This window comes from Rhinichthys klamathensis, unplaced genomic scaffold, assembly GCF_029890125.1.
Source record: "Rhinichthys klamathensis goyatoka isolate OS25496 unplaced genomic scaffold, OSU_Roscu_1.1 h1tg000247l_1, whole genome shotgun sequence".
In the NCBI taxonomy this organism is placed as follows: Eukaryota; Metazoa; Chordata; class Actinopteri; order Cypriniformes; family Leuciscidae; genus Rhinichthys; species Rhinichthys klamathensis.
Window position 1 is genome coordinate 77334 of NW_026606769.1, and position 56690 is coordinate 134023.

General features: G+C 38.6%; 1 protein-coding gene across 4 annotated transcripts; it reads left to right on the forward strand.

Moving 5' to 3' along the window:
- Positions 1 to 17197: 17197 nt before the first annotated feature.
- prox1a (prospero homeobox 1a) lies at positions 17198 to 50963 on the forward strand. Of its 4 annotated transcripts, none has more exons than XM_056266412.1 (5): positions 17198 to 17216; positions 21886 to 23680; positions 27355 to 27463; positions 33282 to 33476; positions 48866 to 50963. In XM_056266412.1, the coding sequence occupies exons 2-5, from the start codon at positions 21954 to 21956 to the stop codon at positions 49049 to 49051; spliced, it is 2217 nt and encodes a 738-aa protein (XP_056122387.1). In that variant the 5' UTR covers positions 17198 to 17216; positions 21886 to 21953; the 3' UTR covers positions 49052 to 50963. The 4 variants fall into 4 exon arrangements, with proteins under 4 accessions (XP_056122387.1, XP_056122385.1, XP_056122384.1 ...); XM_056266410.1 differs by lacking the exon at positions 17198 to 17216 and adding an exon at positions 18256 to 18585; XM_056266409.1 differs by lacking the exon at positions 17198 to 17216 and adding an exon at positions 19226 to 19315.
- The last annotated feature ends 5727 nt before the right edge of the window (positions 50964 to 56690 follow it).

Genomic DNA, 56690 nt, shown 5'->3' on the forward strand with positions numbered 1-56690 from the left:
TTATAGATGCCGCTTTCTTTCATGTGATTTTTCTATCTGAGCTCAAAGCCTGTCCATAACAGCAATGCTTTGTGTCAATGACATGCAAGGTTTTCCTGTTATTTGCACAAAGCTGCTTTGCCTGAGTCTTCCAAAAGCTTTGCTTAAAGTATGGTTTCTGATAAAGTTGGGGTATAAAGCCTGGGGTCAGCCAGCAATTAACATCATTGTTTCTATATATTTTGGTCCATTTTGCTGGTCTCTTTCAGAAAAGGCATTATTGAAGACGAACTTCCCAGAAACATTAAATGCGGGTTTTTTTTTTTTTTTTTTTTTTTTTTTTTTGCCAGTGACTCACATACACTGCAGAGCATTTCCTCAGGTCTGGGTTCATCTGTAGACCATTGCTAATGGCTGCTGACAGGTCAAGGTTGGGTCAGAGGGCAATGTTTGTTGGATTTACTTTTCGCCGCACACTCTTTATGCTTTGCTTTAAGTGTTAAAAGGTGAACTAAATAACAGGTGGAAACTGCAAGCATGTTATTCTATATACAGCATAAGTATTACATTACATTACATTTTAAAATAATCATCATCAGACTACAGTTACCTTTTTATTGATTTCATGATTACATATTGATGCAGTGTGATCCAGGCAGACAAAAAAATAAAATAAAGATAATGACATGTGACTAGCGACTAAGTATTTCTTTCTCATATAGATGAAGTTCAAAGAAGAAAAGAAGATGTGCCTTAGGAAGTGAATGCAGAATGCAAGAAGTCTCATTTGCAATACGTTACTTTATAGGCTAGATTGCATGACGGGGAATTACCTGCCGAAAAGCATCATTTATTTGAACTAATTGGGACTTTTTAAAGGTCATGTGAATGTCTAAGGTCACCTCTTAACAAGTTATCACTCATAACAACTGCAGAAATGCATGGTAAAACATAGAAAGAGGGAACCTGGTGTTAGACGCAGGCTTAAGGTTAAATGTGGAATATATGGAGCATAAGCATTCAAACTCAAGAATGCATACTGCATGTTGAATAAAACACAATATAGTCATATGTGAGCTAAATGATTACAAGGTTAACGATTAACTGATATTTTATAGTTAAAAAGATGGAATAAAAAAAATGTGTTTTCTGATACACCACTTATTATTGACAAAATGCAATTATTGATTCAAAATCCACTGCCTAATTTAACCATTACTGTCTTTTCAGAGGCTTTTGTCTTTCAAACATATTAAAATGCACAAATTAATTCCTTTTTGTATGCATGTTAATTCAGAAATTCCTTTTTTTTTGTCAGCCTAACCTCTTCGACATGTACTCTGCACACTTGTATTTTTATACCAATATGGTACAAGACTATCCTATTCAAATCAATATGATTATATTACCTGAAATTTGTAATGTAATAGATTGTTACACATGTCTAGTTAGATTATGTTTGATAAACAAATAAACGCTGTGGTTAAACATGTTTCTTCCTCTCCCTGAGGAACTTTGAAACAATAACTCATCCCTTCATTTCATCTTGCTACTGTAATTCAATGTACTGTGGAATTAACCACTCATCTATAGAGCGTTAACAAATGCTTCAGAATGATGCAGCCAGGCTGTTGATAGACAGACGTAAATTTGAACATAACATCCTTGCACTAGCTGTCGATTAAATTGAGAATAAATTTTAAAATTAAATTTTTTGTTTTTAAATCACTAAATGGCCTATAGCTCCATGATACCTTTCTGATACTGTGTCTTCACAATCCATCGAGATCTGTCAGAAAGGTGTCATCTCTTTCCGTTTTCAAATCAAAGCGCGTGTGTATATGTATGTATGTATGTATGTATGTATAAGTACATTGAAATAATAATACACATAACCTGTTGTCAAATCAGGAAAAAACTAAATGTTGACCAGCGTCTCTATCTGCTGCCGTACAGACTTTAGCCTTCACTGGCAGTCCTGTATGTGAGAATCCTTGGCACAGAAGGCCATCCCAGATCCTTACTCAAGAAGCAGATGCTAACTTACTCCTAACATATGCCCAGGAGTAAGAGGAGCCACTGCGGAGGATATTAAAGCCATGACCCTCGTACCCAGCCACGGCGGAAGATTTAGAGTAGAAAAAACCTTTTACTTTCTAATGAACGCCAAGCTCCTTCTCAGAGAAACGAGAACAGATGGCCATGAGACAGATTCCGAGAGAGACGGAGATAAGGATTTCAGCAATGTTTGTATCTAAGCAGGCTTAAGGTCTGACGATAGTGTTTACCGTATTCACAGTATAATCACGCATGCAATCTCAAATCTTTTCAATACACATGCATTTATACTCTGCTCTTGGGTCATTCTGTTGTTTTTCTATAACTTGCGACTAAATTTGGGGAGTAGCATGACAGTATAGCGACAGTAGCATGACAGTATGATTGTGAACGGAGGTCACAAACCACAATCATTTGGAATCCAATTCAATTTAGAGAATCATTTAAATGTAAATTTTATATTTATTTCAAAAATGTTACAGAACAATAGGATTTCTAGTCAAGTCCTGCTGTTCATCATAAAGATTTTGGCTATATTATGGTGTTTTTTTAATTGAAAAAAGGGCCGTCACCTTAATTGAATCCCTCAAATTATATATATATATATATATATATATATATATATATATATATATATAATAATGTATAATGTGTGTGTATATATATATATATATATATATATACACACACACACATTTTTGAGAGATACTATATACATATATATATATATATAATATTAATATATATAGGCTATATATGTGTCTATGCAGAGATGGGCAGTATTTTAATTATAATTAAACATGTATTTGAAATGCGTATTTAATTACTTTGGGTATTTTATAATTTGTATTTTCCTTAACAAAAATAAATGAAATGTAATTTGTAATTAAATGCTTTGAGATACTGTAATTTAAATACTTAAAATACTTAGGATAAGTATATCATTTTATTTATCATATATTAACTTTCATCATCAGGCTTAATAGGACCATAGACATATAAAATACGACTACCAAATTGCCTATCAACGTTTAAGAAAATCACGTGGCGTGACACATCCTATTGACCCTGTTCACATTTCCGGGTTTCTCAGAAGTGGAAGGCGTCATAGTTGGGTAAACTTCTATAGCAGTGAATGAGAGACTACATTAAATATATTTTTTTGTGTTCCCATTTGCTCAAATAGCAAAAGAAAAACGCCACAACAGCGTTTTCACAACTTTCAAAAAGAGTAAAAAAAATAGAGAGAGATTGATAATGGCAGTCGGAAGAGAGAAATATGTCAACTTTGTCACAGCCACTGTATTAGAAACAACCTCACAGCAGCGTTAACTAGTTTTTTTGTAATATAATACAAATATAGTATTATAGGCACGTAATGGTCTTTTATTATGACAGTGTGGGGCAACATGTACGTTAAAAGCGCATCTTCTGCACTAAACGGCTGACATTCTATTCTCTTATGTGTATCTAACTCCACAGTTACTCTCGCACTTCAAAAGAAAATTACTTTGTATTTTTGTTTTTTTAAATTACAAATTACTTTTAATACTTTATTTAAATACATTTGATGAGTATTTGTAATTTGTAATTAAATACTTTTTGATGTATTCGTGCCCATCTCTGTGTACTGTATATGTATATATCTCTCAAAAATGTGTGTGTATGTATAAATATATATAAAAAAGGCAGAAATTTTCCATAAAATTAGTGAAAGTAACTGCAACACCAGTGAGAAGGCCTACATAAGGTTGTCCTGGGAGACTGTCCTGGGAAAGTTTCACAAGCGACAGGCCTAGATCCTGAAGCACCCACTGTGTTGAAGGGGCTTTTTCATTGTTTTACTGTATTATCTATAAATTGAATAATGCTTTAATCTGGGGATGCGATGAAAGGGATTTTGCCACAACATACAGCCATGATAAAGTTCACATTAAGAGGAGAGGGAGGGGGAAGATTACTTGTCTCATAAGGGGTGGCCCTGTGCAATGTAGGCTACATTTTAACATCATAGTTCTTGGGCAGTCATGCAAGAAATCAACAGCTTATGAAAAAAAAAAGCATACAAGTTGCAAATTGTGACAGATGTCTCTAAGATTGGGACCCCCCACACACGGGACCCTAACCCTAATCCTTGACCTTTTTAGCGCAAATCATGCTACGATGAAGGACATCTATAAAGTGCACGTTTATTTCTACTTCCCTGGATTATCCGCTCATAGCCTCAAACTTCTTGATATAGATTTTGCACATTGGTTTACAAAATACATATTGTTCGTCGGTGACTTGAAATCAGGCAGTTTACTTAAGTGTTAATTCAGCTCTCACACAGTCTATTATTAAAGTATGCAAAGCATTTAATTAACCTTTACTGTAATTATACTGTGTCTTAAGGACTTAGCTGTTTTGAATTGTATCTTGATGAGGACAGTGCTTTAAGACAATGCTCTATTTATATAATATGTAAATAAGGCTTGGAGATTATGGATAAAGTTTTTAATTAGACTGATCTGCAATAACACAATAAATAAACAAATACTGTTTTCTGAAGATGAGCTTGGAATAAGTGAACCGCTTTACTTGTGCTTATGTCGAGTAACCCTACAAAGCACCCTACATTTTTAGAAAAACGTGCTTACGGATATAGTTCCAGCTCTAAATTCTGATTTAGTGAGCAGTGCTGTAAAAATGATCATAAATACACACCTGTTACCCATAATATATTAATGCATTGAGTTTATAGGCAACTGCACACAGCCAACCATTACAATAATACTAATATTATTAATAATTATAATTTTTACTATATTAGTCATTAATTGCATATATTAATAGTATTTATTATAATTAGTCTAGATCGATAGTCATTAATAATATTTTTTTCATATTTAATACTATTTTGTAATTAAAATAATTTGTTTATTTAAAAAAATATTTTTCACCATTACCCATTTTAAAATCACTGTAATGCAAGACCTTTTATTTCTTTATAGATATTAAAGTATGTTTTAAAAAAAAATCATGTTCTGTGTTTTTGCACCTCACTGTTTCGTTGCCCTCAGCGTTCCACTATATTAATTTCCCTTCATGTATATTAGGATATTAAATCAACTGCCATACCACATTTCCAACGCGTCTGAAAATATTTCCGTGCTCTTGCTTCCTGTAGGCCCGTCTCCTATTAACCCTAATGATGTGGGATTATGGAATTAAGGCTCCATGTTGCACACACTCCCCCCAGTCCTTCAGTAAATACTGTAAGCCCATTCCTGCTCCAAAAAAAAAAAAAAAAAAAGTGAAAGCTCACCGTCTGCTCTTAAGCTGCACACACAGAAGGGTCGTGATCCAATCCAGAGCCAGGGAGAGTAGGAGAGAAGAAAGAGGTCTGACCATTTTTAATCCTTGTCCTTTTCATTTCTCCTACCCGTGGGATTGGAGTGATTTTATTTAAACTGTCAGCTTGAGCCAAGGGATTGAAAATCAGGATTTGAGTGATTATCGTTTTATGAAAAAAAAAGAGAAAAAAAAATTATGCATGTATATTGTGAGGCACTGGTGTGTACAGACATCCTGGTATAAATGGGATGGGTATGGGAAATTGGAAATCTCTATTGTCCAGGAGAAAGTGCATTCCAGTCTAATATGTATAAGGGTCTATGACCATATATTACCCACTTGACCCTTAAACTGTATTTATAATGTACTTTCAGAAAGCAGAACGAGGAATGAGGATAACATAGCACTTTCAGTTCAGTCTGCTGTGAGAGATTAGTCTGATGGAAGTGTTCACTGCCTTCGAAACACAACACTCCATTGCAGTGTCTACAACTACGACTTTCATTGTTCTGACAAATCTTTTCAATACGTTTGTGTGTTGCTTTTACAAACCATATTTCTCCTTTAGACAATAGATACGATGCAAAAGAGGAAGCAATCCAGCTAATTCTCAGAAATGGCCACTGGTCTCTTCCTCCCACTGCGGACTCTTGCTGGATGACTGAATCTCCTCAGTTATTCCATCTATTTTAACAAGAATGGGTTTAAAGGTGAAGAATCAAGTATTTGTTTTAATGAGTTAGCCATGACTAATGGTTGGGAAAGATACTCTAAACCACTCCAACCGTTCAATCTCCCATGAAACAAGGCAACTGTTTGAAACAAAAAGGACACCTGCTAAGTGTAGTTCACATACATTAAGAGGACCATTGTGGAGGCTTTTTGGGGCCTTTTAAAAATAATTGACACTTTTTGGCACAATCCATTTACTTTGCTGAGAAGCAACATTTTGGCTCTGCTCAAGAGATCCTTTAGATTTAGATTTAGATTTTAGAGAAAAATATTATCACGTTAAACAATATTTGGAGATATCTTACATATCTCGTCTTTACGTTAGGTTGAAAAATATATGCTGCGTGAATGCAAATAATGGCAAAAAAAACATGCTTTGGATTATGCACTATGAATGCATCTGAAGATTTTTGACAAAAACAAGCATCACACTTTAAAATGTTTGACATACATTTAATTTATTGTTTCAAATAATATTCTTAATACTAATTACACTATAACAATTCTTAAATTCATCTTGTCATGCACATTTAATCAGAACAGAACAGAAAGATTTTTTTTTTTTTTTCTGAAAGAAGCAACAAATTGCATGCAATATGAGACTTGAAAATACATTATGTAAGGCATGTTTGTTGTTTCATTTAAATGCATTATGTGAGGCATATGCACTGAGCCTCCCTGGTGTCATTTAATGATTCTGATGTGACAGATGTTTACTTATTATATCAAAACATGACTATTAAAACGAGCTTGTGCTTAACCACACAAATATGTATGGTGAAATTGTGTTGTCAGGCTCGGGAGGTCATCCAAATATTGCAAAATATAATGAAATGTTTTGTGTGTTCCAAAAGGTTCAAATGAACTGGGTATAATACGAGACGAAGGCCTAGAAGCAAAGGAAAAAGAAAGATTACCATGTTCTTTAGTTCTTTCTTCATTCTTTTATTTTCTCATGACATAACTTTTTATGGCCTGTTGACGATAATAGGAAGACACACGGTTCTTCCTCTGTTTACACACCAACACTTCCCCATAATAGGATGAACAAAAAGGTTATCGCTACACAATCTATCAGTTCTTTTCTTAAGCCACCACTCGAAATTACCTCATCATCCAAAATAAACTGCGTGTCATCCCCATTATACATGACTGACTGAATCCAAAGAAGCTAGTGTCTGTTTGAGTAAGCCAGCCCATTATGCCACACATACATAATCCCCTTTAACATCCTTCCTGTCCTCTGTTCGTTCTACTTGCATCCTCTCCACAGAATCTTAAAACAAAGTATATGCAACAAAAACGGGCTCTCCTTAATCAAACAGCGATCGATTCTTTGGTGCATTTCAGCTGACATCCTCATAGAGGCCAAACCAATGAAGTGGGTCAAGATATCGGGCACGTCTGTGTCTTTGTGAGCTGAAAGGGAACGCTGATGCCAAGTCATTTGGAGTGGGGTGATTGTGGCAGATGGGCCAATGCTCCAAACTGATTCCTCTTCTCTCTGTTCTATTTTATGAGATATGATCACCAGGGATTATGGCTTGTCACAACTTCATACATAAGTGACTGTCCTCAACCCATAGTTAAGGATCAAGGGAAAATCTCCTCTTTGGGGACAATGTGAAATCATTCTCACTCTCTGGAAAGTTTGATCTACTCAGAACTAAAGAATGCTTTCTTTTTTGTTTTTTAGTTGTTGTTAGTTGTGTCCTACAGCTGGGAACAGGTTTCCTCTTGCATTTTTTTTTTTTTTTACCAATTAGCTGCTGTGAAAGTATGCTGTGAGCTTTGTTTTAAAAAAGACTGGATGCTTCCATTAATTATTCTGTTAGTACTTTTAACAAAGACATTAAAAAAAAAACAAGATCATAAATCATTTTGAAAATAAATGACATAAATAGCCTACAATCTTAATAGCCTTAATAGGTCTATTAAATCACAATTCGGTAACACTTTAGAACACTGCTCCATCATTAATAAATAACTGAACAAATGAGTAACACAATATTAACATTATAGCAGCTACTATTAACTAACAGGAAACTCTGATTAACAAATTAGTAAGTAACTAGAATGCAGTAGTTCACAATTAGCTAATCAATAACTAATGATCTAATAATCTCCTAATTACTGCTTATTAATAGGTAGTTAGGTAGTTGTTAAATTAGGATTAAGGGATGTAGAATATGGTCATGCAGAATAAGGCATTAATACGAGCTTTCTAATAAGCAGCCAATATCTTAGTAATATGCATGCTAATGAGCAACTAGTTTATAGTGAGAATTGGACCCTATAAAGTGTGACCGTAATTTCTCTTGATGGATTTGGTAACACTTGGGTCATTACCAAGATCTTCACTTTAGAATACTGATACAAATAAATAGTAATTCCTTTAGAAGGATGTTGTAACACTTGAGTCATCCAAAACCTTACAAAAACCTTAAAAAGCTTACAATGACTTTAGTTTTCTCATTAGTTATCATGCTAAAGGATTTGGTAATACTTGAGTCATTACTAGTGGGTTACCATGATCTTTCCACAGTAAAAGATGATATGTTCAATAAGTTTTACATTGCATTATTTCCAACTTTTTTTTATGAGTTATACAAGATTCAACAAATTTTCAATTAAAAGTTAATTAAATGTAATTTAAGTTGAAATTACTTAAATATTGTACTTAAAAAATGAAGACAGCAACATTTTTACAGCGTACTTTAGAATTAATTATATATTTATTATACACGCTGACGTGTTTACTGGGGGGAGGGCGGCATCAACCTGTCAATCATGAGATCACAGCAATAGCAAACCACAATGATCCAACGAACGACAAATGAATTCCTGATGGACAAAATTGCCCTGCATTTTTTTCTTGTTTAAGACATTTATAAATCATAAAAGGGAAGAAAATACTATCGCACCTTTCATTTTTATGCCAACTTTGACAAACACGAACCTCATTTGGTTGCACTATTTTTTAAACAAATATATTTTTAAAAACCTTAGCCTTGATACTTTATAATAAAAGATATCATGTGAAGTTGACACTTTTTTTGTGTTTGATTAAAGTGTTCCGGTTCATGAAACTTTATAAAGTTAAAAACCGCTCGCAGTGACTTTTGACTTTCAACCATCAAAAAACTTGAGTTGATGATTTGCAATGCCTCTTTACGCACAGAATAAGGCATCAGAGCATACTGTAGTAATTAGGGAGTCTTCACACATTTTCTGTTCCAAAAACACAAGACTTGCCTGCAGGGACTATTTTTCAAGCCAAAATTGGTCCCCAGGTACCAATGCTGCACCAGACAAAGCACTGCAAAATTAGACATTGAGAGGCCCATCTATCTGTTAAATGACCACTTCCCCTATTTAGCTCTTCAGACAGGAAGTAGTCACTAAGAGAGAGAAAAAAGCTCTTCCTCAAAATGGCTTAAGTGGACAGACCCGTTTGAAGACTTAGACACGTGCTCACGCGCTCAGACGAAACGGAAGTGACCTCTACTGGCTCTGACACACAATATGCAGGATGTTATGATTTACTTAACGCTTCACGGTGGTGTACGGACAAGGTGCGCACTGCCCTCCACTCATGTGCTGCGATGATTTATAACAGAAATGACCACTCTTTCCCTTTAGGAAGTCTTTGAGAGCTTTAACGAAGGATGCAGCTTTATGGCTTGGGGGTCTCCTTTTATACCTGAGCAAAATTCGTGTCTGCAAGTCCATAAATCAGGTGTACGGATATGGAAGGGGAAGGAAATGTATTAAGATCAAGTGGTTACGCTTCAGATAAAAGGATTAAAGGCTAATAGTGAAACGATAAGTAATGAGCAATTGAAAACGTGTCAAAATACATATAGATATTCTGAAAAATTAGCTCACGTTGCTGCAACAATGCGGCCCCTCGCACAGAATAAGACATGAAAGAGAGGAGGACGCGGGTACATGCACCTGTTGTTTGTTTTTCTCCAGAAGGAGCAGGTTGAGAAAGTCGTTTGGCTCCTTGGAGAGGCTGAGCTCATGGATAATGCATTACTCTCAGATGATGCGTGTCATACGGTCAAACATTGGTAATGAGCAGAACAACACATCACCTTAACATAAGGAACAACACATGCTTAATTTCTCCTCCTCTCGCTCTCCATCATCCATTATCACCTCTCACTGGAAGACTCAGATTTACCAACTGTGCCTGTCTTAATAATATGATACTGTTATTATAGAATATTGTCACTGTACAAAAATCCAAGCAAATAAAAGAAGCAAAGCTTTGGTTGGACCAAACACTAACTGTCAGTAATTCAAACTGTTGGGGTTATTAATCAATTAATAAACAATAAATTAAACAATTAATGAAACCATTAATCAGTTCAATAATTAATATATATATATATATATATATATATATATATATATATATATATATATATATATATATATATATATATATATATATATATAATTTAATTGTATTCAACTCCTGGACCAGTTTTGAGAACCACTGCTTTACAGAAATAATAAGAAATGCGAATATTTGACCATCTTTTATAAACTGATTCATCATTTGGCTTTCTATGTGCCTGTATTATTGTGGTGGTTATTGGTACTTTTTGACATAGTTAAAGTCTATATCAATGTAAAAATATACATTGTAAAATATACAGGCATCCTGTAAAACTGGAAACATTCACGGTATTTTTTCCCCCAGTGCTTTTCTGGCAACCAAAGCTGCCAGGTTTTTCTTGTATCGTAAATTTAACGTTATTTATTTTACAGTGTAACTCTGTTTTTTTTTTTCTTCGCATGAAACTTTCTTTAAATTCTATTTAGCAGCAGAGGCGAAAGTGCAATCAGTCAGTCAGGCCTACTAACACAGATTCCATTCAGAAACAACAATACCTGTTGCCACTGTACACCAGCCACATGCCCTGCTTTCTGTGCATGTCCACACCAGTGTTCTGCAAAAGACCACATGGTTTTATCCTGTTTCACTGATGTTTTGGAACTAACGCTGCTTTGAAGATCTGCACTGTCATTTTTTTCTTATACATCTATGACGCAGGCCATATTACAAACTATAATAACACGTATTTATTTTGCGTGGCAGCTCTGAGCAGACAATTGTCAGTATCCAAATGTCAGTATCGCATTGTAATTATGAAAGCAAATCTTCTGGGGGAATAATTATAAGCATTTTTTTTTTTTCATTTCAGCGCCAAAAAAAGCTTGTAAACAAACCGCAAAGCACCACGAGAGGTCGAGCAGTTTGAGTGCATCGCCATTCACCTGTACTGCTGAGGTAAATCAAGCATGGGGCATTTCAAAGACTAATTGCCAGGTACATCTCAGCAGAAAGAAGTGTTTATGGGTAATCATCAGCAGGTGGGGTGCTTAATATGGTGGATGGGTGGCCAAAAAAAAAACCCACTCCGTTTTACCAAGCCATGGAAAATGACCCAAATAAATGCAGTACGCTCTGAGCAAAACCTGGAAACCTTGCAGCTAAATGATTCCCTTGTTTTCCCTTTGACTATTGGACATTTTGAAGGCATGTGAAACTGATCTATCATTTCAATCATAAAATTATTGTGTGATCTAACTTTTGATTTGTCCAAATTTCCGTATGACACCATTTAATACACTATGAATACAATAAGGTGTGTTTTTTTGTGATGAATGTCTACGCCTAGCATATTCTTGTTCGTTTAACATTGTTGAACTCCAACAAGAATGATCGCATACCTTTTTCAACCTTTATCAAATGGGCACAAATCTCCTTTTCTGCAAATAAATGCAGATAGTGTTGCTTACAGGCGTGACCTGATGTAGCTCCACCCCTAATCAACGAGATTACTGCTTGAGTCAATTTAAACAGTGCATTATTTGACCCAGGGTCAGTCTATGACATTAGTAAGTGCAATAACATGATCAGACATTAATCGTACAGTAAAGTAAGGTATCATGTCCTCCTTCAAGACGAATTTCATTCAGCTAGAGTGAGCAGAACCCTAATTAGTAATTATATACTTATTTTCACTATATTATGTCAGCGTAATATCCTTGTTACCCTCCAAACAGCCTAAGGCTTTTCCTTACATGCTTATCGGAAGAAAGAGGAAAAGTGTATTGTGATGCCAGTGAGGGAATCCTATATTAGGATAATCCTAATTGATTTTCATTAAGTGCACTGCTGTAGAGCCCATGACTGGCCTACTTTCTCGACATTCGAATTAATCCCTTATCCCCGTTTTTATAGGAAAAAAAAAATCCTAAGGACTGTCTCAGTAGCGATTAATGTGTTCAGCAATTTGATCAAAAGAAAGAGGATGAACACTAATTGTCTATTGTTTTTATGATTATGACTGTATCTCTCTCGTCCATTTTTGCTTTTGAAGTGTTCACAACACACAGAATAATATGTCGTGGCATAATTTGAACGGCCTCTTGGTGCTTGATGATGCTCATGTGAACAGTACTTCTTTAGCAGACTCTCAAATACAGTTACAAAAATGTGGCCACAAATAAGGCCAGTGTTGTTTAACCTGCAAATATTTCCTTTTCTTTCTTAACGTGCACAATACAGACGTTTTTGAATAGAATCAAGTGAGCAACTGAACCTGTGACCCTAGACATAAATGAAATGCAAAAAAAATCAAAAATCATATCGTGTAGGCTATATCAACAGATCAGACTTTAAAAATATATATATATTTTCTTTTATGTTTTAAGCAAATTTGCTCATTAAATAGCAAGAACGTGTATTTAGATGCATGAACTGACAATTTCATCAAGGCTAACACCATGATGCAACAACCCTTTCAATAGCTCCTTTTTTTTTCGGGGCCATTTCCAGCATTCTGGGTTTTCTTTTTTTTTCTTTTTTTTCACAAAGTGGAAACATGGAAATAAAACAACAAAAACAAGCCCCCCCTGACAAACTGGACGAGTTCAGTGAAGTTGCAGGAGGACTGGAGTGGAGAGGAAGCAGATAGGATTGTTTGCTGAAAAGGCTGCCTCAGTTCAGTGCACTGGTGTCTGAAGACCTCTATTCATTCTGAAGGCCAGAGGGGCCGTGGCAGTCTGGGTAGGGTCCCGCAGGCACTGAGGCACGGGGCCAGGCCTGGTCCTCTCCGCACTGCCAACTCGCCTCAAACCCTGACCTAACGGCCAGACGCGACAGGAGGGAGCAGGAGAGCGAGAGCAATTTAGTCTCAGTGGCTACTCATTCATTCAAAAGCTTATCACAGGCAGGGCTCGCGATTGTGTAATTACGTGTTAAGTTTAAGACCTCGGCAGTGAATTTAAGGGAAAAAACACAGCAGAGAAATGAATAAACACATATGGTCACTATGGAATAAGCGACTGGTTAAAAGATTGGATTGTTTTTGAAGGTTGCACAAATTAATCGTCAAGTCTTCCTAAATTGTTTCGTGTGCCATGAGACAAGCAGAAAAAGAGAATTCGTTTTTTGCGGTGGATATGGGGAGGGGAACGGATGGAGTATATAATAATATTATAAAAGTAATGTCATTTGAAAATGACTTTTAAGAGTTTAGCTGCTGTTTCTTAAGCTATGTATTTGCGGACACAAACTGAGATTTATGATCTATAAATTTGTTTAATACCCATGCAGAAAGTGCAGAGGGACGGAGCATATGGTTTACTTTGCCTTCTCATTTATTCTATCCACATCTACCAAAATAGTATCCGATTTTTAATATACAAATGGCCAATTTAATAAAGATCTCTTTCTTTCTTTCGATCCTACCGTCACTTTTTGCTGTAGAAAGTGACCTTTCAACCTAGAACGTGTTTGCTTTAAGGCTTCACTCTGTCCATGGCACCAAACAGCATTGATTGTTAGTGTTTACCAGGGACAGTTTTGGTAAACAGTAGGTATAATCGTGTGGAATTAAGCCGGTATATCTGATAGCACAGACTGGGCTTCATCAGTCCCATAAGAGTCCTAAACTTACTTCTATCTCATGGTATATTGCGCACCAGGCAGACTTAAAACACCTTAAATGTTCTACAGCCATTATATTCCGTTACCTCACATCTTCTCATTAGCCTGTTCTTTTGTTTTCCCTCCTTATTTTTCAGCGTGACGGTAATGGTTACATGACGTAACATAATTTCCATGTCCTAATACCACATTCGATTCCCTGCTCCTACAGTCTTACAAATGAATCCAGCATGTCACATTGTCACATCGAGAGCCTCCCATTTTCGCAGAGTACCAGGGGTCTCTTAAACACTGCCCACTCTTAGTGCCACATCCTTTTTCCTGAAGACCTCCAAGACCCCTTCAAGCATAAGAGCTTTTAGCTAGCCCGCGCTAATGTGTAGAATAATAGCTACTCCCTGAATCTTGATGGCCCCTGGAAGCTGACTGAATTTGTGCACAACAGCATCTACAGTGCAGTAATATTCCCCTTTTTATATCTATTCTTGTGTGCTGCCACCCCTAATCTAGTCTTATTACATCTCTCTCCTTCTATTCTCTTTACCTCATATGGCCTTTCAATTTTAGCGTGATTAGTAAGGTGGAGGATATTATCTGTTCTGCTCAGAGACGTGACAGAATATTATGGAACAAGACTAATACTACAATTATGCTTTACAACTAGAGACAAAGAAACTAATATTTCTGTCATATCAGCACATATGCAATAGTTGTTAACTACTGTAATACAAAATGTGCTGCAGATACACTTTACTCATGGACTTTTGTTTGTACGTTAACATTCATTTGAGAGGAGTTTATCCTGTGGGGTCTCACATTAGGGTTCAGGTAGCGGGTCATAGATCAGCATGAAAGGGCAACGTCAGTGTCCACACAGCATTAGATCCTGTTTATCTGTTGGCAGTCTATCCCACTGATCCTCTTTTTACCACTAGCCCCCAGGACATCTGTAATCCACAGAAGTGACATATGAAGCCGAGTTGATTTCTTTTTTTCTTTTTCTTTTTTTGCCTTGTTTGTTGATATTGCATCTGAATTGCTAATTTATTTGGGCCATCAACTTTGGTCCTTTGAATAAATGTATGTTCTAACTGCGGGATGGATTAAAGTTATACAAACCCTCTCTCAGTCAGTTATGCAAACCGCAGCAGCTTACTATGAATAACTGATACATCTTGGAAACAACAGCTAAAATTTATCCTGGGCAAAACACATTAAATAAAATAGAAATCCACCTCTGTGTCAGCTGTGTTTCCGGATGGCCTTTAGACAAAACTACCCACAGAAGTGCCATGTTGCCATTGCCACACAAAAAAAAGTTAGTTTGAGCTTCTCATAAAAAAAGTGTTTCCACTGCAATTAGGTGTATAATACAATTGAAATACACCTCCTTAAAAAAAAAAATAATAATATGGAAATTCATGTGGAGCTAGACTCATTTCTGAATTTTCAAAAAAGCAGTGACCTATACTTGGTGGCCTACTGTTTATAATTAGCCCACATTCATAATAATAGCCCTATGTAATAATAATTACATAAACAAATAGAGTCTCAAATCTCACTCGGTTTTACATTACTGAGATAATTCGAACTCTATTAGCCCTACTAGACAGACGCAGGGGGCGAATGGGGGGGGGGGGGGGGGGGGCGTATTCAGGAAGTGAAAACAAAGGGTATTGTTTTTACATATATCAGTGTTTTTATGAGTTTCATCAGAGTTTTTAAACAACGTATCATAAGACTGCGCTAAATGTAAACGCTCGGAAAAAACAGAAATCGCCATTAGGTGAGGTTGTCACCATAGCAACAGATGTTCGATCGGTGTCAGTATCGGACTCGGAGTGTAGGCTACATCAACAAACACACGTATTGTTACCGTTCATCGTGTTATTTATTTATTTAGGCTATTTATTTATTACATAGCCAATATATTACAATAATCGTTATAGTAGTTCGATCTTTAAGATGGTTATCTGCGCTAGGGGCGCCAAAAGACAATTCGGAATGTGCCATACGAACTTCAACCGACTGAGATGACTGAAATGGCTTTTAAGATGTCACTCTCCTGAAAGTCGTTAAATAATTCGCACAGTGGACAGATGTAGGCTAGTCTGTACATAGGCTACAGTGAAGTATAACTAGCTATAGCTGCCTAACTGCAGCTGTTTTGGAGAATGAATACTGAAACTCTCAGACGCAGAAAGCAAATAAAGTTGCAGTAGGCTACTATCGGAATTCAACTCGTGTTCCCTCACAAATACATAATAACATGCGCTAATAATCTAAATTAAAATGAATGATATATGTCGAATATCTTTAAATCCTTCTTTTCTCGTCATCTGTATGCTGAGTGGAAAAAGGGACTGTGGGAGAGCAGGTGAGCACTTGTCTTTTCAAATAGACGGCGTCGAGAAACTGGTGTAGCCTAATCATTTTGTTGAGATAAAGTTTCGTTTATTTTTTGTAGTCTATTTGTTAAAGTATTCTAACAGTTAAAAGCAACAATTGTCCGACTTGGCTATGGCATTGACAACTGAATTGTCGCGTAAAATTAAATCAATCCGTTTCCGCACGTCATCTTTAAATATATTATGATATTCGATATGGTATTTAAGTGATAGCCTTTATCCCTCACGAAATACAGGCGAGTCTAAGACATTTAGTGACTGAGTGTCCAGCAGAAAGGTGACAGAGAGATCAGAGGTGGCGGTGTTAATAAACAGGTTTCCTCTACACCTAAGAGGCGTTTTCCTTCTCTAAACACTATTGCTTTAATGTTGTCATGTATTTTTCCACTAAGCTCGCACTCCGAGCGTGCCTTTGGGGAAAGATGCTAACAAAATAAGTTGGAACACCTGTTTTGGAAAAGAAATTCATTGCAGCAAAAATCCTGCCTTCCCAGTCGTTTATGCACTCACAATAACATTTGCTTGCGACATGGAAACTGGACAGAACAACACGCCTTTCCTTTTGTCCTCGTTTAAGGAAAAGAAAAGGGCTTGTTGCTGTGAAAGTGAATCCTATTATAAACTTGAAGAAAAGTTTTTTTTTAGTCAGTTATGAATAAAAAAAAACTTCATCTAGTCAATGATTGTACGTGTTGAAGGAGGAACACTGTCGGGAAAACACTCACCATCAGGTAAAAATCTCGAGGGATGCATGTTATTAAAAATATGTAAGATTGTAACCACGTTGATATAAAAGCATAGGTAGATAATAATCGAAAATAATAATAATGTTAAATATTATAATAAATGTAATAATAATAATAATAACAACAGAGGTTGAAAAAGTTAGGTTTTTAATGCATTTGCAGATTGGCTTTTCTAACCCAAATTTATTAAAGAATTTTGATCAACAGAGTTACAGTAAATAATCTCATTAATAGGTCAAACAGCTGCGCTGCTGTCATTTGCTCTGACAGCACAAACATGCTTTGGAATGAATGAGACCACTGAAATTTGCTTTTTTCTTCTTCTTTTTTTTAAAAGAATACCAAATCACATTGACTGCTTGTTTTAGCTATTTTACATGTAGGCTAATATACAAATACAATTTGTTTTGTATCAATAAAGATATTTTAATCATTACTCACGAAACTGTGCAGGGTCACATCACATTTCGTTCAAATGAGCTGCTATAAGAACACAAGAGGCAGTGGCTTTAAACCACAAAAAAGGGGAAAAACGTTTACATTTACCGCGGAAAATGAGTAATATGCTACGTTCTGAATACACTTTTTTTAATTTCAACAATGAGCAGGAACAGCGACTACAGAAAAGTAGGTTAAGGCTTTGAGAAATCTGCTTACATGCTGAAGCACCTGATAGGATGGTGAGAAATCAACATTTGATTGGCTAATGGCTCTCTAAATAATGTGTCCAAATAATCCTGTTTTTTTTTTTCTTCCACAACGCGGAACTTTATTTTAGCGTGGTGGTTCAAATTTATGAGCAAGACAGATATAAATGCAAGTTAATTGATAATGTACTACACATGTGCATGCACATTTAAAGTCTGTGCACTTTATCTGTGCATAAATCAAACCTAAAGAACCGTCGCAGGATAGACAACACTATTCTATTCTATTCTATTCTATTCTATTCTATTCTATTCTAACAGATAAAATAGAATATCCATTTGGTTGTGTTTTAAACTTTACTGACTGATCATAAAAGCACGCATGATGGATATGTGCCTCATTTTACAATCAGAACCTCCCGTGCGTTTTTTGGGGATAATCTCACGGATTCCTCTAAGAAAGAGTCTATTTAACCGTATTCAAATAACAGTTAATAAGAACACGTCAAAGCTTCAGCATATTCCTTCATCTGTTGACTGTGGAGGCTAGGAGGAGGGATCTAAAGTAAGAGCAAGGTCTTAAGTAGAAGAAGCCCATAGCTCAAAGACAACCTTGGCAAGCGAAACTATTTTCACGAACCCAGGCACGCACGAGGTCGAGGCAGCGGTCACTTCTCGGGGCCTGCATACTACATTTCATGAATGTTGTGAGTTTTGTCCTATTTTTAAACATGGTGATGAAATATAGTATTCGCATTTATGAATTACATGATGATATAATATAAAAAACAATGAATAATTTGACAAATTAACTGTATTTACTTTTCTGGATAAAAAGTAAGTTGCATTGCAAGTGCACTTAGTGCGCATTGGTGCGATTTATATTTCAAATGCATCATGCTGAGCGTGCATCTACACTAAAGGAAAGTAGCTATACATTTCAGTCAGCAAAAACAACTTTCGTTCATTTTGTAAAGAAATACTTTTAACAAAATCCACACAGAGAACATATTGTTTAAAAAGTGCATATCCTTACAGATATCCCACAAAGGTTCCCGTATCATTCGTTTTTGCTTGAGCGGAGTCTTCAACTTCACTTGTTTTGTATTCCTCTAAATCCAGCGGACTGCTCTTATTGGTAGGTGCGAGCGTTACATCACTATGATTATGACGCGCCGTCTTCCTGCTTCCTTCAGCCGCGTCTTAAAGTGAATCTTGTTGGTTCGAGCGCGCGCTCTCAGCCTCCTCCTGGCCGCGTGCGCTGAGACATACAGTTTTCATGCAGAGAGAGGAGCGGCGCACAAGAGCTCTTTCTCTATCTCACTCTCTTCGCTCTCGCTTGTCCCGAGAAATTACAATATTCATCACGGGGCGAACAACCCTCTGTATTCTCTGTTACACTATCGTGAAGAAGCTCAATTCGCTCTCATCTTCAGAGTAAGTAACCTTGTCATTTGCGCTCGCGCTGAGTTTTGTTCTACTACTGGTGACTTTTCATGCGATGCGCTGTATCCCTTTATCCTTCACGCTCTTCGGTTGCTATTTTATGATAACTTTATCATAAATTTGCATCATTTTGGAGGGGTTGCATCCCTATGTTTCCCGTAAAGTAAGTATAAATACGCTCTTGTAATATTGCTTGTAGACTTTGGAGAGGCGACGCGAAACATTTGCCTTCAGCCTGAACTTGCCGTTTCTTCTTCGCAATAGGACAGTCTATCTCTTCTGAGGTTTATATAGCCTAGTTTTAACATTTTTTGTATCTTCATTATTTCCATTTGCTTTTTGTCAGTCGTCTGTTGTTTTTATGCCAATATCAAATTTCCTTGTGATTTAGGCTACATAGATGCGCTCGCTGAATTTACGTTATCTCGTAAATGAAAGGTTTCAGATAGAAAAAGGGGTTGCAGCCAGCGGTGTCATGTGAGAATCTTTTAAGTTTCACAAAAAAGCTATTATTCTCTAGTTGTTTAGAAAGCCTCGTTATACTGCTTTAAAGAGCCGAGAGACAACAGTGAGCTGAAGAACCTATAATGTAGCCTAATATCAAGAACTTTTTTTCATTAATCTCCGAATAGCCAAACTGACAACTTAAAAAAAGGTTCTTGATAAGAAGGTGGCTTTTTGCTGAAACTATAAGGTTTTTAAAAAGAACTTTTGACTAACCTTTATTTTTAAGAGCGTATAAGCTTATACTGAGCCTCTGACTTTTACTGCAACTCCAGCTTGACGCGTTACTTCATCATCATCATCATCATCATCGTTTTCTGACGTGAAAGCCAGATACATCTAAGCTTAGAGTTTAGGAGAGAACTGCCGACGTATATAGAGCCGTAAAGTCTGTTTTAGGTGTTTCGTGTCAAAATGAACTATTTATATAGGCTAAATATTTTAGGTGTGAGGTGCAGTACATTACTCTGTTCCTCTAAGGCAGAATTTTCAATCAGGGCTCTGTGGAGATATAAAACATTAATTATAAACTAATGTAAAAACTTTCTAATTAAGGATATTTTTAACAATATATAATGTTAGTTAATGCTTCTGCTAAAACGTTATTTTACAGTGTTACTTATCAAGTCTAGCCTTTTTAGGGGTCTCTGGGTTTGCTGAGAGAATGAGTGGGAGTGGGGGGGGGGGTCTTAATGTCCTGGGTCTTAATGGTTCAAAACTGCGATTTCCAAAAACTTACACAAATGTCTTGGTTAACACAGCAACTGCGTTTTCCGAATCGTGTGTTCACATAAATATGTAATTGAATTAGTTATATTTTCTTTCTATCACAACTTTTTTGGCTTTAAGTTGAACAGCTTTAAATATTTGGAGAGGTGCGCGGACGCAATGGCCGTATGAGGTGAAAGACACCTAAAACGAACAGATTTTGTTGCCTTGTTGTCTTGACTTGTCAGATGTCTGTATTAGTGAGAGCAAATGCAGTGTATATCCGCTCTATTTCGTATCTTAAATGTAAACGTCTGACTATGTTAATCGGTGCGTCTTGAAGAACAATTAATTAAAGTTAGACATCTCATATAGTGCATGTCACACACTATTAGATATTTATTCTAAATATTTGCAAACGACTAGTTGTCAAATGGCCGTGCTGTTCAATATGTAGACAATATCACATTATATTATTAGAGTTATTATTTTCTTTAGGGTAACATTTTTTAGAGGAAGTAGGCGCGTTATTAATGATCTGTTAAGCAAACTGTGCACTTTAGTCATGCTCAGTGCGAGATGAAATTGTCTATTTACAGTGCGTTAATGAGCAAAGCAACATATTTGCTTTTATATTATGTAAGGAGAACTCCAACTTTTTATCATCTGATTTGAGCGACATGAATAATTTGGGCGATCTCAAATCACCGTCAACAAACTTGTAAAACGTGCAATTAGCCTTTATTACACTGTATTATCCACAAAAAGGGTTTGCTTTAAATTCATTTGATCAACAACAAACCAATTGTTTTGAAAACCCAGAATTGAATTAATGTGGTGTATTATACTTGTTGTATTAGGATTTTTTTTCTTTCAATTAGATGGGGGATATAATTGCCTGCTAATTTCCAAAAGATAATATTAAGTGTCTGTAACTGTTTTACTGACAAAACTTACCAAAGTGAACAAAGCCTGCAAGTTGGCTATGTATGTGTGCATAATAGTGGCAGGACATGTCTGGCTAAACACAGCAGTATGATTTTTTACTTGTTCTTTGTAGATTTACACAAATTTAAGTACAACTTTTTTTTTCTTTTCTTTTTTCTTGGAGAGATTATTAAAACAATTTTCAATTGACAACTTTGTAACTGACCCTAATTATATATTATTTGCTGTTAACCTCTTTTGTCCATTTTTATTGAATATATTGTGCCAACTTCAAGCATTTTTATTGCATTGTGTGTGGTTCTTTAAGGCATTAGACTATTACAAATTGCATTTAGGATTGGGTACAAGAAACTTAGAGACATATAAAGAAAATTATTCATCAGTCCTTTCTTTTTGGCTAGGTTCCCAGGGTTCTCGAGCTGTGCCCAGCTGACAGGCTTTCAAAAATGGCACAATAACTGTTCCAGTGATGCCTGACCATGACAGCACATCCCTCTTAAGCAGACAAACCAAGAGACGAAGAGTTGACATAGGAGTGAAGAGGACTGTTGGGCAAACATCTGTGGTTTTTACCCGCACAAAAGCAACCTTTTTTAGTGCCATGAATCCCCACGGTTCCGAGCAAGATGTTGAGTGTTCAGTGGTGCAGCACGCAGACGGCGAGAAGTCCAACGTGCTTCGCAAGCTGTTGAAGAGGGCGAACTCTTACGAAGACGCTATGATGCCCTTTCCGGGGGCAACTATCATCTCCCAGCTTCTGAAAAACAATTTGACCAAAAATGGAGGCAGTGAGCCTAATTTCCAGGGAAGTGGCCTCTCGAGCACCGGTTCAGAGATCCAGCAGGAGGATGCTTGCAGCAACTCCTCGCGGGGCAGCCCTCAGGAGTGCCTTTCACCATTCAACAGGCCCTCCATGACCCAATTTGAAATGGAGAGGCTAACAGATGAGCATCTTAGGGCCAAACGAGCCCGGGTGGAAAACATCATCCGTGGGATGAGCCATTCTCCAAGCGTCACGCTCCGTGCAGGTGATAACGAGCGTGAGGGGGCAGCCCAGCCCCCGAGTCCTCGTGAGAACTACCGGGAAAACAAGCGCAAGCAGAAACTGCCACAGCAGCAGCAGCAGAGTTTCCAGCAACTCGTCTCTGCCCGCAAAGAGCAGAAACACGAGGAACGCCGGCAACTGAAACTACAGCTAGAGGACATGCAGAAGCAGCTCCGGCAACTGCAAGAGAAGTTCTACCAGATTTATGACAGCACTGACTCTGAGAATGATGAAGATGGAAACATCTCTGAAGACAGCATGCGTTCTGATGGAATGGACAATCGTGCCCACGACTCGGTCCCAGATCGCTCCGACAACGAGATGTCTGACCTGGATCCAGGGCACTTCTTGGATCGAGCACGCGCACTTATTCGGGAGCAGAACATGATGGCGGAGGGGGACAAACACAAGCGTGATGGGTCACGAGGAAAGAGCCAGGGACCAACCTCCATGCACGCAGAGGGCAAACAGCTAGCAGAGACGCTAAAACAAGAGCTCAATACAGCAATGTCCCAAGTAGTGGACACCGTGGTGAAGGTCTTTGCCAAGCCTCCACGCCCAGTTCCTCAGGTTTTCCCACCCCTGCAGATGCCCCCTGATCGTTTCGCAGTCAATGGAGAAAACCCAAACTTCCATACTGCCAACCAGCGCTTGCAATGTTTCGGTGATGTCATCATTCCTAATCCCCTGGACACTTTTGCTAGTATGCAGGTGCACAACTCAAATGACCAAACAGAGGCCCTGCCTTTGGTAGTGAGAAAGAACTCTTCAGATCAGACTGGGTCTCTTCCCACACCTGGGGGTCACCACCACCATTCCCTGCACCCCTCACCCTTATCTTCCGCAATGGGCTTTAGTCCTCCCTCTTTCCGCCATCCTTTCCCCCTTCCTCTAATGGGCTACCCTTTCCAGAGCCCCTTAGGTGGCCCAACAGGGCATTACCCAGGAAAGGATAGGTCTTCTCCCGAGTCTCTGGATTTGTCCAGAGAGACCACCAGCCTACGGACCAAGATGTCGTCCAACCACCTCAGCCACCATCGTTCCATGTCACCAACACACCCAGGGAATGAAGGCTTGTCCTTGTCCCTCATCAAGTCAGAGTGCGGAGACCTTCAGGACATGTCTGACATCTCCCCATATTCAGGAAGTACAATATCCTTTCAAAAAAGAGAAAAGCATATTTTGATTGTTGTATTTTTATTTGTTTACATAAAAACAAATTAGACAGTTTTGGTGAGAGTGCGGCTTAAATAACATATGAATGACAGACAGATCTTAAAAGACATAAACTTAATTTCAATGAATCTCCATTAATCGGCACATTCAAGACCAGTGTTCCTCTAGTAGTCTGAAGATTAAAAAGACCTCAGTGGATGGAGGCTTTTAAGTGTGCGCTATATGGAGAAGTGCTGAAAGGCCCCGCCGTGGCTAAGATACCTCCCATCTTCTCTGTTCTCACACTATCACAGGGAGACTCACAATAAAACCCCCTCTTTCATCACAGCGCATGCAAGACTTTGTACATAAATGCTCAAAGCAAATCATATTTCAAAGCCAGGAAGTAAAAGGACAAGTGGGATCCTTTGCTTAGAGGCCCTAGAAAGTTGTGTTAGAAGGATGGTAAAAGATCTCTGTCAGTGGAGGAGCACTTCATTTAGGAGGATTTGTGCTAATTTAGTGTCAAGTGAAAGCAACAAGAGTAATAACGTCCCTACTGTTGAGCTTTGTCATTTTAAAAATTAATTCTCCCTCATAGTTGCTTTCATTTCATATAATATGTGTCATGAAACAACAAAGCCTATTTCTTATGAGCACCTCCAGCTTGCTTTAGGTAAATGTACACTGATAGCTGTTGCCTGGCAGTAGGTCTTTTCTTTTTTATCCTGTTTCACTGGTGTGAACAGGTGTTAGCAGGTAGCGGCTTTTCTTTCACGCCTTTCCCTCTTTTTAACCTTTTGCCAAATGCCTACTAGGTCTTAGATAAGCTTTAAATTAAGAAAATCAATTGTTTCATACAATTTGATGTGAAGTTTTTTTTTTTTTATCAAACAGTAACTTTTGCAGTTTCAAATGAAATTATTGAATTGATTAATTCAATGACATATATTTTTTTAATTAATTGCCAAAATAATTCATCCTAACGATGCAAAGAGAAACGGCATCCCAGGCAGGGATGCACTCTTCAGCTCAGAGGGAGTCTATTATTTCTGTAAGTATACTTGCACACCTGCTCAGTTGGGACCTGAACAACAACATCTCAATATTTGCAAAATAGGGTGTTTAATCAAATATGAATTTCTATTCAAATTTGAGAAGAAACAAGCAGCCAATTATCTTCAGCCATGGGCTGCATGATCTTCCTTGTCACGTGCTCTCTTTGCATCTCAAGAAAAATAGCCTTGTTCAGTTTCCCCCATCATTTGCATATAGAGAGACCGAACAGCTCTGGCACAGGGCTGTTGTAAGAATGGGGTGGGGGTGGGTGGCAGGTGAAGCCAGTTTGCATGTCTAATATAGTAGACGAGGACAGAGGTTCATGGTTGCGTTAGCTCCATGCTCAAGTGCTGAGGCAGCTATTGCTCACAGAATCAGGTTTCATCAATTAAAGCGAAGCAAAGAAAACGTGCACTATGAAGACATCGCTCAGATCACTTTTCAAACTCGATTGCCAAAGTGGTTTAATAAAAGACCTTCTCGATTTCAAAATCACTCTGCTAGTGGAATGACAAAATTTGAGTCCTTTCTGATTTATACATTTATATGTCAAAAGATTGTTGCAAAGCACTTCATCAAAGTGAATCATTTTTTTTTTCAGCTGACAATCTGAAAACGCTTCCTATTCTTTTTTTCTAAGCAAGAGCTAAAGTCTCAGCTGTAGTACATTTGTTGCTCTAATCTTTCATATTGCTGAACAGATGTCTAGCATTAATTTATGGATTTAGCATCCCTATGTTCTTTTTCCTTCCTTTCTCTCCTTACACCTGGCTGTTGGATCACATTTCACTAGTTATTGTCTCCCTTACATGCAACATGCTTAATAGAAAACCAGACCTAAAAAAGCCCGATGATGCAGTGCATCTATGGTGGCGTTGTTTATGTAGTATCTCATTTGGCTATAAACCACAGCTGCCCCATTTTTCTCCTCCCCTGAAATACTTCATATTCATGTTTGCATTATGTCCTTCATTCATGTTGACTATGGCCCGGCTTGTCTTACACTGAGTGGGCCAGTGTTTACTCGATCTATTTTGTCATTTCGCATATTTACGTATCCTAGAAACGGCTGTATTTTTCTTGGAAGCCAGGTCTACTTGTAGGAAATGTGCGTTCGGTGAGTCAAGCCCCGTCGAGTCATCCTCGACACATTGTTCCCAAGATCTGCGACTGTTTGTTTTATTTAAAAGTGGATGTCTTGAATGTTAATGGCACTGAGTAATGATATACCTGGGATTTATGAATGTTGTTAACAGAGCAGAGACAGAGCAGTAAGAACTGATATGATGGTCGCTCTGTAAATACTGCAAAGAGATTGAACAGTGGCAAACGATTCAGTTCTCAACTGCGAACACTTCCTCACCGCTTTTTATGTGCGATGCCCATTAGATTAAAGAGCTTCTCAATGTGATTAAACTCTTGAAAAAAATCTATGAAGGTGTTTACCAGCCCTCTATTTCCAGACTCCAACACGGCCTATTATTCGCTCCATTTCATGAAGATGCACTTTTGAGAAGCGGCCTCGTTGCCTGGGCTTTTCCCTTCTCTAGGTTTTTAAATGAGCCTTTAGGTCCTTGAAAAATCTGACTTGTTGTGAAAAAGACAGCTTAACTCTCTCTCTCTCCCTCCCTCGCTGTCGTTCACTGCTGTTATTTGCTGTATGCATTATGACAGATGGTAGGAAAGAGAGTAATGCTCTTTTGGTCTTCCCTATCAGCCTAATGGAGGTCACCTAGGGTTCTCCTCCTCTCTTGGCAGAAGGAACACGCCAATCTACATACACACTATTATTAGAGAGGCTCAACATTGCAAATAGCAGACAGGCCATTGTTTTTAGTTTCTTACATGTAGATGCACTTACTGTTGCTTTTGTAAGTTGCAACATTTATTGTCGCGACTGTTCCAGCGCTTAGTGTTTTACATAACAGACACAGTGAGGTGCTGTATTCAGTGCGAGCTGCCATGACGGTGCCATGCTTTATAGTGAAGGGGGGGAAGAGTGGTGAGCCTCTTAATTGACCTTGTGGGGGCCCATTGATTTAGCCCCACATGCATCTTCATTTTTGATAAATTATAAAGCCGTTAATTTGCAGAGGAAATGGCTGGGCCAGTCTGGAGCGCAGATGTGGCTAAAGCCGGCCTAACTGGCAGAGCGGGGGCCGTGCCAGGAGGCTCAGGGTGGAGGGTTGGGGGTTGGGGCTAATTGTAATGGGTAGATGGCTCTGGTTAGCCACGGTCTCTCCTGGGACCCCCCTCAGCTGCCCTCTGTTTACCAATCTAGAGGGCAGTGCCACCTCCAGATAAATAGCGTTTTTATTGGGATAAGCAGACGTTTATTGACTTGCGATGCTACATTGACTGGAACTCTGTATAGGTGTTAATATGCAGTCGTCAGAAAACTGAAATAATTAAGGATTATGTTTGCTACAGTGTAATTATTGGTCTTGTGGTAAATATAAAATAAATAAGGGAAGCTGATTTTATTGGGGAACTTAAGCTATTATATTTATCTATTGTTTTAATTTATTTCATCATAAATGGGATTTATTGTCTTTATTTGATGACTAAAATAATTACACTTTAAAATATTTTCCCTAACCTTCAAATTTCAAATCCAAGAGGGGCTTTCTCCGAACCATCTGAAGAAGGCCAAGCTGATGTTCTTCTACACACGCTACCCCAGCTCCAACATGCTGAAGATGTTCTTCTCAGACGTGAAGGTGAGCTCGCCGTTGACCGTTAACTATGTCGTGTGAAGTAGCACTGTCCCATTAGTCCAGATGGGTCCCAAACAGACGGCCAGCTCCCCCAACCCTCCACCCCCCCAATTAAAATAACTGGCCTTAATCTCCTAGAAGAGAACAACACGGCATAGCACAAGTCCCACTTTCCCTTTTACTCACTTACACTTTCATTTAAAACACTGATCATGAGAGTACTTTGTTTTTAACTTCTTTTATTCTGTCGCGTCACTGCTGGTTATCGAGCACAAACAACTATTCTCTGTCTCTGTTAACTTGTCGGATGATAATTTCCTAGAGTTCCCATTCCCAACTGATCTGTGGAAGTGGGAGGCAGAGGGTGATAAGAGCTGAGAAAATTAGAGGTTCGGCAGAAATGAACAAGCGAAAGCGGGAGGGGATGGAAAGGAGGAGGGAGACAACAAACAAAATGGAGCACAACAACACAAACAAAACAATGGCACCAATTGTCTTTTATTTACAACTTAATTTGTTGTTGATGCGTCATACAGGGAGCATACGGAGGAGAAATAATGTGACAGATTCAGGCCACATTATTTAAATGAGGAGGGCAGGGTCCTCTCACTCCCAGCTGCCCCTGTGCTGGGTCCAGGGTGACCACCTCATCCTCGCACACATGCTTCTGTTGCATCCATCTAAATCTGCCAGCAGCTTAATACTCATGAGTACGTACTGCCATTCATCGCTCGCTGTTAGCGCTTATGCTCCAGTAGGAAATCATATCATTTAATGTCTCGAAAATACTTTGAATGTAATATTCAGAGAAAGCAGATTTTTGTTGTTGTTGTTGTTGTTTATTCAAGTCAATTCTGATTTCAGTGAAAACCCCCAAACCTTGTACCTTAATTTTGAGACACAAAAGAGAAAGTTTATCAAAACCTTAAATTAAAGACGGCCCAATTACAATTCCCCTTCAGACAAGGCTGTGAAATTCTGTACACATTAAATTAACATTTTCTAAAACAAGGTCAGTGTCCTGGGAGAGATGGTTTTCAGGGCTGCTTAAGCTGAAGGGAACAATGGGTGGCATGTGTTTGTTGGATCAACTAGTATGTATGTAAGGGAATTAAGCATAAATTACTGACTAATTACGGCTGTATAAGCCTACGAAAGTTACAGGAATTAGTGATTAAAGACGTTTAGGCACCATAATGATGGGATCTAAATAGGAAATAATGACTGTGGGAAATAGGTTGATTTGACAACTGTTTTACCTAAATTGTCTGTAATCGGATAATTAAAAAAAAAAACATTCTGCCTTTGTACTAGAGCAACTATTTAATCACTTAGTCGAACAAAAATTTAGAATTAACTCTCTCTTTTTGGAAAATATTTTTTTGAATAAAATACAAATTAATGGCTAAAATGATGTGCTACATTAATGGTGACTTGTATATTTGTAATAAAATGCAATCAAGATGTTTAAGACGAATCAATTAAACTACTCTGAGAAAATTTAATAATAATAGTAATAATGATAATAATATTTTTTTTTATTATGAAAGCAATTATATATGTACAGTCAAGGCTGTAAAGTTCAATTGTAAATGTGTTATGGTTAAAAGTGTGAGTCAAAGAGAATTTGAATGATATCATACTTTAACCATGATGGTGGTGATGGTGATGATGATTATAGATTGTAGCTCAGTCAGGAAGAGGAAGCTGCTTTTTTACGGGGAGTGCGCACCACTTGTGACTTCACGGAGTGAGCCAGTAGTCATAAAGAGATGAATACAGCCTTCCTTCACAGGAAACTGTGACAATCCAGTGATTGGAGTTCTTATGTAATGGATAATACCTTTGTACCTCCTCAGTATCTCTTTTTCGCAGTTGTTCCTTGAACTGTGATCATATTTGTCACACAAAGTATTATAAAACACAGGGTCATTATCCTAATGTGATGTACTGCCAAACTACCTTGTTCATCCTTTACTCCTCTCTCGCCCCCTGCATTTCTTCCCATTTTAATCTACATAAATCTCATATGGCATATTCACATCACTTCGCGCATGGAGAGGTGGTCCACTGGCTTGGTTACCGTAGACTTTGAGGGCTAAATAAGAAGGGGTCAAAGGTTAAGAGGAGTATTAGCAGGACGATGGTGTGACACTGATTATGAGCAGTCAAAGCAAGTATGAGCGGGGGTTATGTCACCCTGTAAGGGTTGAGGCGTATACGTTTCAGCAGGACAGCTCCAGTAAGGTCAACCGTAGGTCAGGGAAATTATTTTAGCTGCTCAGGCTTTGTCACCCGGCTGCCTGACTGCCTTTAAACATACAGCATACCATGTACCATTAACAGCTGAATATCAAGTAACCTACTGGGGCACTTAGCTTACTTCCCTCTATAGAGCTCGACTTTTCCCAGATTCACAATCTAAGTGCATGCTGTGTGTGTGTGGTGGTGGGGGGGGGGGGGGAGTCTTAAAATGCACAGACCCCCGTATAAGTAGCGTCCCCACCAAGCATGTGTGAAAGCCTGTATTGTCCATGTTTAACAGAGGAAACGTGCGGAGTGACAGGTCAAGTCTTCCCCCGGTGTCTTGGAAAGAGCGGATCTCTGTCACCAGAGGAATAATCTTTCACAGTCCCGTGAGCAAGAGTGTGTGAAATGTTCTCGCTCCCGTACGTACACCCTTGTTCTCTGAGTCAACTGCTGCCCGGACACATTACAGGCGTCAGACTGATTTGTTTTATGAATCTTTTGAGCGTGCTCATTGGATATATAAGGTTTTTTATTTTTTTTTTTTTATTTTTTTGTGGGGGTAGAGAATAACAGGATGAGGTGTCCCATGGGAAGCATTGCATTTTGTGTTCTTAGAACAGCACTGGAAATGATGTCCAGAATAATAGATTTTATGAAACTAGTGTGTTTGTGTGTGTGGATTTTAGCACATATACGCAGATGCATCTTGCTGATTTAAGAGTGGACTGTGATTGCAACTAAAAAAATTATTTTAAAATATTGTCTAGTAAAGTTACTTTTAACCTTTATTTAAAAGAATGTATTAAATAAGTATTTAAAATAAATATTTATATTTGATATTTGAATTTTTATATATATTATATTAGTATATTTATATTCAAATTCTACAACATATAAAATATACTAAAAACATCAAAACAATGTATTTGTCTATAGAAACAACAACTATAATATTCATTAATTATAATTAATTTAATCCAGACAAAATGGGAACTGAAAATGTAAGTGGATACCACCCCTGTATATATTTACACAGGAAATTGAAACATGTCAACATCTCAATAGACCTTTAAAAAGATACTTCAAAAAACTTTGTGTGAATACCAACACATCTCACTTTCTCTCCCACAATCCAACTTAGAAAAATGACTGCGTTTGCAAGTGTTTTTTTTTTTTTTTTTTCATTCTACGATGTATCATTTAATGTTTTGTTCAGTGCATGTGGTGGCTAAGAGCTGAGAGAGCTAGACTGGTTATTTTCGTTTGACAAGCAGATGACATGATCCTTAATTGCTGAGTTGTCACGTTCCAGCAACGTGGCTCCATTGTCCCCCGAATCTCTGGTATTTCTATTGGGCAACAATGCTTTTTAAATCTCCCTTTATACCGCGCTGCCAAACGATGTCATGCGGACTTACTTTTCTGCGCTCTCCATTATGTCATCCACTAGCCATTCTAGAAAAAAATTCCCCCCTCTCTCGCCTTTTATCCGACTCTTCTGCAAGCCCCACTCATATGAGACAATGTCTTATGACAATAGAAGAGCCTAATCTCCATGTCAAAGCAATTTTCATTCCCCAGTGAGCAGTCTGCTATCATTTTGTAATGTTTTGTTTCTTATTCTAAAAGAATTAAGGGGGTGGTGGGGGGGCTGGAGTAAGTCGTCACGGGGGCCGGGGTTCTTATCTCAGTGTCTGGAAATTTGGACAGTGCATTTCGCTCCGCAGATAAAGTGGAAAAAAGAAGGCCCTCGAGTTCAGTAGATCCTAATAGGTTTAACGTCTATTGAAACGGGGGTAAGCGAGAGATCAGATAGCCTTGCTTCTTTGGTTGTTCTTTTTTTCGCCTCTTTCTTTCTTTTCAAACCCCTGTTCTCGCTGGCTGTTAGGCTGAATGAAGGCAGAGGCGACACACAGGCCAAATGTATAATTCCTGGATAGGTTAAGTACATGTTTGAACTTCTGCAGACTGATGCCTCGGGATGACGACTTAATCATTTTCTGCTGAATTATGGGAGAAGAACCCTGGCGGTGGCGCAGTAATTATGCTCTCGGCTGGCCTTTTGGGGAAACCTATCAGCCTGTCGTGGCTTCTGACTCTTTCTCCGACTCGGATTCCCCGCTATGAATTCTCATTCACATCATTATCTTAAATTTGCAAGCATGGAGACAAGTTTCTACACGGTAATTACATCTACCCTCGGAAAACACGGCTGCCCTCCCCCCTCTTTGTTCCTTGTCCTTCCTCTTTTTTCTCCTCATGCTCGATCTCTCTCTCTCCTCAGCTGTCATCTAAACAGAGGCCTGCATGTTCTCATGGCCACAGATAGATAAGTGCTCGCTGTTGATTTTTGATTAATGCTCTTTGAGGGTATGGAAGGGGAGGCAAAGGCAATGAAGGCTTGATGAACACCCGTAATGACAAAAGGCAGGAGGCTGCGTGTCAGAGCAGCCAACAGAAAGCCCGTTGGATTTATAGCTTTTAACTTGGCTACATTCAACTCAGCTGTCCTGTACATTCACACTCTTGGCAGACACAGCTTTTACGCACACACACACACACACACACACATACACATCAACATACACACGTAGCTGCACACACAGAAAGTACCAAAGGCTGTCGCTCAGGTCATTTGCTGAGGTCATGGGGCAAGTACACAGGGCAAACGGAGCACTGTGTATTTACTGATCTAGAATCAGACACTCCAAATATAGCTTCCACAACAGTGTACGAAGGCCAGCTTTGAGTTACTGAGCTATTCAACTAGAGCAGAACTTTTGATTTCATTTTGATTTCTTAACTCAGTTTCATTTGCTTGATCACTTACTTCACTCGGTTTTTAATGTGGGGAAAAGACCTGGGGCATGTCAGAATTAACTTCGCTACTTGATATGTAAATTTGCCGTCACTGCATTACGGGCTATTGACATAATTATAATTTCATCTACTCAACCCTGAACTGTTTGCATTTGCGCACAACAGCAAATATCCCAACCGACCGTGTAAGCCTTGTTGGAAAAAAAAAACACTTCACTGACCAATCTTTCTCAGCTACGGGTTTGTTTGCTTACCCATCATCCTCAAGGACAATGTGAAGTAAACACGTTTGTAGAAACAAATGTCTTATCTGTTGTTCTGACATTTAAGGGTCTCACTGGCTAACCAGATTAGAGGTTAGTCACACCTGATTTTTTAGTTTTCAGTAAACACAGACTAAAGATTGAAATATTTGGAACCTTCTTGTGTAAGTTTTTAAGAAAAAAAAAAAATTAAAATATATATATTATTTTTATTATGCATTAATAATAATAATATTTCTTCTTTTTTTTGTGATAACGTACATATAAATAGCTTGTGTTTCAGGGTCAGGAAAACACATAATATCAGCAATTAAAAAATCCATTTTAATAATAATAATAAAAACTTATATCTACTTACTAAATTTGAAAAAATGAATTTCTCTGTGCAGGACCGATCTTACAAAAGTAACATATCTTACAAAAGGTGTTTCTCTTTTTTTCCCCTCTCTCTCTCTCTCTCTCTCTCTCTCTCTCTCTCTCTCTCATAGTTCAACCGCTGCATCACATCACAGCTGATCAAGTGGTTCAGTAACTTCCGTGAGTTTTACTACATCCAGATGGAGAAATTTGCTCGGCAGTCCATCAACGACGGTGTGACAGGGGTAGAAGAGCTGAGCGTGAGCCGGGACTGCGAGCTTTTCCGCGCTCTCAACATGCACTACAACAAGGCCAACGACTTTGAGGTGAGCCTTCGTCCGTTCCGTTTGTTTCACACTACTAAGCAACTGCATTCACCTTATCAGGCCACACTGTATTACGAGGTGAGATTCAAGCAGTGATGCATAAGGTATTACTTTGAATCCTTTCCGTTAATGTTAGCGCAGTTCAAAGCTTTAAAATTAATACAGCTAAATGATCTCTTTATATGATTAGACAATGAATGGCAAGCTGTTCATCCCGTAAGCCACCCCCCCTCGCTGTACTCCTGGGGTAAAGTGAACAAGAATTTTTCTCTTTTTTTGGGGCTGAAACACAGTCATGCATCTGTCTGTTTGATGAGGCAAACAGGGAGCGATGCTTCAGGCCCAAGTGTCCTTGTCAAATACAATTTGCAGAGCTCACATTTACCGCTCAGCTCACTATCAATATCTGCCCACTGGGACTCTGGTCATTCAAACACTATCCTTACAACATCATCATTTAGCTGACTATTAGCAAAAAATCTGCCCCTGTTCCCCTCCCCTCTCTTTCATTTAGATCAGGTCAAAGACAAGGTTTATTGTAATTGCAGGTACAGAGAACCTGGCGCACCACACCTTTCGTGACCAGGAAGATATTTAGGGACGTGATCCCTATTTTCATATATAAATGCAAGATTTGCATGGCTGTGGAAGAAAGTGCAGGGCACCATGAATAAGACTGTTGTTGGTAGAGAAGTCGAACCGAGGGAGAGATTGTTTTGCATATCAAGAGCCACAAAGGCTGCACAGGTGTACAAGCAGGACCGCCCGAAAGACTTTCCCAAATGCTAATTTTCCATGCAAGGAAAACTCGATCTTTGATGCAAATTTCAGCGCCCTAGTCTGTTCCTTTTTTTCTACCGGGCCGGCTCACGCCATGTCTTGTCTAGCATGCGGCGATATCCCACAGCAAGTCCGTGCCGCAGAGAGAGGTCACACAACCTTTGGCGGTGCAAAGGGACACTTCATGCTGAGGCTTTTTTGTACTAAATTTTCTCTTCTCCACCTGTCAGACTGCGAAGCATGAAACTGGAACCCTCGCCGATTCAGCAAGTTGCTCTTTCTGCCAAATTTAGCATCATCAAAGTACCACCTTGCTAGCTCCTCCTGAATGAATATACCCTCTGTTGTGCTGATCGTTTGATGTTAATCTAGTCTGTCAATGTGCACCAGTAATGTGCTTCCTCCTCCTTTGAGACTTTCTTTTTTGTAGTTGGGCCCTGTCATTTCTCTCTCCCTCTCTTTCATTGCACTTCCTTTTCGCTGCCTTGTGTCTTTCATCCTCTTCGAATGTACTCACCCCTCACTTTCCCATTACAAACTTTTTAATGACATAATTGTCACATTCCTCATGGTGGATTGAGCAAAGGCCGTAATTAAAGGAGCTTCATTAATTGCCTTCAATGCACTTGTGTTGTTCTCACCAAGCTTGCTGTTTTCTTTCAAGTTGTTTATCCTTCATTCGGCTCCTCCTCCATCGTGCTGTCTCGATACGCCATCATTTTTCTCCTAATTACTGCTCTGTTTGTCTTAGCTGGACAATGGCACAAATGAACACAATCAAGGACATTTGCATAGACACAGCTTATGATGTCCGGACCCTGAAAGCCCCCCCACCCCCCCCCCAAAAAAAGAGAGAATCTCCCTTTCTCGTCTTCTCTCCTAAACAGGGCCGCCAGCAATGTGGCAAGTGCTATCTCTTAGCTGAAGGGGTTTCTCTATGTACAAACAAGATATGATCATGCCTAACAGGCCTGCTTAACTGTTGTCTGGAAACATCATTTGTTTATTCTGCATAGGCTAATGGACACATTAGAATATTTTTTTTAAAGGGGTTGTTCACTTAAACATGAAAATTTGGTCATTATTTGCTCCCGCTATGTCCTTCCAAACTATGCTGTTATTTTCTTTCCATGGAACTCAAAAGGAGGATTGCTTAAGGGTTTTCATGCAGCTCTTTTCCGACAACTAGAGCTCATTCATATAATATAAAGAAGGCACCATAAAAGAGGTCCATATGACGTGTGTGCTGTATTCAAAGTCTTTTGAAGTCATATGACAGCTCTGTGTGAGGTTGTTATTTACTGAAAATTTGCAGCTATTAAACTATGAAATTTTGACATGCCATTTTTGAAAAAATTAAGATTGTCAGTGCATAATTGAATTCCTCGAATGAAGCTATTGTATGGCTTCTGAAGACTTTTTGTTGTTGTCTATTTTGGAACTTGACTGGCTTTATGGAAAAGAGCTGCATAAACATTTTTCTAAATTTCTTTCATTGAGTGTGAAAAATATTTGTTGAACAAATCCTTTAAAGTCTAAAAAAAAGTCACAGAGGATTTAATCGTTCAAAGAAAGTGAACACCTGTTAAATCTTGCAGCACAGTTACGCATTGTTAGCCAAAGTGGCGTTTCCAGGCCCTGTAATTGTGGCATCTGGTTCTCAGGAGCCGTCTTCACACTTACTGTATCACATCACAGGCACCATTGATGAGTTCTAAGAGGGGTGGGGTCCACGGGCTCCACTGGGATAAGGAGACATTTTTATGACAGCTCTGGGAAGGTCTCATCTTTCGGCCACAAAATAGTTCAAGGCTCTTCTGTCAAACCCCCCTGAGTGTCCCCCCCCCCCATCCAACTTGCCCTAGACTCGCCTTGTCTTCAGTCCTTGTACCCTCCTCCCATGAACCGGCTGAGGAGAACATAGAGAAGGCTTAGTCTCTTGCTCTCTTTCTTTGGTCCCTGTGATCTCTGAACCTTTTTGAAAAATTGTTGGTGGCCATATACCCACAGCACACTCACACAGACCTCCTTTGACTTCAAGAGTTCTCGTCTTGGTATCTTTGGGCTATCAGGTGTCCGTGGCTATTATCATTCTGAGTGAATGAAACTTAGAGACTTTGTTTGTTTCCCACTCACATTTTAGTTTTGTTTGTGTGGCGAAATTCCAAGGTTAAAAAGATACCGTTATAGTTGAGGGAATACTTAAAAGGTGAAGTGTGTAATTTCTGCGCCGCTAGCGTCAACAAACGGAACTGCAAAATTAATGACTTTAATTTACAAACTCTCCCCTCGTCTGCCATTGGTCGATCAAACAGATAGCCCCGCCCAAAATACACACCATTGGTTGAGCCAGTGTTGCTGTTGTAGGGCTGTGCAAACAAACAGAGCCAAAGTGTTTATACTTTTAAGGGAAATCAACATAATTATAAGGCTTACTTATTATTTCCTGTTAAGGTGGAATATTATATACATACTTAAATACGAATTAAAATGTCTATAAGACAAGCACATAATGTAAATGATGCAATTTAAGATGCTCTGACCAGCAACACTCCCCCTTGAAAAAGATCAATTATCCAACATCCAACACGTCCCCCTCTTCTCCAGGTTTCTCTTCTCTTTTGTTTCTTCTCTCGTCTCCTCTTGTCCATGTCTGGTGTGACCTACCCCAAAGGCCTTCATTATTAATTGTCCTTTGGAGACAGGGAAAAGTTCAAAGACTGTGCGGATGGTCCCTTTACTGCGACCGTCTATTGTCAAACATTCATCTCCCTTTACCCTTGTTCCAGGAGTGTATTATCTCCCCTGCCTCATGAGAAAAGAAGGTTATCAATAAGAGCGTAGAGAGCTGCCATCGTGACTGCCAGGAGGTCCTGGCCTCCCAAGTCCACACACAGCTCCCCCACAGAGGGCTAGTTTACTGTTGTTTATCTTTGAGCTGCTAGCTTGTGCCACGCTACACTAGCACATCTTAGGATCAGGCTCTGGTTTCACTTCTTCCTCTCTGACCTCACACTGACCTGCAGTGTGGTCTGCCAGCTCACCTCACGCTTCCATTATAACGCCACTCAAAGCTACGGACGGTGCTGCGAGATAGTGTGGACGTTTAAAGGATACATTAGGGAGGGTTCAGCTTAATCTTACAGTTGTAACCCCTTTACATCTCATTTTCTTCCAGGGGAAAAACAAAAACGTGTAGCATTACAGTTTTTTTTTTTATATAGATTGCATTTTTTTTAATCTACAGGCTCTACCCTCTGTGCTCTGACAAGGAGGCTAAAGACCGCAGTCTCTAGCTTCAGTCGCTAGAGCGCCTCTTGAGATCAGGGGAGTGAGGTTTTGCCTGCACAGCTCTTACTAGCTGGCTTCCGTTACACTTGCTCATATAATGTTATTTAATGTTCAAATTAAATTAAAAATGCTTCAGTTACGAATTTAACATTTATCTCTTAATATTCCGCACAGAACATCGTCTCAATATCAAAACCGAACCCACATCTAATATGCAGCAAAAGTATATAAAATATCCGCTCAAATGAAACCAAAGACAAAGTCAGACTTGGTGCACCATTGTATGGCAAGCGCACACGCAGCTGGGATGGCACCCCTCACAATAAGTGTTCTGTGGTGAACCCTTAGCACGTCATGTGATATAAAGAGTCACTGTGGTCAGATGATGCAGACTATTGTCTTCAAGGGCTCTTGGTCACGATCATCTTCCTCTCTCTAATTAGATCATACTGTCTGATGGACTGACACTTACAATTACAACACTTATTTTACAGGAAGAAAAACGACCCTCCAATGTAACAGTAGAATCTAAGTGTAGATTTGTGTATTTATTTTGACAAAAATAAAACAGAAAATTAAAACAATTACAAATATACAGTAGGCCCTATATAATACAAATATAATATAAAAATACTTCTATGCTTTAATATCAAGTACAATCGGTTTAGCAGTATGCCGCTAACAGGCTCTTATACTCGGTGCTGAATCAATTCATCACTGGAGAGCTGATGGATAGGAGACTATAATGCATTTCCTCTTTTTTCACTACCGCTTTGCTATAAATGTCACGCTTCGCGGCTCCCCTTCACACAGTACCATCCCCAGCCGAACGTAATAGAGCTCTATGAAAACAAACTCCCATCATATTAGCTTAGTTATTACCATGTTTCACGTCAGAGAAGCTCCAGTAATCTAGTTATAGGACGACACTTGGGTTCTGTTCCCATTGCAGCCGCTGATAGAATAAGCATCGCACTTTTTATGTCTTTATTGGATGCACTTTAGGCAATATTTTAAAATTAGACTGGCAGATAGTGAATTTAACAGTAGTCAGGTTTGACTAAAATATATATTTTTTTCTTTTACCTGCCATTTAAAGGGAATATCCATTCCCATGTCTTTTATAGATGAGATCACTCGCAGGGTCTGTGTGATTTCTTCTCATGCAACTCTTGTGGGAACTGAAATTCCTCAGCATGTTGGTTAATCATTAGTGGAGGTGACCTGGAGAACGCAACAGTACAGCACATTACATCCAATGGCCTTGACTGTACTTACCAAGGGACATTGTAATCGCTGCCATCAAATCTGCATTAAAGACTTATCTTTTGTTTGTTAATAGCACAAATAGCAACATCAACAAGGAGATGTAATTTACTAATTCATAATGGAAGGTGCAACGAAAGCACACCTATTTTAGACTGCTTCACTTACCAAACACAAAGAGTTTTTCAGCCTAACTGTCTGGTGATGGCGGTTTAGAGGGACTTAAAGCCAAACTGCTGTAGGCACTCTATATTGTATATTACTCAGAGAAACAGAGACAGAAATTAGATAAGAGTGTGTGATGCTTTCAGGCAATGTTTTTTTTTCCATACAAAATGACTTATTAATGGCCACTAAGTTGCACAGAGGGACCAAGCCCTGCAGTCTTCAGCACCAGCCAAAGAAAACTACTACTACTACACACACACACACAAACACACACACACACACACACACACACACACACACACACACACAGAATAAATCATAGATGTATTACATACCGTTCGAGCTAAATTCTTCCCCTCACGCTATAAATTTAATGAGCGTTTCATTTAACTACTTTAGAACTTATTGATTGCATATATTTGACTACTCAAGAACATCTTGTACACAACAAAAATAATTTTTACTCAGTATTTTTGTCTTGTTTTTCAGTAAAAATATTAAAATAGCTTTAAAACAAAATGAATTCACTTAAAATGTACTTATTTTTTTTTCTTGTTTTATGCTAAACATCAATACTATTTAGATAATTGTAACAATATATTGATACCACCATATTATTGTTATTGTAGATTTGGTCAATACTGGATGTATAATTTAAAATGTATTACCAGTATTTTTACATTTCTATTACCTTAGCCGCCATCTAACGCCCACTTAAAGTTAATCTTTAGAAACCAAATTTAATAACACTGTTAAATGTAATCTTTGGCAAATTTCAGAATATCGTTTTTTGTTTTATTCTGTACATTATAATGTTGATGCCTAAATTCACCTGTAGCATTTATAACGATTGATTAGTTTTTATTTTTTGTTTTATTTTGAATTTATTTAGACAAAGCAACAATATTTTGATACTGGTTATTTATTGGTTATTGGCCATAGTATGAAAATAATTATCGGCTTATTGCTATCAGCGAAACAAGTTTCAGAATTCAATTCTCTGAAAACAAGTCTTGTAACATTTCTTTTTAAGGATGTTCAGGAATTGTCTTTACTAGAAAACAAGAAAAAAAAACTCTAAGAGAAAGATTTTTGCAGTATATGAAAATACCATTTAAATGGGTATTTTAAGACTAAGAACACAGGATGAACTTGACCGTGTCCCACCAGCAAGCATCACATGCTTCCTGCCCTAAAGTGTGACATTGTGGCACTGAATATACACTTCCTTTAATTGCCTCTCAGCGTTAAGTGCTGGCTGCCATGGGCTGGAATTCTGTTGTCATGAAGGGACCTGTGACAGAACATAAACAGGGCGTTAAGTAGTTTTTTAAGTAGGGCCTGCAAGCTTGCTGGAACTCCTTCCTCCTAAAGATAAGTTCCTGAAGTGGCACAAACTGAGAAACACCTGCCAGTGTCAGTGCCAATCTTTATAGCTCCCTACAAATAGTTTTTGATGGAAAGTTCTTCGTCGGAGCAGGCGAGCCTCCTTTTTTCACCCAGACTCCTTCCATGTTCTCTCATGTCACCTTGTGTGCAGTCTGCTCAGTGACACCACTGGTGATTATGTCATTATTTTGCTCCAGGGGGTTCAAACACATCTGTAGCACTCGTGCACGGCTTTCTCCAAACCCTGGCACATCTCCCACCCTACCGCCCCGTCTATGTCTCCCTCCCTTTTCTCTTCATTAGTCTCGGTGCCAGATCCTTTCTTCAGCCAGACAAGAAAGACCCAACTCCAAGCTGCCTTTCTCCTCCTCCTGCCTGCTCCAGTCCTTAGGCCATTCTGTCCTCCGTCTCCCCCCTCCTTCTCCTCCAGATGTCCCTCTTTCTCTCTTTCCCTCCCTCAAACACTCTCTTCTTTCATGGGGTTCAACTGCAATTTGAGACAAATGACTTCATAACCTTTAGCCCAAGCAGGTTTGAACCCAGACCCTCCTCTAGGTCAGAGACCTACTGCCCCTGAATTTTGAAGTGCACATGTCATTGTGGCATTGTTTGCTTTAGTAAATGCAGTGATATTGAAGGGTGAAAGGACAAATCCGATTAAGCATAATAAACATTCTTCATTAAATGATTAGTTCAACCAAAAATGAAAACTCATTATTACTCCGCCTCGTTCCAAACTTTAATGACTTTCTTCCATGAAACACAAAACAATACATTTTCAGTAATATACTGGTCCTTTTTTTTTTTCAATGAAATGCAATGTATTCAAGTATACACTATATTTTTTAGTCTTCAAAAGCCATCTGACAAATTCATGTGACAACTGTAACGATAATCTTTGAATCGGTCAGTTGGAGAACCAGACCAGTGTGATTTGTGAACAAATAATTCAGTTTTTGTGCACTGAATCAACCTTGCATTGTAAAGTTCTGTCCCCAAAGAAGAATTGTGTTCACATTACTTTTCTTATAAGCTTATTCTTTTTTTTAAAAAATCACATTTTGTGTTCCATCAAGAAAAAAGCATGTAAATAATGGTTCTTTTTTTTTTGGGCTGAACAATTCCTTTTATAATGCTTGTTTCATCTTCTGTGAAAAAAGAAAACAGCGAATGACCTTATTTAAAGGTGAGCGCAAATATATCCACTCACACACTATGTGCCAGCGTACCTTGAGAAATGGGCATATGGTGCTTGCTCAAAGTTTTCTTAAGTATGAAAAATAGTTTTCATCAAGGCCAATGCAGAATCAGCAGCAATATGCGCATGTTTGTCCAGCATTTTCAGTGAGAACCTAGGCGTGCTTCAAGGTTGCTGGGACAGTTTGTGGAGCTCAGTTGCATCACAGTGGGTTTTGAAAGAATCTTTATCAGAGAGGGAAACATGCAATCTGTTTGCCTGATTGACACTCCAGCCAAGAGTTTATCAAACTGCAAGGTTTTGCTTTCTATGTGCTATTGATTAGCTGGAGCCGAACGTCCAGCGTTCAGTTTAACGTTTCTCGTTCAACGGGATGTTGTTCTTTTGAAGTTAAGTCTAGCTCCAGGACAAGCAGTGGTAGAGAGAAACTGAGAGGGAGTGGGTGGGAGGTGAGAGGGGTGGACTCTTATGCTTTCAGCCCCCTGGCCTTGAGACTTGTTTGCGCTCTGTCAATCCATTATCTCCTGAAAAAAAAAAAAAACTCAACCTCTTGCAATAGTTTAAAAGGTCTTTATTTTGTTGTTCTTCATTTTTTTTCTACTGGAATATGCGCCCTAAAATATATATATCAAACAACAGAATAAAGAACTTTGAGGATCCTTACCAGTAGTAAAAGGGAAGTGTTCGCTTCTCAGATTAAAGATCGAGATAGGGAAATGGTGATAATGATAAAGCATGCAATGTGACATGCTGCCCTTACAATATAGAATATATTATTATTTGTGTGATAATGAAGATGGATTAGATATTGACTTAATTTCAATCATAACAATGTTGCATCATCGTCACTGAAACTGTGAAATGCTTTAGACTTGTGAGACACTTTTTTTTTTCTCCTCGACAATCTCTGAGAAATCTTACTCGCCAGCAGGTGAATTTATCACCTTTGACTGGACGGGTTGGCCTGAGCAAATATAAGCCGTAAGATACACCAGCTCCACACAAAGGCAATATCAAACAGGAGCCACAATGAAATGGAAAGTAGACTCTTCCCCTTTAATGATTAACTCTGGTGAGAAAACCAGGACTTTCCTCCGAAGAAGAAACTCTTAGCAGGGACAGAGAGTGGGTCTGGGTTTCAGTTCCCCACCCTGTGGCCTTTCCAGATACAAACGTTTCACAGACCGTGTCTTCATCTGCGGTACTCGTCCATGACATTTCCCACACACAAGCATTCGCTCAGCCCTCCTTCCCTTCCCCTCCCCACGCAAGTCCTTGATTTGTATGGCAGTTATCTGGAGGTAAGTCTCTCCTCAATCAATATTTACCCAACAAACAGAGTAGATTCGGGGGCAGTTTGTATAGAGGGCCCAAGTGCACACGCAGTGGGGTGAATGAATGCTGGTTGAAGTACCGGGGCTGCTGATCATGACTGCTCTACGTGTCTCCCCCCTCTTTCACCTCTTGTCTTATGTTTCTCAGTGGAGGGGCGATATAATATCCCTCTTTTCATAAGACGGTCTCTGTGTCCTCTCATCCTTGGCAACAGCAGCGCTGAGGATGCAGTGCTGCCAGAAAACTGATCAAGCTGGGGGGCAGGAACCGGTAGCCAGCTAGTCTTATTTGTAATGATACTAAATAAAACAAATCAGTTAAAAGTGATTTTTTTTCAACACCGATTAAACTTAACTGGCAGAATTTGTGGCATAATGTTGATTATCACAGAGAATAATTTGGACTTGTCCCTCCTCTTAAAAATAAGCCAAAATCAAGGTCACGATAAGGCACTTACAATGGAAGTGAATCTGGCCATTTTTAGAGGATTTAAAAGCAGAAATATGAAGCTATTAATTAAAAACAACACTTTTGTTAAAACTTTTGTATTTGTCAGTTGTGTAATTTGAGGGTTTATGACATTGCGTTGTCATAAAAAGAAAAGGTTACTTAGGGGTTGTTGTTTTTTTACACTAAAATCATGTTAACACATTTTGTGGCCATATATTGAAACAGTGAGTATTTTAATGATTATGAATTGGCCCCATTTACTTCCATTAACAAAGGACAAGTCAACATTATTTGTGTGACCACAAATGCTGCCTGTCAACTTAACTTGAACCCTGAACTTGAAATATCCCTGTTAATGTTGTTTCAGGTATATTAGTTTATTAATATGATGTATTACCATGAATAGCAAAGAAAATCGGAACTTGGAACTGCTGGAAGTAATTGAGTAATCACTTACGCTTTCACGCTTTTTCACATCATCTACAGCCAAGAAGTGAAACACAGCGTGACAGCGTGCACAAAACACGGCGGCCACCGGCACACGTAGTCTTTTCTTTATTAGTATTAATTTTCTCCGAGGGCTCTGTGAGCCATTTAAACCGTGCCTGCCGTATTTTTCCTCTCAACTTGTCTGAATCAGGAGTCCTAAAGAGGGCATATGAAATATTGATGTGGAATTGTCTGCCGTGCGATTCAGCTGTGTTTACCGCACAGCAGAGCGGCCTTAGAGGCTTAGCCTACACAATAGCCGTAACAAAAGAACAACAGCTGATCCGTGTGAGGCGAGGAGGTGACAAAACAGTTAAAGCATGCTGCTGGCTATGGGCAAGCAGTCAGCAGATGCAGACAAAAGGGTTTGTGACAAGAATAACTCTCTCTCTCCCTCTCTCTCTCTCTCTCTCTCTCTCTCTCTCTCTCTCTCTCTCTCTCTCTTTTCCTCTGTCCCTCTCTCTCTTTTCCTCTGTCCCTCTCTCTCTTTCCAAGGCAAGCAGTCAAGAGGATCCAAAATACCAATACCCTTTTCTCCTTGACATTGTCTTCTTCCCTAGTCAGCATTTTACTGCCCTTTTATGGTAAAAAAAAAAAAAAATGAGTTAGAGAAATTCCTCACAGGAATATTCTTAGCAATGCTGCACTCCTGGGCTTTACCATATGTTAGCGTCAGTAGCTACGCAAAGGAATCAGTTTTGATGTGAACATATCTCTGCCACAAATAGCATAAAGACAAATCTATTAGCTATAAAATCCTTCACATTAGCACTAAACAGGTGCTCACTTGCATCATTCAGTGCCCTATAAGACATTTTAAAGGGGACAAATGGAAGCCCTGATTTGCAATTAAAAGAGCCAATCAATGTTTTTTTTTTTACTTTAGGACTTCCATGAACATTAAAGGGATAGTTCACCCAAAAATGTTGTCATCACTTAACCCTCAAGTTGTTCCAAATCTGTACGAGTTTCTTTCTTCTGTTGAACACAAAAGAAGATATTTTAAAGAATGCTGGTAATCAAACGGTTGATGGTTGCCATTGACTTCCATAGTAGGAAAAAAAATACTATGGAAGTCAATGGAAGTCTGGTTACCAGCATTCTTTAAAATATCTTCTTTTGTGTTCAACAGAAGAAAGAAACTCATACAGGTTTGGCTTCATGCAAATTATAGAAGATTAAAATGAATCAGTGAACCATTTTTGAACTAGTTCATTCAAATGAATCATCCAAATAAACCAACTCACTAAAATGATTCAGACTTCCCAACACAATTTGAGAGAGATATTCTAGCTGAGCATGATTTGTCAAGCTACACCACTACTTGTTGAAAACTCTAATATATTGTCATTTTATTGTTGAATTATTGAAAACAATCTTGACAATTTGGTCAATTTTGGTCATTCTCCATTCAAGTAGAAAGGAGATGTACTTATATGTATTGTCTACATAAAATAGCTAACCGAAGGCATTACCAAGATGGCCACCGATCAGACTGACTTGCCTTTAAGGGATTTTGGGAGCATCCAAAAGAGACAGACTCCCTTCTGAGACCACACCAATTTGAGAAAGGCACCTCTATCACTTTTTTTCTTCTTCCGGTGTGCAATTATTCTGTTGTTTTTCCAGAAAGCTGCTGGCCATTGTCTGAGGGGGTGGAAGACTTATAAAAGTGTGAAAAAAATAGGGGAGAGGGTATGTTGCGAGTTGGGGTGTTGGGGAGGTTGGATATCTATAACCTTTGTAATCCCCCCCCCCCCACACACCTCTCTTCTCTTTTTCTTTCTCACCCCCTCCATTCCATGTGACATTCATTCATCAGCCAAGTGCGTTTGGCAAGCCCTTCGCCTATGAGCGCCGTCCCAGTGACCACTAACCTTGGTATGTCCTGACACTCGTGATGAGTATCTGCAGGACACAGAAGGCAAGCAGGCTGCTATGTCAGGCCTTTATTGTGTACTGCCGAGGCTGGGGACAGTCAGCATAATCAAACAAATGACCCCTGAAGGCTGTGCCCCTCAGGGAGGGAGAAGTAGAAGGAGACAGAGCTCTGGCCAAAAGCACTTGGGCAGGATTTTTTTTTATCTCCTCTTCTCTTCCCCCTCCCTTCCTATGATCTTGCCCCAGGAGAAAGTGTGGAGGAGGGGAGAAATTACTGTACGGCACTGTACAAAAATGTCACCCGTTTGAGACTGACAGAGTTTGAGCACAGCAGTGTTGCGATGATGCTTTAAATTACAAGTAGCTTACAACAATTTCAAAGTAGTTCAACCACAGTCAAGCCGCCCATGAAAAAAGTATAGTTGGTAACAAAAAGTATCTACGTTGAAGGTATATAAGGGAGCGATATAGCTAAATCATATAATTTATTGATAAATATTGAATAAATTATATATTATTTATTATTGAAAACAATACAATTTTATATAATTACACATAAATTTGAACTGAAATAAAACTAAACAACAACTTAACTTATCTGAACTGAACTGAATCAGAAACATAGTGAGAATCATCACTGTTAAACTAAATATTTATTCCGATGCCATGGAGTGCCATTATACAGAGAGAAGATTCAAATTAAGTTTTGAATCAGTTCTTTAAAATGAGTCATCCAAATGAACCATCGCAACACTATTTGAAAGAGACAGCTCTACAAACATTCAAATTAATCAATGAATCATTTTAACTAGTTCATTAAAATGAACTGCCAGAATGAACCAGCTTGGTTCACTGAGTGATGATTGAAATGAACTAATGAATGATTTTTTTAACTAGTTCATTAAAATAAATCCTCCAGATGAATTAACTCACTAGAGAGCACATTTTGTCACCCTACAATGCTACTTGTTGAAAACACTTACTTGTTACTGGAAAAGCTATTATGCTACACTATTCAGTTAGCAACGTCACTAAAGCTATTTACTCCCTGCACATCATAAAAGGGAGGTAGAATGCTGCACGTTACAGCATATAAACCCAATCAAGCCATCAACAACACTCCGTTGAATCATACCATCTAGTTTAACTGCCATTATAAGTTCAGTATTTATAGCCATGCTATAATTTAATACTGCATCACAACCAAAAGTCAAGCACTTATGATTGTGGCGGCAGAGTGAAACATCTTCCACACTGGTCAAGGCCTTCCAGACAAGGGTATGCCTTTGATGACAGTATATTTAACACACTTAATGGAAAAAAGGGAGCTGGGGATGGTGTGGGTCGCATGGATGAGATTCTTTGTCCTGACAACTGCTCACCTGGCAGGGCCTTTGAGAAGCAGTCAGGGTCTGATTGATAGTACTGACGGCAGTACTATCGCTGATCCCGATCCACGGGAGAGGGCTGCATTGATAAAAACCAACTATAGGACTTTAACCTTGCAGGGGAGGATGAATATTAGATGGTGCCATAAACTTTGCTGTTAATACATTGATTTAGGATGGTTAGAGTATAAACTGATCTGACTCTTTGTATCTGAAATGGATACTTCAACAGAAAAGTGGAACAAGAAAAAATATATATATTTAGAAGAATCTGTTTTTGTCCATCTAATGAAAGTCAACGGGGTCCAACACAAAATTAGACCCCACCGACTTCTTATGGCACTGACTATGATACATTGACTACTTTGGACAAAAAAACACCAGACATTTTTCAAAACAACTTATTTTGAGTTCCAAAGAAGAAACAGTTTCGCAATGACATGAAGTTGAATAGTCATTTTTCATTGAACTATCCCAGCTGTGTCCATCAAAGCCTAGTGTTTTCTCTGTGGCCTATTGTAACACATTTAATACGACAGCATTATGTTTTTGTTTCTCGTATGCAACCTTTGTGTCTGTTTCTGTGTCCTCGTGCCTGCTTCCCCATCTGTGTTTGAGCGTGTGGGTGTTTGTGAGTGTGTGTGGCAGTAAGCACCGTGTCTGGGAAGTGTCTTGTCTAGCTGTAGGGGAGGTGGCTTAGTTCTTTGCCTGGCTAATCATCTCTATAATGTTAGCGGAGAGGAACTGTCACTGGTGCTAAAGAGATCACAGGGCCAGTCTACAGTATGCCCCCGGTCTTGGCCCTCTCTCACGAACAACAGCCTCACGCCAGAAAGGATGTGTTCTGGTTGTACAGAGCAAACTCCTAAGTAGTGTCCTACACACTAGCTGATTATTTTGCTTGGGAAAACACTGCCGTTAGAGATCCAGACCCTGTCCAAGAGCACCAATAAGCTACGTGATTGTTACAGAATCAAGTTTTTCTGGAACCCGATAAGAAAAGCTGAATGTGGTATTTTATGGGCCGCTATCAGTGGCAGAATCTTCTTCTTCCCCTTCTAGAAGTGGAAGCATATTGAGACAAAAAGACATTTTATGAGACATCGCTAACAATCTTGTGTCAAATAAAGGGAAGTCAACAAATTATGTTTCGCTCGCTCTAGGAAGTAGACTCTAAAAGAGGAACAGCTCAGGTAATGTTTAACCCAATGAGTTCCTCTTGGTTACAACCTCACAAATTCTGCCACCTTCAAAACATTGACTGTAAGTTGTTATGCAATGGTTTAAATTGTTTCAATAAAAAAAAAAATCTTGCTGCTTTTTTGACTAGCCATTCAAAAGCATTTAAGTACTTTCAAGTCCCCCAATGTTGCAGTTTGACAAAAAAAAATACAAGTGATGTAAAAGATTTGAAAGACTAAAAACTGTTAAGTTCCACTCCAACACGGGTATTCAAGTCGCCACCACCAAAATGTGTTTCAGCAACTGAAACAAAAAGGAATTAGTGTAGTGATGTTTGGGGCTGTTCTCTATGTCCCCTCAGACTTGGCAGCCCAACGCTCCCCTATACACAGTTTCTGCCAGGAGGGTCTTTCGGCTCTTGGAGGGTCTCGCTTGAGCCTCAGTGCAAAAATCTTATTTTCTTTTTTTAATTCTCTTTTTCCTTTTTCCCTTTATCCCCTTTTCTTAATCAGAGACTTGGGATTGAAACGTAATATGTTTATTAATGTCATTGTCTCCTTGTGTATCAGCAGGTTCCGGAGCGATTCCTGGAAGTGGCACAGATCACGTTACGGGAGTTTTTCAATGCCATTGTGGCAGGCAAAGATGTTGATCCTTCCTGGAAGAAGGCCATATACAAGGTCATCTGCAAGCTGGACAGTGAGGTCCCAGAGATTTTCAAATCTCCCAATTGTCTGCAGGAGCTTCTGCATGAGTAGTGATTTGAATTGCTTACCAAGTATCATCCCTTCTTTTCGAGAAATCTTTACAAAGTAAGAGGTAGCATTCCTATTTTTAAGTCCCGGCTACTTTTGAATGACTTAGCTGTTAATTTTTTTTTATTTATTTTTTTTGCATCTTTTTGGGAAAGTCTATAAAATTCTTGATTGTTTTGACTGTATTCAATCCTTACCCCATTTTCCTTGCCTTTAAAATGGGCATTACTATGTTTACCACACAATGGTTAACAAATGGAACTGACACCCTGAATTTCTCTCTTTTATTGGTCTTTTTTTTTTTTGTTGAGGGCTTTGTTTTATCCCAGGATGTTTGCAATGTGTGATGGTTTTACTATTGCTGAATAAGACTTGCATTTGTAGCTTGTATAGATGTAATTATTATTTATGATTAATATAATTATTACCATTAATGTTATTCATGCTTGCTACAAAAAAAAAAAAAAGAAGAGAGGAAAAGAAAGACAAAAAATTGACATGTGGTATTCTTGTTTCTCATGGCAAATGCTACAGAAAATAAATTATTCTTTGGACAAAAAATAATAATAATAAAGAGGGGTATACATTTTCTATGTGGGAAATTCATATATATATAATATAAATTTATATATATATATTTGATGTTATTCTTGAAAGAAACAGCATTAACTGTTTTTTTTTTTTTTTTTTTTTGGTTTAGCCATTCTTCCATGTTGGCTAGGGTCCAATGTTCTTGTGTTTTGTGTCCACATTGATAGCACTGGCTCTAGGGAGGGAGGCCTACTCGTAGTTTTTTTTTCCTTGACAGAGCAGCCTCTCCTGTAACTAAGCAACATGGCCATTTCATACTGGGGCAAGCCAGTTCGGCACAAAAAAAATGGACGCCTTCCCACTGAGAAACCATTCTTGCTCATAAAAAGCACACTGTCACAACTGCTCGCATAAACACACACACACATTACTCTCATACATAGACGCTAATTCACAAACACGTGCCGTACGGCATCAAGACAAGAGAATGGTTGTTATTGTTCATTTTCTCCACCTGCTAGCTGGGAACACCTCTATAATTGGACTGTAAATTTGGTAGATTATCTCAAGTTTGGTTTACACAGTAGAGATTTTGGCTGAGAATAATTATTTGAGCATTAGCAAAAGTTTTTTTTTTTTTTTTCTTTGTACGTACTGGATTGTACATAGTTTATTTGTTAGAATTGTACAGATTTGCTTAATATTCACAATCATCTGATTATGCTGTGGCAGTGTACAGTTTATCAGTAGTGAAACCATGTTAAAGAGAGACATTGTTTGTTTGAGTTCAATTGTACATTTCTATATGAATCATATGAATTTCTTTGAGTTGCATTTTAGTAGCTTAGCCTGCTAAGAGATCCACGTAAATGTAACTAATCACAAAAATTAGCCTACCCTAGAGGGAAAAAAAAGCACAGTTTCTTCTCAAATCCGTGTTGACAAAAGAAAAGAGGGCCTTCAGACTCTTTGTGCATCCCTTCCTAGTTCATAAATAAGAGTCTGCAGTAGAGGGCAAGGGCTGGACATGTGATCTGCTCTGGAAGCCTGTGCCGTTTGCATTGGGCAAATCCAGCTGATGAATTGAAACGCAGGCCGGCAATTATTGTCAGCACAATGCCTTAAAAAACCTGCTGACTTCTAGATTAATGGGCACAAAAGAGCATGAGGTGCTGTCATTCTGTCGCCAGGGCTGGCATCATCCACAGCCCCCGGACAACGCACAAAACGCCAAGCTATTCACTATGCATTGTAAAGAAGAGGAAAAACAAACCCAAAAACAAAGTTTGGCCCTGTTCTCTTCTCAAGTCTCTTGCAAGGCTGTGCTGACGTACGTTCTCCTTTACATGCATTGTGATAAATAAACGATTCTTTCAAGTCGTAAGGAATTCTGTTATCACTATTGATTCATTTAAAGGTGATGCTTTGCAACATTTTCAACCCTAAAAGTGAAGGTTGTGTCATTGCAATATTTTAATTTGCGCATAAACTGGTGCTTAGTCAAATTCATCTGCTCATAATCATCTATACAAACAGGTATCGTGTGTTTTACGCATTTAATGAATCTGATAATTGCCTGTGCCTAATGTTAATTACACCAGCAAATTATTTTTGTTTTTTAATAAAAGAAAATACCATAAAATGTCACCGAAATTATACGATTTGACTTGTAAATCCTATGAAGAGACATAGATAGACCTGGAAAAACAATAGCACAAATTGAAATTGAGGGTTATATTCTCCTTCTTTTGAAAGAAAATGCCCTCACACTAATAGGGTAATGAACTACATGCAAAGTCCAACTTTTACAGCCCATTTGATGAAGAACAAGTATGACGCTTAGTTCCCCATGAATCTGATGTACTTTGAGCCATTTAACGTAGCACAGAGGCAATACGTGTGCATAGGTGTGTGTGCGTGCTTACTTGGGCATGTGCGTGTTTGCAGGGAGTGTGTGATATACACGCATGATAGTACGTTAGTTTTAGTTCCCATAATAACTTCTGTTTATTTTCTTTTATCTATTGTTTCTCTTTTTGAACTTTTATTTGTATTTATCACTGTACTGCATCTTCAAGACAAACCAGAGTGAGGTTACGTTCAACATCTCAAGTCTTTTTTTTTCTTCTTCTTCTTGCTATTATACTTCTAGAAGTGTTATGATGTTTTAAATGTTTCGAGTGGCTCTCGGTCGACTATTTTTCTCCCCTTCATCTCACCACCTCTTCAGGGTTGTCCGTCAAAGGTGTTCTCGCTCGGTCTGCATTCATTTGGTATTGAAATGAGATGGATCTGTTTGCGTGGTTACACAGGGTCATTTGCTGTGTTGCTTTGTGTCGAAAATCCTAAATGTAGCCGTGTACATTTCGCACTCCATTAAGGACACTCTATAGAAGAAGGAAAAAACCTATCTGAATAACCTTGATTCAAAGTTTGGGTATGAAGTACACTATTGCTCATTTACATTTGACATAAGAAACTTTGTTTTTTCATGCAATGGAAAAAAAAAATTCTGTCATGTAGTGATATGTACAAATCAATTGCCAAACTCAGTTTGGGACTGTTTTTTATTACAAAGAAAGACATTACAGAAGAGAAAAGGAAGAAAGAAACTTTGTATATGACTATATTTCTCGGAGGGGAACAATTATTTGTACTGAATGCAATGTGTTGTACAAGACTCTTGACTCTTTGTAGATCTGATGCTGTATTTATGAGGTGTGTGCTCCCTGAAGGGTTTTAAACATGATTTCACTGGCTTCGACATGTATGTAAATACAAACCGAAAATGAGAAAACACTGCCTTTCTATGATTTAGCAATATGATGTAAATAGCATTGTTAGGCTTTTTTTTTTTTTTGTATGAAAGAACTCTTTGATTCTAGTATGCTAATTCCAGCTGAAACTGTTATAATTTTCTTTAATACGTTTTGAAGGATACACATACATTGTTAACGGGATAGCATTGTGGATTTTGTTGTCAATTTGTCATACAGAACTTTCATAATTTATTGGTTTAATTTATCATAATTTATTTGGTGATGGTGTAATTTTGGTATTTCTGGGGATGTATTGTAATATTATTTGGTATAGAAAGAGACCATATAAATGCCCTCCTAAGCTCCTTAACTCTGTAGAGACATAAAGAGACACATATGTCCAGGTAGCCATTGTAATTTCAGACACTGTAGTCATAAGAGACGCTTGATGGGGAAAAAAAAAACAAAAGAAAAAAAAAAGATGTACAAAACAACTTTTCTTCTATCTTGTTTGGGGGGGGGGGGGGGGGGGGGATGCGTGTTTTGAAGTTTTTATTTCTAATCACTTAAACAGACTTTTACCTTTGCTTTTTACCACCTACACAATACAGTAGTCAAAGTGCCTCGTGTGCCTTCCATCTCCTCGGAACTGAATGTATGTGCAGTATATATGCAAGCTTGTGCAAAATAAAAACTAAGTCCTAGATCAGGTGTTTCCTTTTGCCATTTGTCATCATTTAAATCAGCATGGTAATCAGAGAAAAACCAAGGAGATTTTGAGTTGCCTGTGATGATGCCAGAAGATATTATATTAGACGATAATATTTCAGGGTCAATCCAAGTTAAGTTCGGTTCAACTCACAGAACTTCAAGTTGATTGCCATGAAAATTCATTTCAATCTCTATTTTATAAAAAGCAAAAATCTAAGTTTCAGTGAAACACCTACAACGAAAGTGAATGGGGCCAATCAGTAAATGTTAATATACTTTTAAATAGGTATAAACAGAGTGTTATGATTTTATATGGAGGAGGAGGAGGAGGAGCGGGCGACGCTAACCTTTTCTGTGAAATGTTATATAAAATTGTACATGACATAACACTTAAAACTCTTAAATAGTAAGATTTTAACAAAATAATGAATGTAAGGTATTTTATAAATTTGCAGGCCACATTTCTGATTTTAAATCCTCCAAAAATTGGCCCTATTCACTAAGCGTCTCACTGAGAAAACTTTTTTTGAGAGAATCAGCATTAAGCCCCAAATGGTGTCAACTGAGTTTATTCATTTCAGCTAACTGTATAACTATTAAAATGTTAGGCCTTTCTCCATGTAAATCAAATTCCTAATCAAGCCTGTTATTTCGTCATTCTTTGATTCAGACTGAATAGAATCACTGGAGATGCACTTCATCAGATATTTCTCGATTATATTGTCTTTGACAAAACACTACAATGATGTCATTTCATCTGGATTAATATGAACAATCTGAAGCGGAGATAAATAATAATATAAAATGCTTCAAATGTTCACATCAACATCCAATCTTAATTGCAAAGAAAGAGGGTGGAAAAAGGTGCACGTGGGGAGAAGAGAGCAGCGCTCGCGCAATTGTGGCTCGTGCGGCGCTGTGGAAGGAAGCGGGGCGGCCGCTGCTGTAATTTATAGTCTGATACAAAGAGGCACTTTAGTGGGCCTGGACCGCTCCAGCGGCTCCGCTGAACAGGAGGTGGGGTCAGATCACCCCCCCCTTCCCACCCTCCGCGCCATAATGACGAGCAGAGCCGCTCACCGCTCCCCTTCTGTTTGATTTCATCATCGCGCCTTTGAAAAGCACATCTTAACAGCACAACAATAAAACAGCTGTGTTTGTGTTGGCCCATTCATTGTTGAAAATTTTACCACCATCCCCTCTTCTCTCCCCTCCCTAAAGAGATAACACGAGAATAATGTCGCTACCGTGATGCTCTCTCAGAAAAGAGAAAGGAAAGATCGCTGTTATTAATTGGTTGTTATTAAAGCAGAGGGGGATAAAGGTTTTGTTCGACGTTCTCACAGGCCTGTCCGTAAGGTAGAATGCATTTTGATGGCTTTTGTAGCAATGTTGTAATAAGCATGTGAGGTTTTTTTCATGAATAACGGTTAATTATCTGGCAACATTTTTTTTTTTTCAGATTTGAAAGAATAAAACTGTTTTTTTTTTTTTTTTTTTTTTTTTTTTAGTTCAAAATGTGAACAAACACTAAAGCTTGTGTAAGCAGCGCACCGGCTGACCTCTGTCAGATCGGGGCATTTTGTTTTGGTTATGTAGAGCTAACACTAACAGGCGTGTATGACCTTCCCTTTATCAAGAAGACAATGACCTCATCACTCCTTCTGGCATTACATGCAACTTCAGATGCAGCTGCATCGGTTTGGATCCAGAGCTCATGGCTGGATCCAAACGACATGGACAGACGCGGTCAAACGCGCCAGGCTCGTTTCTTCCTTCTTTTTTACGGAGGACGAACCTCTGGGGCTTCCCGCCTCAGCTCAGAGCCGACAGGCTCCTTGCAGTTGGGCTGAAGCAGCATCCTTGCATTACACGAACAGTCTGCTTCATAATCAAATACCATCTGTCGCTACATCTGAACCTGTTTTTAACATCTGTGCTTTCTGGTCTTAACAAAGCTTTAAAAACCAATTCACAACTTTCACAGCTCACTGGGCTGGATGTGTATATTTACTACTTTTAATACATCTTTCTGCTACTTTTACGAGGGCTCTGCTCTCTCCCAGCTGGGGGGCTGTTAGGAGGGCTGCTGGTAGGATGATACTGCCTTGCTCAAGTACCAACTGGCCCGCCACGAGTAGCCAAGTGCAGAGCACTGCCGCACACCGGGTCACAAAGGAAAAGGAGTGAGGCGGAGGAAGGGAAAACAAGGCGAAATGTGCCCCGATGAGAGAATGAACACCTTTTGCCAAAACAAGTTTTGTCCATTTGCCCCTCCGATGAGGAGGCTTGGAGTTGATCACGCTTGAAGCCCTATTACTGGAAATGGCAGTGCAGGCCGAATGGCAACCAAGGGGAGAATCACGAGCGTGGAGCAGAAGTGTGTTCTGGGTAAATGGGTAAGTGAAAGGTCCCTCCGAGGACAGTTCGGTCTGTCACCTCGCACATGCCGAGGAATCTGCAGTGTCTTCTACAACTTCAAACCCATTCGCCGGCAGATGTTACCGGAGAGGGTTCCAGAAAACATGATGGTACGTTCTGCAAAGCCAAAAGTAGACGTCAGGCCGATGTTTTCTATTCGCTGTCTCTCATATTTGCTACATGTTGAGCAAAACAGCAATCTCTCTGTTCAGTTTGTGTTCTCATATCAAAACGAACCATAGAAATTAGATGATGTGAAACAAAACCACATAAAAAGGTATGCCAAAATGCCATTGGTTGGCAGTTTTTCCCTCTAAGCCTTGTGCAAATTTTATGGGTCAAGGACAAACAAGAGTGTCACCAAATAAAAAGTTATTTTAAAAAAATCTAGTTTCAGATACATGTATCAAGTTCTCAAAAATGTATGCGCTTTGTATTCATGTTGGGTTCATATGGTTTCAAAAAACTTTTATATCATTTTAAAAAAAAAACGTCATGCGGTGTAACCATGAAGTGAAAAATAATGACATTTTCCTCACACCTTGAACTAGGGGTGTAACAATATATCGTGTCACAATATATCGCAATACAAAAAATGCATCAATATGTATCGTGGATAGTGACAATATGTCTTGTGTATAGTTCACCCAAAATAAAAATTACTGTGTGAGAAGGAATTCAAGTTTTCAGAGTTTTAGTGTCAGTACTACATTAAACTAATATATATATAATGTTGAATATAATGTATAACAATGCAATGTGGGAATATTTGTGTAAAAAGTGGCCTACGTTATTTTAAATATATCTAGTCAGTGACAGAGTGCAAGCATATTCGTCCAAAATAATTCTGTATTTTCAGCTTCAGAATCATGAATATTGTTATTCTGGTGTCACCATTGTCCTGTGTATTGGGTTACCAACACCAAGTCCAAGTCTATTCATTTACACCCACACTGTAATATCAAATTTTGCATTTTAATCAACAGTACATTTTTTACGCTTTTATCTTGGAGTATCGCAATAATATCATATCGTGAGTTCAGTATCGGGATATGTATCGAATCGTGACATGAGGGTATCGTTACACCCATTACTTGAACACATGAGAGTGTAAACAAATTCATCAAATTCGTTTTAAAATGTATTTTTAAGGAAAGATAATCATTAGTAACTTTTTAGGGAATCAGACCAAATTACATTTTACAACCTGAACTAACTTT

Bases quoted from the DNA above. Each gene is read 5' to 3' on its own strand.
- prox1a (XM_056266412.1), top strand. From the start codon at position 21,954: ATGCCTGACCATGACAGCACATCCCTCTTAAGCAGACAAACCAAGAGA. The intron at 23,681-27,354 runs AATATCCTTTCA...CTTCAAATTTCA, and splicing joins TCCCCATATTCAGGAAGTAC to AATCCAAGAGGGGCTTTCTC. The intron at 27,464-33,281 runs GTGAGCTCGCCG...TCTCTCTCATAG, and splicing joins TGTTCTTCTCAGACGTGAAG to TTCAACCGCTGCATCACATC.